General features: G+C 28.8%; 4 protein-coding genes across 7 annotated transcripts; 2 read left to right on the plus strand and 2 right to left on the minus strand.

Annotated features, from left to right (window-relative positions):
• The first annotated feature begins 14139 nt into the window (after window positions 1–14139).
• LOC113867294 lies at window positions 14140–20613 on the plus strand. Of its 2 annotated transcripts, none has more exons than XM_027502525.1 (6): window positions 14140–14963; window positions 17881–18098; window positions 18180–18420; window positions 18729–18814; window positions 19210–19301; window positions 19984–20613. In XM_027502525.1, exons 1-6 carry the CDS (start codon window positions 14829–14831, stop codon window positions 20268–20270), a joined length of 1059 nt encoding a protein of 352 aa, XP_027358326.1. In that variant the 5' UTR covers window positions 14140–14828; the 3' UTR covers window positions 20271–20613. The 2 variants fall into 2 exon arrangements, with proteins under 2 accessions (XP_027358326.1, XP_027358327.1); XM_027502526.1 differs by having other exon boundaries at window positions 20017–20613.
• Window positions 20614–24916: 4303 nt separating this feature from the next.
• LOC113867350 lies at window positions 24917–31850 on the plus strand. 2 transcript variants are annotated; one of them, XM_027502620.1, is made up of 7 exons: window positions 24917–25426; window positions 25540–25772; window positions 26314–26998; window positions 27659–28014; window positions 28893–29001; window positions 29981–30175; window positions 30820–31850. In XM_027502620.1, exons 1-7 carry the CDS (start codon window positions 25229–25231, stop codon window positions 31477–31479), a joined length of 2436 nt encoding a protein of 811 aa, XP_027358421.1. In that variant the 5' UTR covers window positions 24917–25228; the 3' UTR covers window positions 31480–31850. The 2 variants fall into 2 exon arrangements, with proteins under 2 accessions (XP_027358421.1, XP_027358420.1); XM_027502619.1 differs by having other exon boundaries at window positions 27659–28010; window positions 28907–29001.
• Window positions 31851–32640: 790 nt separating this feature from the next.
• LOC113867351 (pentatricopeptide repeat-containing protein DOT4, chloroplastic-like) lies at window positions 32641–34706 on the minus strand. Its single transcript, XM_027502621.1, has one exon. It carries the CDS (start codon window positions 34665–34667, stop codon window positions 32721–32723), a length of 1947 nt encoding a protein of 648 aa, XP_027358422.1. The 5' UTR covers window positions 34668–34706; the 3' UTR covers window positions 32641–32720.
• Window positions 34707–35646: 940 nt separating this feature from the next.
• On the minus strand, window positions 35647–42225 carry LOC113867112 (alpha-galactosidase-like). 2 transcript variants are annotated; one of them, XM_027502139.1, is made up of 16 exons: window positions 42079–42225; window positions 41774–41991; window positions 39741–39799; window positions 39579–39635; window positions 39445–39479; window positions 38961–39064; window positions 38798–38873; window positions 38648–38706; window positions 38510–38575; window positions 38237–38320; window positions 37767–37831; window positions 37452–37534; window positions 37247–37337; window positions 36617–36666; window positions 36248–36388; window positions 35647–35931 (listed from the first exon to the last, which is right to left on the minus strand). In XM_027502139.1, exons 1-16 carry the CDS (start codon window positions 42124–42126, stop codon window positions 35845–35847), a joined length of 1323 nt encoding a protein of 440 aa, XP_027357940.1. In that variant the 5' UTR covers window positions 42127–42225; the 3' UTR covers window positions 35647–35844. The 2 variants fall into 2 exon arrangements, with proteins under 2 accessions (XP_027357940.1, XP_027357941.1); XM_027502140.1 differs by having other exon boundaries at window positions 41774–41986; window positions 42079–42161.
• Window positions 42226–54311: the final 12086 nt, after the last annotated feature.

Genomic DNA, 54311 nt, shown 5'->3' on the forward strand with positions numbered 1-54311 from the left:
AATCCAAGAAAGAAAGAGTTCTTACCAAAGAAGCAAAACTAAAAAGAATCAAATTACTTTTTAGAGCATTTCTAATGAAATTATTCAATAAAGCTACTCTCACTTTGATATATCACTTTTATATATATGTATAAGTAAGTAAATGGTTTTTCTCATAATACAATTTTAAAAAATGTACTACATTAATATTATTTTATGTCTTTGTATTTTATAAACATTGTTGTTTTAAATTAAAATTTTAAGAAAGAATACAACATAATCTCACTTTTCCCATAAGAACCGGTACCTTACGTGAGCATCAGTTGATAATTATTGTTACCCATTTCACAACACTTCAATAATGACCTTTAATTTTATTTTATACTAATTATTTTTTTTAATTCTTCACTTCTTAATTGAGGATAGGTTTTTAATACTAAACAAACCTAAATCACTTGTTCTTGTTTTAAAAATGTATACAATCACTCTAAACATTTTATCTTTTACAAAATAGATACTCTGCGTTTTTACATGTTGTCTAAATTAATCATTAAATTCCAAATATGATTAAGAGTTTAAGGACTGATTAAAAATAAATAAAAATAAAAAATAATTATTTAAAATTTATAAATTTTATGAAATCACATATTTTTTTAAAAATAATATGAAACATTACTTATATTATTTTTCTGTGATACTTTAACAATTTTATTTATTTTTATTGTTATTTTATAAAATTAATGAATAATTATTTTTGTTATATTTTTACTCTTATAATTAATGTAATAAATGATAATAGAGTAAAATAATGAATATAATAAATGAAAGGTAATAGGAAGTTAAAAAAATTATATAAAATTTAAGATAACAATTATTTCTTTTTAGTTCTTGTACAAAATCTTAAAAATAGAGGGAGGAATATACTTCCCCAGTAAACATGTTACAAAATTTTCTAACTTCTTATAAGTTTAAAGTATGCTTGAGAGAAATTTATAAAAAAAAAAGGAATTTTTTAATTTAAAATTAAAATAATTATATATTATTTATAATCATAATTAAATACATAATTAATATATTAAATTTAAGTTAATATATTAATTTATATATTTTTATTTAGAAAACTAATTTTAAATATATTTATTTAAATAAAATATTGTTTTCCTTCTATTTCCTCTAAAATCTACCTCTCCAAACAATCTCTAAAAGTAAAGGCAAATATTTAGCTAAAGAAATACATAACGAGATAATTCATGGATTACTTTAGATTTGCTTCCTCAGACACTTGAAAATAAAATTTATTTGACCCTAACGATTTTTATCACTTTTTATAATCTTTGGTATTACAAAAAGTTTTATGAGATTATAAATTTTAATAATCTTTGTAATAGAAAATTAATACTAAATAATTTTTACGAGATTAAAGAAATAGTTTAAATTTTATCTCTTGTAAATTAATAAAAACTAATAAAGGGACTATTGTGATGTATTTTTTTTTATTTTAAGGATTTACTCAATATTCTAAACTTTTAAAATTGTGTTACTTTAGTTTTTTTTTACTTAAATACATAATAATTTGGAAAAACTTATTTATCTGCGGCTGTTATTATTATTATTGTTAGGTATAAAAATAAAATATTATATATTTTATAAAGTCATGTATGACGCATGTATATAGTCTATTATTATGGTTGTCATAAAAATCTATCTTCTTACACAATTATAATATTTAAAAAATTACTATTTCTATTTTATAAAAATATCAATTAGCTTTATTTTAAAAATTAAAAACTCGTGTGATGGAATAAGTATGAATTTTTTATTATATCATCCACATTTATGCAAATTTTTTATATATTTTATACTTAATATGATATTGTCCACTTTAAACTTAAATCATCATAATTTTATTTTTAAATATCATCCAAAAAAATTTATATTAATAGAGATTTATCATGCTTTTAATCTTCTTCGATTTTAATGAATATGAGACTTTATTAATATATTCCAACATCGTGTAATGCTAATTAAAATAATATTTATATTTTGAAAACATACAAAGAGAAGGATATACATAACTTTAAAATATACATTCATGTGGGGACCGACAAGGTGTCAACTGTCAAACATGTGAACGAAAGCACTTTAGGATTTGAAAGAAAATAGAAGAAAAGAAACATATGCGTAAAATGACAATAAAATTTAATAATAATAAATTGGCGTTGGATATGGAGACAAGAACTTGGAGTCATTATCACTGTTAAAAATCAAGAAAAGAGAGTCAAAGAGATAGTGTGTTGTGGCCTCATTCTCCCTTCAATTATTTTATACATTCATACATGAAAATGATTTCTTTTGAATTGTAACAAATGTTATAATTAAAGAGATTTTTTTTCTGCTATAACTGATTCCACAATTCATTCATTTTAACTTTTTTTCGTATACTAATAAATATTAATAAAAAATTTAAAGTAAGTTATATTTTCTGAACAAAATGTAAGAAAGTATTTAAAACAAAAAAGAAATTATAATCATAATTTTATCGATGTTATTTTTATTTTTCTAATTTTTAAATTACTATGATAATAACAATGAAGAGTGTTAGAAAATAAAAACTGTTAAGATTTTTTTGTTTACTGTATTTGCATTCCTTTAAAATGTGTTTGGATGAGGTATTCTAAATGAGTAATTTATTTTTAAAAAATAAAAATTTTATAAGTTTAATTTTTTTAGATATTGAATTGTACAGAATTTAAAATTTTAAAATTTGTAATAGAATTTTTTAATGAATTAAAATCAAAGAATTCTAAATCATGACAAAAGGTGAGAATTTAGAATTATTTATTTATTGATTATATATTCCATTTATATTTTTATTTAATTATGGTTAATTTAATAATTTAAATTTTATATTTTTAATTATTTTTATAAAATATAATAATAATGTTTTAAAGAATATAAGTAATATAATTACTATATTCAAACAAAAATATTTAAAATGAAAAAAACTCAACTATTCAATTCTAATAAATATTTTAAAATAATAATGAGCTTATTTCTGAAAAAAAAGTCTAAATAAGTAAAATTAAGTATTATTATAATGTTTTTTCATATTAAAAAATGTTTTTTTATTTACTTACTCGTAGACAAACAATACTTAAAAAAATATATTATAATATACTTTAAAATATAAAATATGTTTCTGTGTTAAATTTGTTCTCACACAAAACTATTGATGTTACGCATTATTTTTAATTACTAATCAAATTTATAATTTTTAACTATTAAGAATGTTAAATATGTCATTTTTTAAAAATAATTATATATATATTGTTATTTAAAAAATTGTAAGTATAAATATTACGCCATTAAAATTTTTATTAATTAAATTATTCATATTTAAGATATTATTAATAAAGAATTTTAAAATTTTATCGACAATAATAAAAGCTAGTAAATAAATAAAAAAATAAATTTTTATTGTCATTTAAATTATTATTAATATTTCTCATTATAAATTAAAGTTTTTAATAATAATAAATTAAATTTTTATAATAATTAGTGAAACTTTTACTGACATTGAATGTAATGATAGATAATTTTTTGTCAATAAAATTTTTAATTACTTTTTTTATTGTCTTTAAAAATTATAATAATTATTGTTAAAATTTATTTTTTTTATAATGATTTGTTAAATTTGTATTATATTGAATCTAACGTAATATCAATACAAAAGTGTGTTAACAGGTTGAAACACGTAAAGATAAAGATATTATATAATTATATTAAAAATTATTACATTAAAATAATTCTTAACGTAATTTAATAAATTAATTAATAACTTAATAATTAAAAAACTAATATTTAAATAATTTTATTTTGATCAATTAAAAATATTTAATTAATTAATTAAAATTAAAATATAATAATTTTTACTGTACAAAATTAGAGTAATATAAAAACACGTGATAATAAAGAAGTTATTAATGTTATAAATTAATGTTAATATCTTATTATTTATTTATTTAATATAAAATAAATTGAAAATATAATTTATTAATTATAAAATAAAAATATTAAATTTAAAAATAAAATTAAATTACATCGTAAAATTATATAATATAATAAAGTATAATAATGTTAAATCACATATATCATTTATTGAAAAGCATACTTTTTAAGTCGAGTAAAATTATTATAAAATATAAAATTCATCCAATATAAATATTTAACATAACTGTATTTGTGAGAATAAAATAAGTAATTTATATAATATTTTATTTTTATTTAATTATTGATATAAAAATTTTAAATGATATTAATTTTTATTTTTAATACATTTTTACTCAATTAAAAATTTTGAGTAAAATTATTAATATATTTATATCAATTGAATAATTCATAGGTAAACAATTTACTAATAAAAAATAAATTATGAAATTTAATAAAAAAATTTAATAAAATGATTGAATTTATTTATAGGTATAATTTATTTTTTAAATAAATAAATAAGATAGTATTTTTATTATTATCATTCTATAAAAATAAAGTAAAATTTGATGTCATATTAATACTTATTATGACTGTGGTAAAAAGAATGAAAAAAATATAATTTTGTTTATCAGTATTATAAACAATTAATAAATAAAATTTTTATTAAAAATATGTTAATATGTCAAAAAATTTTAAATATAAATATTTCTGATGAAATATTTTTATTTTTAATCATTAATAATTAATTAACATTTTTCAGAAAAATAATCCATACATAAGCTAATAATGCGTCAGCAGCCAAGCTAGCATGTCCTAGGATTGTTTCGTCCGTTCAATTCATAACAAATCAACTATTTTCTAAAGAATAAAAATTTATAAATAATATTAAAAATAAATTTTAATTAATAAATAACATTAAAAATACTTTAAAATTATATAAATTGTGTTTACAATAATTTATTTATATAAAACATCTCTTTAATTAATATAATTATAAAAAAATATTTTAAAATATTTTTGCCATAAATGAAAGCTTTAAACAAGGACGTAGGTTGACTTCAGGAGTCAGAGATTGAGGGAAGAGAGAGAAATCATATTATGAAGGGAAGCATGTAGGATCCACGTGACAATCACGTGACAAAGACCTGATGTCATGTGATAAGATTGGAATAAATTTTGTCGACGTCATAAAGTATTTTTAAATAAATGTTTTATAATACACTTAAAATAGTGATATAAAAAATTAACGGAGATTGCTTGTTCGGTATATTACTGACTTATATATTTTTATTTTTGGTTATTGGAAAGACATGTTAATTTTAGTTTTTTTTTGTAATAAGAAAAAAAGATAATTAAATAAAAAAATGCATAAACTATTTCTCATAATTTTAAATTTTAATTTGTAATATAGATACGTATATTTAGTTGTAAAAAACGTGAGTTATTACTTTACTACGAATATTTGGAGAGTTTGAATATTATGTTATCATTTTGAAATGACTTTTTTTAAAAAAATATTTAGTATTTTTTTTTGGTGTAGAATAATTAGATTAACAAATTTTTATTTTTTTTTTCACATATTTGATATGTATTATTTAATAATTTAAGTTTTAGATTAAAAAACTTGATTATTATAAAAGGACTTAATATAGTACACTTTGTAATAAATTTTTATAAAAAAATTATTAAAATTTAATTTTTAAAATATTATAATTTAGTTTGTTAATCTTTTTTTAATCCTAAGCTAATAGAAAATCAATTCAACAGTCCTACATCATTGTTGTGTTATTTAATTTTTTAAATATTTTAGATTTAATTATATTTTTTTTATAAATTTAACATATTTTATGATAGGTCTTTATAATATTTTTTTAAAATTTAGTCTCAATCATTAACTTTATTTTTATTGATTTTTTTTATTTTTCATCCAATTTAATCCGAATTTGACCTTTTTTTTTTGTTAAGATTTAATCTCAATCGTCAATTTTATTTCTATTGATTTTTTGATTTTCTATACAGTTTAATCTGAATCTAACCTGGGTCATACACCTGAATATGGTAGGTAAGTCTATTACTGAAGATTTTTTATACACATAAAGACTCAAATTTGAGACTTTGCTTAAGCGATATTGAACTGCTTATCACTTAGATCAATCTCCATTAATATTTACAGTTATAAGTTGACTTTGGGACACTTAATAGAAACAAAGTTAATAATAAAGATTAAATTATGACAAAAAATTTATAAGAATCTATTACAAAACGTGTTACATTTATAAAGACCAATAATATAATTAAACTAAAAATATTTAAAAGATTAATTGATGTGAGAGTCTCATTCAACTAGTTTAGCATCTAACAGAATAGAAATTGACAACAAGTATTAAATCCTAACATCTTAATATTTTAGAGACTAAATTATATATATATATATTTTATAAAAAAAAGCTATTTATTTTCTAATAACATAATGATAATTTGAATCTTAAGTCAAATTAGTAAAATTTAATAATGAATTACTTTGATATAAAAATGTAATTTTCATAACAATTATAAGAGAAGTTTTTTTATTATAGTGTTTGACCTGAATTTTTACATGGATAAAAGACTAATTTTAGAATTAGGAATAATAACATGGCAATATTTTTATTACAATTTTGAAATTCAAACTATCCATATTTAATTAGTATATTTTCTTATTCAAAATAATAAATACAATATTCTTTTTATAATTTATTAAAATTATTATATCTTTATTCTATTTGTTTAAAATGCATAAAAATAACTACAGAAATTTAAAACTGCAAGAAAAAAAATGAAAATATAATGTAATCTATACATAAAATAAACTAAAAATATAAATAAATGAAGTAATTAAATTGAAAGGGTCTTAAATTAAAATTCAACATGTGTCTTTATATTAAAATTCTTTCTAGATATGAAAATAAAAATTTGAAGGATCAAAAATATTATATTATAAGTCAAAAACTAATTGCATAAAATAAATAAAAAAGTACTAAAATAAAATTAAATAAAGGAATTAAATTGAAAATTTTGAGAAGTAAGAGCTTAGAAAGATACTATATAGATATGGATATGAATTTAGTATGTGGTATTGATAATGAGGCTCAGATCCTCATATGTTCCCAGGGTTATTAATCCTATGATGGATAATTCTCAGCATCAATCAGATGCTTCCTAAATTTCTTTTTCTTTTTTATGAACTGTTTTTTCTAGAATTGTAAGGGGCTGGTAGTAAATCTTTCTATAGGATTATAAATGACCTGATTGACATTTATAAGTTGGATTTTGTTGCTTTATTTGAACCTATGATTAGTCTTAATAAAGTTGACAAGATTATGGGTAAAATTAAGCTTGATGGTTCAACGAAAGTAGATGCAATGGGTTTCTCAGGAGATATTTGGTGCTTCTAGAATACTCAGAAGGTTAGGGTTTGTGTTCTTTCTAAGTCCAAATTTGTCATTCACCTCAGAATAAGTTCTAATGGCCACCCTGATTGGATCCTCTCTTTTGTGTATGTTAGTCCACAAAAAAGAATTAGAACTAAGTGTTGGAATAAGGTAGTTGAGTTTAATCTTTCAATTACTAGTCCTTGGTGTGTTGCTGGAGATTTCAATTCAGTACTCTATGGTAAGGAAAAAGTTGGTGGAAAGGCTGCTAATCCTTTGTTAATCAATAAGTTTGCTGAGTGTTTAGATGAGTGTGGTCTTCAAGATTTGGGATTTAAAGGAAACTCCTTTACTTGGCAAAGAGGTAGCCTTAAAGAGAGAATTGATAAGATTATGGCTAATGAGGAGTGATGTAATTATTTCCAAAATAGTTCTGTCACTCACATTCCTGTTCCAACTTCTGACCATGTGGGCCTTTGGCTTAGAATTCATGATAAGGATAGAGTGTTACCTGTTAAGAAACCTTTTAAGTTCCTTGCTCCATGGATAACCCATCTTGATTTTTCTCATATAGTTCAATCTTCCTGGTCCACATCTAGTTCTTGGGCTGATAATATTCTTCGATTTAAAAATAATATTACAAAGTGGAACAAGTCTACTTTTGGTAATATTTTTACAAAAAAGAAAAGAATATTTAGTATAATAGAAGGGATTTTCAGAAAACTTGCCACTGCTGATAATCATTTCCTGTCTAATCTCTTGCAATCTCTCTGGAATGAGTATAATCAAATTCTGGATTATGAAGAATCTTATTGGTATCATCACTACAGGGCTAGATGGTTTAAACTAAAGGATAGGAACACTGGTTACTTTCATAAGGCTGCAATGTTTCGTAGGAATAAGAATTTTATTGATGCTTTAAAGGATGAGGATGGGCAATCAGAATTCAACCTTTTAAAGCTTAGATTGATGGCTCTTAATTATTTTAAGGAGATTTATCATGACCCTTTACCTGATACTTTTATTTTTCACACTCAATCTTGTTTTCCTGCTCTTAGAGAGTCTGATATCCAACACTTTGTAGCTATCCCTTCCTTAGAAGAGGTCAAGGCCTCTCTGTTTAGTATTGAGAATTTTAATCCCCTGGTCCTAATGGGTTCCATGCTCTCTTTTTTAAAATCTAGTGGAACTTTCTATACTCTGTTATCTATCAATTTGTTCTTGATATTTTTCAGGACCTTAGCAGAATAGCTGCTATTAATCAGACTGTAATTACCTTGATCCCTAAATCAGATAATCTTGAGGTCATTAAAAATTTTAGGCCAATCTCTCTTTGTAATGTGAGTTATAAAATTGTTACTAAACTTCTTACTAATAGGCTTAGGGATGTTCTCCCTCATCTAATTACTGTAAATCAGACCAGTTTTATTCCTGGAAGACAAGGTATTGATAATATTCTTATCTTGGAAGAACTGGTCCATTCTTTCCAGAATCTTAGGTGTGAGGCAAGTTTTATGCTAGTTAAGCTTGATCTGGAAAAAGCTTATGATAAGCTTAGATGGAACTTTGTTACTGATACTCTCCAAAAAAATAGGCTTGAATGCTAACTTGGTTAATTTAGTTCACCACTATCTGTCTTCTTCCTCTATGTCCATTAATTGGAATAATAATCTTACTGATTCTTTTAAGCCTTCTAGGGGTCTTCGATAGGGTGATCCCATATCCCCTTATCTGTTTGTCTTTTGTATTGAGAGACTTGCTCATCTTATTAGGGATAAGATTGCTAATGAAGACTGAGTACCTTTTTCCTTTGGATCCCAAGGTCCCAAAATTCCCCACTTGTTTTTTGTTGATGATTTAATTCTTGTTGCCAAAGCTTATTCTCATCATGCTACCATCATTAATGAAGTGTTGACTGACTTTTGCTCTGTTTCAGGATTAAAAGTGAATACTGATAAGTCTTCCCTTTTTTTTTTAAGCATATTGATATTGATACTATTAGAATGATTAGTGAGTAGCTGGCCATTAAGCCTGTCAATCAACTGGGTAAGTATTTAGGAGTTCCTATTATGCATTAGAAACCTTCTAGGGTCCAGTTTTCTTTTCTTTTAAACAAGGTTAGGAAGAAATTAGCACTTTGGAAGATGAATTTCTTTTCTCTTGCTGGTAGGGTTACTCTAGCTCAAGCTTGTCTTATGAGTATACCTAGTTATGTTATGCAGTCCCTTGTTCTCCCTTCTTCCATATATAATGAAATTAATAGTTTATGCAGGAAATTCATTTGGAGTTCTTTAAATAAACAAAAATGTCATCTTATTGGTTGACAACATATTTGTAAACCTAAATCTGATGGGGGCTTAGACTTTAAAGATTTGTAATTATTAAATAAGGTATATATGATGAAACTTTGTTGGCGTATGATCTCTTCCCCTTCTAATTTATGGTCTCACGTCCTATGTCATAAATATAATTTTAGCCCTAGTCATATTTTGGTTAGTAAGAAAGTGCCTAATCAATCTCATTTATGGAAAAATATTATTAGTAACTGGCCTCAATTTTCCCAAGGCTTAGGTTGGCTTGTGAAAGATGGCATGTCTATTAAGTTCTGGATTGATAAATGGATCCCTGGTATTGATAGGCTTATTAATCATGTTGATATACCTCATTCTGATCTTGATCTTGAGTCTCCTGTTGCCTTATTTTCTTCTCAAGGTAGTTGGGATTGGGATAAAATATCTCCTACTATTCCTGATCAAATTTGTAAGTCAATGGCTTTAATTACTCTCCTTTCTAAGTTGGCTAGACCTGATACTACTTTCTGGAATTTGTCTAATAATGAAATTTTTTCTATTAAGACTGCTTACAGTTTACTAGCTAACCCTCATCTTAGTCCTAATAATGGTAATAGTTTATTCAAGATCATTTAGAATTGGAATGGTCCTCCTAAGATAACTTTTCTTCTTTGGAAGCTAGGCCATGGTAGATTAATGACTAATGAGAAGAGATTTTCTAGAGGCATGACTACATCTCCTGTTTGTCCTAGGTGTGAAGAATGTCCTGAAACTATTATGCATGTGTTAAGAGATTGTTGGTTTGCTAGATATGTTTGGAATAATTTTATTTCGTCTAGCCAATGGGTTCTTTTTTTTACTTCTGAACTATCTAACTGGTTGTTTTCAAATTTATCTGAGAATAATTTGAATATGTTTCACAACTAGAATCTCATTTTTGGTTTTGTTGTTTGGCACTTTTGGAATGATCAGAATCACTTCATTTTTCATCAGTTTTCTTCTCAGGTTTGTTATTTAACTAAAAAAGATTTAGCTGATGCTAATTATTTTTACATTTGTGACAGGTCCAAGTCTTTAAGTCTGTCTAATCTAACTTCTGATTTTGGGATAGTTAAGTGGACTCCTCCTCCTGTTGACTAGCTTAAATGGAATGTGTAAGGGGCTGTTTCTAGATCTAGTGGTGTGACTGCTTGTGGAGGCTTGATTCGCAACAGTGGTGGTAGTCTTCGAATGTGCTTTTGCTGCAGTTTGGCTCCCTATTCCCCTCTCTCTGCTGAACTTTGGGGTATTTTTCATGAAATTCAATTAGCTATTTCTATGAAGATACAGGTTCTTTGGATTGAGAGTGATTCAAAATAGGTTATTAATTTGATTTTGCATGTCCAACCTCCTTCCGATCCTCTCTTTCCTTTGATTTGTAATTTTAGGAATGCCTTAAAATCTATCAAATTTGTTAAATTTGTTCATATTTTTAGAGAATCCAATATTTATGCTGATTTTTTTATTAAGTTAGATTTGGTTTCTCCTATATCCTTGTATCAATTTGAGGTACCCCCTCCCTTTCTTTTATCTTTTCTTTCTTTAGATTTTAGTTCCCAGGGTTTTCTTAGGTGGTTAACTTAGGCTTGGTCTGTTTTGGACTTTTAAACCCCTTTATTTAGCAAAAAAAAAAAAAAGAAAGAAAGACACTATATGACAGCTTAACACTAACATTACACATGAATGACATAAATTGTAGCAAATATTTGAAAATATAAACTATGAAGGTATAGATATGAGATTAAGAGTTTGTTTCTCTTTCGATTTTTAATTTTTAAAAATTATTTTTAATTTTTTTTAAAATATTTATAAATAAAAATAAAATTTATTTTATTTTTAAAATAGAAAACAAACAAGTTATAAATATGTGTATATATCTATAGTAAGAATTTTTTTTTATTTTCAAAAAGTTTATAGTTAAATCATATAAATATACATGCATGTTAAAGATTAAGAGTTAGTTAACAACTATGTCATCATTTAAAAAAAATATATGCATTTATTTTTTTAATTTAATTTAAATTTAAAAGTTTATATTCATTATTCTCCAATTTATAATAAAATAGTATATATTTTTTTCTTAAACCATATTTTAAATTTAATAGTGAATTAAACTAAAAAATATTTTAAATAATAATTTTTTAAAAATATTAACTTAATGATGTTTAAAATTTTAAAAAATCCAAATTAATGAAGCAAGTGTTTAAAAATTTGATATGTGATTTTAAATCATCAACTTAAAAGTTAGATGTTGAAAACACTGACGACTCTTACTTAAAATTAAAAAAAGTTTAATCAAATTTTTTATTTTGAAAAAAAAGTATACTTCTTATGTAGTTCTTATTTTATAATTTATAATTTTTATATTTTTTAATTAATTAATTATATTATTTATTTACATAACATTTAAGTTGAGTCATATAATTTGATGTCTCACTGATATATATCTTCATATTTAGTTTAAAAAACAAGATTTTATAAAAGTAAAATTATATATATATATATATATATATATATATATATATATATATATATATTATGACACATAATCTTTTATGCTTATTTTTTTCATAATATATAAATAGCAAACTATTACTAATAAAGCAACTGTACTGAAAAAACAAAACTTTAGTTGATTTATTTGGAAAAAGTTAAAATATGGATTAAATAAAAAATATTAAATTTTTAAAAGTTCAAAAATTTATATAAAATCATAAAAAAAATATACTATAGAAAATTAAATGCAAGATTATAACATTTTTTTTCTTCTAAATATCAGTTGCTCTCTTCTGTGGAAAAGCACAGCATCCCCATTAAATGTTGATTTGTGCACTTTGATTTAACCAGCTAAAGTATTTTATCACAAAGGCAATCAACACCAGCAATTCTAACTTTACAGCTGGACGTGTGATATTAAATTATAGTTTAAAAATAAATAATGATATAACTTTTTATGTAAAAAAAAACTACGTCTAACTATGAAAAGTTTACTTTAAAAAATATATTTAATGCTATTTTCAATCTATACATACAAATTATAAATTTATTCTTACCTTTTTGTTGATACTATATCTTTTACAAAATTAAATAAAAGACATTATTAACTGTAGAAACTAAAATATAATATTTTATTTATAAACCAAAATATGTTATAAATACATTTAATATACAAAATTATTATCAAATATAATATTACGATAACAACAATAAATAATAAAGACTATTTTCAAACATCTTTTATATAAAAACAAAGAATATATTTATATAAAAATATTTATTTTTTTAAATTTTTATTAACTTTAATTTTTGAAACTAAGAATAAATATTTAAATATCAATTTATAAAATATATATTTATTATATTAAAATTATAAAAATATGATAAATATTTTTTTAATAACAATTATTTCTCTAACGCTTTCATGTTTGAAACATGCTCTATGGTAAAAGGAGTCATATAAAATTAATCTAGTGTACGTAATATTTTTGGTTGCATAATTTAAACTTAGTTGTTATAATTTTTATTTAATTTTTTTATTTTTTAATCAAATAACTGTAATCTTTTCAATTTTAAGTGCTTTCATTCAATGTCTCTAATACTTTAAATCTACAATTTTTGTCTCTCAATTTTAATTACTCACAATTAATCTATTTAATTTTTTAAATGTACCATTTTAGTTCTCTAATTTTAATTGAACACATTTAATTTTTTAGTTTTTTAAATGATTAAATTAAAATTTTCATTAATTTTTTTATTATATATTATATATTTTATTTTATATTTTTATAAACTAGTGAATAAAATTTTAGAATAAAAAATTAATTTAAATTAATAAAAATTAATCACAAATAATTTAATATCGTTTAAATAAAGTTTCAAATTAAAATAAATAAAAAAAGTTAATTTAAACATTTAAAAAGTTAAATATAATTAATTAAAATTAAAATATAAAAAATAAAAATCGCACGTACGGAACAATAATATGCATTTTATATTAACATTTATTCTGACTGACATTGAATTGTTGAAGCACAGTGAATAATAAAATTACTAGAGTCGAGGTAATATATATTCATACAAATAATAGAATACCACCATTTTCAAGTACCTTATCCTAAAAGATATTAGACACGTGTATCATGTTGCAACCAAATCCATATAAATTTAAACTGAAAACCCAGAAAATTAAAATATAAACAGCAAAAGCTTTAAAGAAAAAAAAAAGTGTACTGCACAAAACAGCTACTGACAAGACTTTCACCATAACACGCGGCGAAGCGAACCCTCTCTCCCTCGCCACCACGACCCACCATCATCATCTCCTTCTCCTCTTCTTCTTTTTCAAACACACTCTCTCTCTATATAAATCCTCTCTCTCTATTAAAAAAAAAAAAACCCCAAAATTCGTTTCTTGTCTTACAATAAATTGAGTAACTGATTAAGCGCTTCGTATTTTTCTCTTCAAAAACATACACAAAAAAGAAGTTACATGTTGTCTTCTTCTTCTTTCTTTCTTCTTCTTCTTCTTCAACTCACACCTCCTCAATTGGGTCTTTAAAAAATCTGCAACCTTTAATAATTTAAAGCTTTAAAAAAAACCCAGAAGGGACAACCATTCTTCTCCTCATTTCCAAGCTTAAAATACTGAGTGGGTGCAATTTGTCATTTTGCTTCTCCTGTGTAAATGTCTCTCCTTTGCAATTATTGTTATTGCCAATCCCATCACCTTCTCCTTTTCCATTTTTTATTTTAATTAATTTTCTTCTTCATATCACCATCCCATCAAACCCTTCATGGCATAGTGCAAATCTCCTCTCAGAAGGAAAGTGGTAAAGTCTTTTCCCTCTCTCCCCAAAAAATAAAATCTCAGATTAAACATAAAAAAATCATCTTTAGTCCTTTTTTTGAGCTGGGATGGAAAATATGAATCAATCTACCAAACAGAGTTCTTGTTTATCACACTCCCTTAGTTGTTGCTACATTATGAGAGAGACTTGAGAGCTTCCTATACATCCAAAAAAGAAAAAAATATATTAAAACCCATTTCTCAATCATTCTCTTCATTTGGGTTTTTGAGGATTTTCTGTCACTTTCCCGGGAAAATCTTTGATAAACGACAATGCCCTCTTCCACCACCTCCTCCTCTTCCTCCACAACATCATCAATGTCGTGTTGCTCCGCAAGTTCTCCTTCCAATCTGGAACGCTTTCTTCAATGTGTCACTCCTCTTGTTCCTTCACAGACTCTACCTCAGGTATTTTATTATTATTATTATTATTATTATTATTATTGTTTTGGGGAGTGGTTTGTGTTGAAGGGCTTATGTTTTTGTCCGAGGTGCTTCTTCTTGTTTTCAATTCATGGGACGGTGTTTTTGTTTGGTTGATTCTGTTTGTTTAATTTATTTTTACTTTTTAATTCTCAGAATTTCATACAGAATTTTTTTTTCTTTTTTTTTTTTTTGTCAATTTTTATTGTTGTCTCTTTGTTTTTATCCCACTGAATTGATTACAGCTTTAAAAGTATTTTTAATGTTTTTACGTTTTTTTAATTTATAAAAATTAATGTATTTAATATTTACCCCCGGGAAATTAAGTCTATATTGGTTTTGTTAATTATTGAATAAAAAATTATTTTTAGAACTAAAATAAATATTTCAAAACGCATTTAATGTTGGTCTAATTTTCTGTTCAAAATTAATTTTTATATTTTTTAATTGAAGATACAGTCAATAAAAATTTAAGAATAAAATTATTTTTTTACATATCTTATTTATACTTAAAAAATTAAATTAATTTTAGTCAAACTTTAATACTAGCGGTGCATTAATTCTGTATTATCATTATCTGCATATATTGATTGATTTTGGTTTTTCAGTTCTCAGAATATTGGTACCTGCCACTCTAATTTATGGATCGAAAATAGGTAGTAATTACTTTATTTAAATATCGAAATATTTTAACTCGAATATTGAAAAGATGGAAAGTGAATATGAAAAATTTAAATATTTACTCTGCTGATTAAAAATATTGTTTTTAGCTTATTTAATTTTTTTCAAAGATTTAACTGTTGCTTTAGATAAACTATTAATTTTCTAGAAAATCTGTCATATCCTACCACGATAAGATTTTGTAATAACTAATAAAGAAAATATTAAATAAATTCATTTAATATCTTAATAACACAAATTAAATGATAATATTTCTTGCCATAATTAGTTAAGGTAATTTAGAATTATTCTATTTAAAAACTTATGAAATCTCCATCACTAGTATTTTTGTCCCTTTAATTCGTCATTAAATGTTTAAAAGTTAATTGAGTACTTCACGGATGTTATATAATACATTATCAATTATAGTCAAACATTAATGATGATATCAAGGGGTTATATTTTAATGTAAAATATTAATAAAATACACACACACACACATTAAATGAATCATGATTCCGTTAATAAATCTCTATTTGTTTTATTTTATTTGAATTATTTTTCTTTTATTTGCTTTACTTTCACTTTCTCTATGGGACTGGGAATGGATAGGGGTGCAGACCTTTACACGTCAATAATAGAGAACGCGCTGAAACGATGTCGTAAACAACTGAAGCCTTTTGTCCTGCGTAGGGAATATTCGTTGGATGCCATTTGAAAAATCTTCACCCACGTGTCATTTTTCAATTTCTATCGTACATAAAGGAAATGTCTAAAAAACTATGGTCGATGTGACACAAAAATTATTTTAATTGGGTGAAAAAGACACTTTATATTTTATTTTGTTATTTGTGCACAGCATTTGTTATTCTTTTTTACATATTTAATATTTTAGATTAGAAAAATGAAAATAAGGGTGGTTGTTTTGTTTTTTTGCATCACTTGTGTGAGATTAGTCTTCTTATAAGTGGATATGAGAGTTAATATCCAATTAAGTAAGTTCGATGCACTTTGCTTGTAAGATTTAAATTTGATTACACCTACCCTATTCATTATTTGGTAGGAAATTCACAAATCTTCTGGAATAGGATATTGAGACCAATTTTTTTATTTTAATTCCAACAATTTTTTGCTTGGTAATTTTCAGTCTGAGGATAATTACCGGAAGGGGGAAAAAATCATATAAAAATCTTTGTGATTGCTTGGTCTAAGGAGAATCTGTGGGTTTTTGTTTTATTAAGGCATGAATAATAGATGATATATAATTTTTCTTGGTCAAAGTGATTTTCTGTGGAAATTATGATGCTTGATTTGATTTGTGGAGAAAGTTTATCGTTCTATTGGTCTGTGATTCAAAGGACAAGCACCAAACTTCAAAGATAAAGTTTCTAAGGAAATTAATGCTTATGTTTCTGGCGGCTTCTACATACCCAATGTGTGGTGTGATTTAGAAATTGGTCATTCCAATTATGGGCACAAGCCACTAGTTTTGATTAGTAGCCCTGTGAACCATGATGTTCCTAGTTCCTACTATTAGTATTATTCATTCTCTGTGGCAACCTATCATTAAGAAAGATGTTTCCACTGGGATTTTCCATTTCCTTGTTCCAAGTTGCATATTACAATGACATTATGTGGATTTCTATCAATTTCTGTTCTTTTAGAGAAATATTCAATGTTTTTGGCCATTCAAAAGTTGGAAAATGAAGGAAGAAAAAAAGCAAGAATGTGGGGGATGTTGTGGAATATGCTAGCGGCCAGCGAATTTGCTTGTTAAGTTGTTACTACTTGAAGGGACTAAGGACTTTGTTGGCAATTGCTTCTATTTTTAGCATATTCTCTCAGCCTAAACTCTCTGTTTTATGAATTGGTAGTTAAAAAATGGGTTGTGGAGTCACATGAGTGTGATTCTTGCATTTGATGAATCCACACTTAGTTTCTTACAAGTTACAGGTAACCATTTTTGTAGTATTTGACACAAATGTCGTACTCCTATAAACGTCTTCATTTTCTTGCAGGGTTAGCATTGCATTATTTGTCCTCTTGTAATTAATTTTTTTGTTTGAAGTAAGAAATAGAGAGGAGCTGAAGCTAGCTAGTGCTGTCTGTGATTAATATGCTTCTTTTTTTCTGTTTTCAATTCAAATTAAGAAATATTCTTATTCATTGTCTTAGAAGGAAGGACAATTAACATTCTGATTAGTTTTCTTAATTTTATTTACTTTCATCATGTAATTTGCAGAGTTGCTTCAATGATCTAAATAGTCTCTGGCAACCTCTTGGTAAGGACACAATTGAATGCTTCACCCTGAAAGATCTGTGGGATTGCTATTATGAATGGAGTGCATTTGGTGCTGGTGCTCCTGTGATGTTAGAGGATGGTGATACCGTAACTCAGTACTATGTTCCATATCTATCTGCTATCCAAATCTACAGCAACAAGTCTGTTTCAGCTTCTCGGTATGTTACAATGTCGTTTGCTTATATACATTAACATGTTAACAAAATGGTGTAGTGATCTTCCTCTCTTGTGTTTTATAGGAATCGGAGAGAGGACAGCGATGGAGTCGAATTTGAAAGTGATTCATGGAGCGATGATAGTGGTAGTGATAAGCTATCTAGATCGTTAAGTGACAATTCTAGCAAAGCTTGGGATGCTGTTTCTGAGGACTCAAGCTGTGACCAAGAAGGTTCATGGCCATCAAGGGATAAGCTTGGCTACCTTTACTTACAATATACTGAGATGGCTTCGCCTTACTCAAGGGTGCCACTTATGGAGAAGGTAGCTTTTATTGTCAACTAGTATTCACTTTGGGTTAAACATTATTGGTCCTTCAAAATACACCGCATTTTTATTTTAGTCCTGCATACATTTTAAAAACTTGTTGATTTTAGTCTCTTACTGAAATGGCTTTAACAAAAAGTGTCATGTGACGAAAAGTTTGACATGTGGCAATATCCGAGTTATCCATGTCATTATTTTTTAGTGACCAAAACAAACCATTTTAAAATATGCGTGGACTAAAACCAAAAAATAGTACACAGAAATTTGTGTGTATGTTACACTAACACAATACATAACTTTTTTAGATACCTGAATTAGCTAGAAGCCATCCGGCATTAATGACATTGAAGAGTGTGGATCTTTCCCCCGCTAGTTGGATGGCTGTTTCTTGGTGAGCATAATTTGTTGCTTTTGTTAATGTCACATGTGATTTATTGTCGTCAATGGCGTTGCTGTTATTATTAATATTTGGATAAAATATGTGAGCTCTCTTTGTAACAAGTGAACTTTGTTATTAAATTGTCACTGAAGCTATTTTATTTCTTAATTTTAATTAAAGACAAAATTGGTCTTTATTTGTGATGTCATAAACAATATGAAGAGAATAGTAACAATGACATAAACTGGTGTTGGGAAAAGTGTTCTCTAGCTCAGCCTTTACTCTGTACACATTATTTTTTAGTTCATAATTTGTGTATCTTATTGATATTACTTAGTGTAAGATGTCAAGTTTCTGTTGGTTTCCATGGAAGAAAGATGTTATGCTGACTCTTCATCATTGAATAGGTACCCAATTTATACGATCCCAAGTCGAAAAAATGAAAAGGACTTGGAAGCATGCTTTCTCACTTTCCATACATTGTCATCATCTTTCCAAGGTAAATGTAGTTTTTTTTTTCCCAATCAATGTCTTTTCTTTTCTCCGAGAATGAAAAAACAGATCAAATCAATGTAATTCATGCTATTACTTAGGAGGAGGTGGTTGATTGTCATGGCATCTTTCACATGTTTCTGAACTAATTATGCTTCATATTCATACAATTTTGTTTGAAAATAAAATACATTGTGAAGTCCAGGGAGTAAATGGCACCACCCTTGAAGTAATTGAAAAATTCAATACATTATTCCAATCTTATTTGAATACTAGATATGGATTACCATTACTGGATTTTCATTCTAATATCATACAGTCCATTTATGTGAATGTGAATTATTGGTCATTAGATTAGGATGCATCAGAGGTAAGACATTCATTTACATTATATCCTCCAAACTCAATCTTTTTCCTTCAAATCTCACATATGCGTTGCCAATTGATCCTGTTATTTCTTTCCAAAATCCATCTCTAGAGGTAAGTGTAACATTTAACACACAAGTTTGGAGAAAATATTCACATATTTTTCAAAAACTCTCAAAAGGCCGACAAAAATAAGCGAATATTATTTTAAATGTTGGTTTTGTATTTTGGTATATAGCATAATGTAGAGGGAGATAGAGAGATATTCAATATAGTATTTTTTGTAAATTCAACCTTGAGCTTGATGTTATATGCATATGCAGATTGTGCAATGGAGTGTGATGACTTTGACATAGGGAATGATCTATCTTGTTCCATGGGTTGGGAAAGTAATGTTGGAGAGAAATACAAGAAAAAGGAAAGTGGCTATGTATCTCTCCCTCCTTTTGGGCTAGCCACTTACAAAATGCAAGGAGATCTTTGGCTAAACCCTGAGCCTTATGACAATGAAAGGATATCCTATTTGTACAGTGCGGCAGACTCATGGTTGAAACAACTCAATGTCCATCACCATGACTTCATCTTCTTCACATTACACTCTACCGTGTAAATTGCTTCCTGTCCATCTTTAACTAAGCGTGTGATTGGTTTCACGTTTGAATGACCATAGATCCATGTTTACTTGAACGTTGAACGTTACTGGTTGTAACTTCTGCGGTGGATCTACCTTTGTAAGGATTTCAATGTGTTTCCAAACACACATTAACTACCCTTTGTTTAGCTTTCAACTCTGACACCGGAAAAAGATAAAAAAAAGGTACCCCTTTGGTGCAATTCTGAGATAAACATTCAGAAACTGAGGAGTTATATCTCAAAAGAGTGTATAACACCAAACAATGTAAAATTTTGCTAATGGGGGGTGAGTTTTTCTTTTTTACTTACCATTTTTGTTTTCTTTAATGGTACATTCCTAGGAAGAGGATAAAAGTTTGTCTTAGGTAGCTGAACTATGATATATGTTTTGTACAATAGTCTTTTTTTTTTTTTTTCCTTCAAAGAAAAAAACATCATGTTCTGAGTTGAATTTTGTAATCCTGCTTCTTTCTTTTAATGTTGATTAATGGTAGAAGCAATTTGTGTCGTGTATATGAGATTAACAATTATGGGAGCCACTCTACCTTGGTTGCTATTGCTTTTCATAGTTTGTTTGGCCAAGAGCAATAAACATAACTGATACTGTTTTGCGTAAATTCAGTGGATCAATCTTTTAAATTTTTAGATTATTTTTTGCAATTCTCATTAGCGATTTTATTGTTACTTTTAGAATTTAATTTTTAAAAGAGCATTTCATATATATAGGTTGATGTCTTAACCTGTATAAATAATTAAAAAAGGTGAATGGTATGTAATCAAAGTACCAAAATTGCTTACTTGCAATGTGTATTGATCAAAACTCTTTGACGTTTAGTCATTGCCGTTTTATCCTTCTAAATATAAGCTGATGGCAAGTGGGGCAAGCTACTCCGTCCGGTCCATTTTAAAAAAATAAAATATTAGTAAAATATTAATATAAAAAAATATATTTTTATTGATTTTTATATATTTTTATATTTATATGTCAATTTTAGGACCCGATATGTTAACTTAATGGACTAGAAAGTGTAGCACATTTTAAAAAGTACAACAGACAAAAGTATATTATAAAATTTATTAATTTATTTGTTAGTTTGAAAGTTTTTTTTAAAAATATATCAAGTTTATAAGATTTTATTTTAAAAATAGATACATTATTATTTTATTATATTATATATTATGTTATTAAAATTAGTAAATATCAACTATTTAATAGTATATTTATATATGTCTAAAGCATGAAAAAATGTTACACAATTCAATGGTTTAATGGTAAATTTTGTATTTTATAAAAATTTATTAAGTGATATAAATGTATTTTATTAATGATTGTTTAAAATTTTTTAATATGAAAATGATCAATATTGTACGAGTATATATAAATGATCAAGATTAATTTTTTTAAGTCATATAAATTCTTAAAATTATCACACAACTTTTACGTTTATTAATAATGATAAGATCTAATAATTGAAATTTATTTTCATGTAAAAATTATTCTTATTTGATATGTTTCATATACATATATTAACTAACTATAAAAAATTATATAATTTAAAATATAATATATTTTTTAAAATATAAATAAACAATGACAGTAAAATTATATATTTATTCATATTTAATTTTTTATTTGGTATCTATTATTGATATTATGTTATTTAATAATTAGATTAATAGAGTTTAACATCCATAAAAAGTTGTCAAGCACAATAATTTTAATAGAAATTATTAAATGTTATAGTCATTTATTATAATATATTTATTAGGTGTATTAAAATTTATTAATAAATTATTACTAAACAAAATAAAATTTTCTTAAATTTATATATACATATATATTAAAAAATTTCATTGTATTTTTGGAATAATTTTAATTTTTAAAATATTTCAAAATAACTAAATTCAAATCAAATTTATATAAAAATTATAAATTGACAAATATATATATATATATATATATAAATTTTTTTAATTTCTTAAGTTTAATTATACTTTTAGATAAATTATTATGACTTTTCAAAATTTAAATATGTATTAAATTATTATTATTAGTAGTAGTGCTTTTATTCTTTTTGTTGCATCAACGGGCTATAAAGCAGACTACAATCCTTGACAGGAAAAGGTACGAGCATTAATGTTTTATTCATTTCATTCATATAAAAAAAGGTATATAAAATAATTCAATAAAAATGAAAAGGTTTTTATTACATTTTTAAAAAAGTATTATATATATATATTAATTTATATAAAAAATTTAATAATATACAACTCCTTTATTATATTTTTAAATTATTAAGTGAAATTTTTAAATAAAGAAATTAATTTAAATAATTTTAAAATTTTAAAATTAAATATAAATAATAAAAAAAATGAAAAAGCCAAGATAGCATTGAAATTAAAATATAGAGATGAAAAGTGGAACTGAACCTTTATTTTATTCTCCAATCTTGTTGGTCATAAAGCATATATTCCTCCTCATTGCATTTTGTCTGTTTTGGAAAGCTCATGAAGATTGTCACTATCATTATATGGTTGAAATTAGGGTTCCTTTTTTATTCTTTAGTTAATAGCTTCATTTTTGTTTCTATCAAATGTGGTTTGAGTTATTTGGCCTAATGCATATGTGAAAAGGCTATCTTATATCTTCTTTTTGCATTAATATATATATTTGATAGAGAAAGTATGGTTTCTTTAAGTGTAAATTGTTTTTCATTCACTTAAAAGTGATTTGAGTTATTTGGCTTTATGCATATATGGAAAAGCTATAGTTGCTTCTTAGAGTGATGTATATTTGATAGAGAAAGTATGATTTTGCACTCATAAATTGTTTTACATTCACTTAATAGAATTCTTTATTTGTATTGATTAGATATAGTTATGTGTGTTAATGTTGCTTATTAAATAATTTTTTTAGTAAAACATTGCAAAACTTAAAATAGTGTGCAAGTATTTGATTCATGTTCTAGATTTTATATATTATAATAGATCAATAGATATATTATCTATCAAGATAATTTTAAAGTTTGACAAAATTTCCAAATGAATGTTATAATTAAATAAAATTCCAAAATTTATATATTATAATAGATCAATAAAAAAGAATGCATGTATCAAATTATAATTAAATAAAATATAAATATTTTTCTAAAATATGTATAAATCAAGACAATTATTATGATATCATATCTAAATTTTAATCATTATCATTTCCACTGACAAAAAAGAAGAAAAATAAAATAAAATAATGGTGAAATTAAATATCTGTGAGAAAAGGGAAATTAAATTTATGGTAAAACAAAACGTGGATCAAATACAGTTAAAACCAGTGTGGCAAAACCCCACCTCTAACAACACGTATTCTTCCGAGAGTTTCTGTTATATCCTCAGGTGTATTCTCTTAATATATATATATATATATATATATATATATATATATATATATATATATATATATATATATATATATATTTTATTTTATAAAGTGATTACTAAAGTAAAAATATAAAAGATATATTTAGTAGTCAAAAAGATATGTTTAATATTTTTATTTAATAATTAAAAATATTAAAAAATTAAAAGGTAAAAAAATAGAATTAAAACAAAATTGATATGAATATCTTAAACAGTTTTTTAATCAAAGTTAGAGTTTCATGTTAAGAGTAATTAGTATTAGTATAATAAAAATATTAAAATTTGACATTAGTTTATAATATAAAATTTTAATTTTAATTAAAAATAAATATAAAATAATTAAAGTTTTGTATCTAAGTTTTATTTTAGAATTATTTTTCTTTTGAACACATTCATAGTTAATTTTTTTAAAATGTTGAATCAATTTTTAAAAACTATTTCTCTTAACCCTTTTTAATAGGTCATTTTAATTTTTTTGTGATCTTTAGTATAATACTATTATTAAATTTTAAGAACATTTATTATTATTATTATTATTATTATTATTATTATTATTATTATTATTATTATTATTTACCTTTTATAAATTTGAACATTTTAAACTTCTATAATTAATATATTAATAAAATTTGATTTTAAATAAATATAAATTAAGAATATTATAATTATTTTTAAAATTCAATGTATTAACTAATTTTAATAATTTTTTAATCTCTGAAACTTATAAATAATATTAATTAATTAATGGGATAATTATTTAAAATAAAATAATTATAAAAAACATATTTTAGAAAAACTGTTACAAATATTCCTTTTATAATCATATAATCAATCATACATCATAATAATCAAGATGAAAAATGGTTGTCTCATTTGTTTTACATCCTATTTTAAGTGTTAAATGGTTAGATAAAAAGATGAATTAAAAAATAATAAAAATAATTTTTAACATGTATTTAAGGTAACAAAAATTATACATGATAAATTTTCTTTTAAAATAATAAAATATTATCAATTTTAATACATTAATAGTATTAGTCTACACAAAAAATTATTAATAATATTTAATATTACATTTTTAATAAAATTACAAACTTTAAATTTTTTAACACTTACCCTTAAATACACAGGTTAGAAAAAATATATAAGGCGAATGAAGATTTGATGGTTCATAAATGTTAGTTGTTCACGTCTATTAGTTGGTCCAAATCCTTCTTCGCTGCATGCAATGCTTTTACTATTCTTTCTTTCTTTCTTTCATTCTCACGTTTCCCTTTCTTTTGTTTTGTTCCCTTGGCCCCAAACAAACACAAACACATTACACAAACGCGCTTTCTCTCTCTGTGACAGTTAACGAAGAATCAAAGAAAAAGAAAAGAACAAAGTGATTGTCACTTGGGTTAGAATCTGATTCCCTTTCGAAGCTTCCATTTTGAGCATTTGGGTATCTCTCTTTCTCACTCTTTCTTCGATTTCTTCATCTGGGTACCGCTGCAATTTCCTCTCACTTCAATTTCTACAATGGTTCTGGTTTTCGCCTTGATTCTCTTTGGGTTTCTTCTTGGGGTGGTGGTGGTTGTGGCTGCCCAAGCTCTTGGAGTATTGTGGATCCTGAAACGACTGCGTTCTAAGATCAACAAAGACCGAGCCAAAATCTCATCAAAAGCCCAACTGGGTAATGCTCAATTTGATGCCCACAATCAATTGCTCAAAAAGGAGGTAACTTTCAGGTTCCAACTTCCAAATGGTGTCTATTCCTTAATTTTGTTGTTGATTTATTTTGGTTTTTTTCTTCTTTTAATTTGTTCATGTGCTTTTTGGTTCTGTCTTAGGGTGTGGTTTGGGTTTTGGAGCCTGATAAGGTTTCGAAATTGTGGTCGGAGAAACAGTCAAAAGAGCAGAAAAGGAAAAAGGAACTGTTGGAGGTTTCACCTGTTAGAAAATATGGGAAAATCAATTGTCACTCACTTGTTATCACAGAGCCTGACGGTTTTCAAACCACCATTCAGCTCAAGGGGTGCTTAGTTGTGGCTGTTTCAGCCACACGCCTTCCTTCAAAGAAATGGTAATGTGAGATGTGACAGCTCAAGGGCTTTGGTCTGTGATGTTGGTTCCATTTTGAATTAGTTCCCTGCATTGCATGATTTCAATTTGTGGTTTGTGGAGTGCATTGTGTTTTTGGAGATGTATTCTTTTGTTAAGTGTGTTTGTAGGTTACAAACTGAGAGGTGAGGTGAGCTTCAAGTTCAGGGGAATGGGATGTAATTCAGAGTGTTGGAATCAGATAGTGAATTTGACTATATGCTAGACTCACCTCTTTTCAATAACTTTTTGGCTGCTTCCAATAGGGATCGTGCATTTCAATTCAACATATGCTTCATACTTCACAGTAAATGGGTTTCTTTTGATCTTTTCCTGATATGAAATTTAAAATGGAGAGGTCTCATTTCCTATGTCCTAATGAAAAAAGTAACTTGAATTGCTTGGCTTGTGGGCGCCACACTTCCAGTGATGATGGAAAGATATATTTTATTGTATTCTTTTGCTTATTAACTGAGGAAATTAGGTGCTTCAAGTTCTTATTTGATTGGTAATGAATCTTATAGGGCAAAAAAGTTCCCAATCAAAGTGGAAGCCAAGACCTCTGTGATCTACCGTGGAAGCAAAACTCTTTACATATATCTTGAGACATCAAGCGAGAAAGAATCATGGTGTAAGGCTCTCCGTCTGGCTTCATGTGATAAAAAAGAAAAGCTTGAATGGTTTGCCCGGTTGCAAGAAGAGTTTCATAGTTATCTGACATCATTAAATACTGAATATCATTCTTATATGAAACCTTCAATAGGATCCAGTACTGAGGCAATAGAGAAGGCTAGTAAGGCCGATAGTGGTTCCTCAAAGGTTCGTCAATTTTTGAGAAAACTTACAAAAAAATCTTCCCGAGTTGGTGTGGATAATAAATCAGCTTGGACTTCATTGTCAGGCCGTGAAGAAAGAAAGAACACTGAGAAGCTTCGTGCTTGTCAAGATGCAGTTTTTGCCACTGGCTTGATGAAATCTGCTTCAACAACCCATCCAAAAAGTTCCATGTTAGACAATGCTCCACCATTATCTTCAACCTTATCTCATTCACGAAGCCAGAGTCATGCCTCTGTTAGTTCTGATGCTGATGCTGATGAAAAGAACGGTATTGATGAGGGAACATTATGTTGGAATTTGTTGGTATCCCGACTCTTTTTTGATGTCAAAGGAAATGTGCAAATAAGGAAATCCATCCAAGAGAGGATTCAGGTAATAGATTTTCCCATATGATGATTTACTTTGTGCATTTGATTTTAAGTACGTTTAATTATGTTTACATTGGGAGGGAGATAGGAATTATTTTGGTAACAATTACTTTCTAGTATTTTGTCTACTCAATATTAGTTTTCTAAATTGATTAAACTAGATCATTCTCTCTGGAAACTGGATGAATGATGTTATATCTTTCTGGCAACCTTTTCCATTGCCAGTTGTTCCAAAAACTCAAGTAGATTGGTACAAGCTGAATTATATTTATTAAGCTGAATACATTAAGAATATTAAGAAGATTTACCTTTCAAATACATCTTGAGTTAATTTGTTGCCTTAGCCAATATGAGAATCCTACCGCATCTCACTAGAACTACATCAACCACACAAAGTGGCAGCGGGGCCATTTTCAGAGTTATTTTAAAAATCTGATGAATGGATGAAAAAAGCACCAGAAAGGTGAAATTCTATATTTACAAGAATGAGAGGGGATAGAATTTCCCTGCCAATCTTCCCCATTTCCCCTATTCTGTTATGATTGTTATAAGATAAATGTTGATATATGTATTTTTCTGTTTATTTACAATAATACCCTACAGAAAATCTCATTTTGTTTTGGTTTCTTTGAGATCAGTGTGGTTTTTTCTAATACTTTTACAGAGGACATTGTCGAATATGAGAACTCCAAGTTATGTAGGTGAAGTAATCTGTACAGACATCAACATGGGGAATGTTCCACCCTGTATCATTGGAATGAGGGTTCTTCCAATGGAAATGAGTGAGGTATGTGCCTTAGAGGTTGACATTGAATATTCTGGAAGTGCGATATTAGAGATTGAAACAAGGCTTGAAGTACGTGAACTAGAGCTCCAAAGGGAGACAGAGGACTCAAATCCAGAGTCGAGCAATGTTGAGGCTGTCCAGTCAGATCTTCTTGAAGGTTTCAAGTATTTTGGTGAGGAATTGAATCTTGCAGAAGGAATGGATGATTTGCCTGAGCCAAAAGGAGACGGTGAGTGGAACATTGCTTAATACATTTGCCCTGACAAATCCAACTTTTTATGCATTTTCTCTATTTATTGGTTTGCTAACATTATAGTGGATTTTTTACCCATAAAAATGGAATTTATGAAGTTCATAGTAGTAGTTTCTGTTCCAGGTATAAAACCATTTGCAGGCCTCTATTGAACATCTTAAGGTTTTAAAATAGTTGATATTTGACATGGTATTAAAGCCTTGATAATCAAATAGTCTGGAGGTTCATCCTTGCCCTTACCATTCTTTGTATTAAATTTAATTTTAATTTCAACACAAGTGAGTTTGTGCTTGTGCATCATCCGCACCTCAAGCCTAACTGGCTCTTATCCAAGTGGCATATTTGAATACTAAAACCATTCATGGGTCTCAATCTAACAACTTGACTTTTAGAAGAGTTGGTCTTTGAAAGTTTTGGACATATAATGAAACTTCTTTTGGCTGTTCTTGGACTGCGATTTCTGTCATGACTCATGACTAAAGGAGCATGTCTACTTGATCTTGTTTGGTTGTTTCATATCCAATGTGTTAGTCACCAAAGGCTGCACTACTTTCTAAAGTAGTCCACAAATATGTATTTTACTGTATTTTTTACACTTGATAAACTAGGTTGTCACAAGCACCTTCCAAATTCCTAGTGTCTCCACCCAGTGTCTTCTGACAAGATTATATCTTTTTTTGTATTTTTGTAACATTGGTAATGAAATCATGCGGTTTTCACTAGTTTTATTTTCTTGTTTTCCTAGAGGATACCTTATCAGCCTTTTCCAGTCTTGCTTTTCTACTATAGATAATGAATTTTTAAAGCAATTTGTGTGTGGGTAGGGTTATATAAAGAATTCATTATTGACAATTTCAGTCTGTACTTTGCAGATGTGTCTAAGAGCTTCAAGCACAGTACATCTTCCTCAACTCAAGGATCAAGATGGAAGTCTATGTTAAATTCTGTTGCCAAGCAAGTTTCACAGGTAGCATCATGTTATTATTCCCTCTTTTTTCCTTTTCCATTGGTTGCTTTCTTTCCCACTGCAATTCGTCAGCTGTTCTTTTGTTATTAGGAGTATGCTATATAAATAGCTAAGTAGTGTTGTACTCATATGAAATGTGTCTCTGCATTTTGTTGTTTCTCTCCAGGGGTTAAATAAGATGTGTATGGTTTACTTGCCTTGCTTTCATTGTTTAATAATAGTTGGCTAAATTCTTGTTTAAATTCTGTATTTTAGTGCTCACTCTTCATGTTTGGTTCTAATCTGTTTGTGGGCAAGAACTTCATTTTTAGGTAACTTAATGGTAACCTGCTGAGGTATTCCAAACCCATGCTTAGATCCCCTTTCATCTTAGCTATTACTCCGGCCTTCCCTATTATAATTCTTTGTCAGACAAACAACTCCTGTTTGTAATTTTTTGTCTAGAAAATAATATATCGTGTAATTTGCAATGACAAAATACCCAATGACAAATTTTCTCAAAAGAGATATTTGTATGGTATGAAACTAGATGAGGTGTCCACATCCATAGCTCATTATAATTTGCTCCAATTTTTGTCATGGCAAATTCACAAATGCGTATTTCTACAAAATTCTACAAATTATCACTGTAGAAATTCAGACTACATGGAGGTCTTCATAATTTGCTCTACCTTATGCTAAAATTCAACTTATTGTCGAAAGAGGGATTGTGCAAAAATCTGTGTCAACAAGGATTGAACTTTAGACCACATGGAAGCATGTGAATTTTTTGTTACATATCTAACAATAGGTGATTAGAAGTTGCATAACGAAAATCTTTTCCAAGAGCATTTCCATGTTGATAGAAGCATACAAAGACATAATTAAGTGTTTGATAATGTCTACATGTTATGCCATTTTATCTGTCTATGCAGTTATATTGTTATAAATAGATCAATCTGTGTTATTCTCAAAGTAACTGATTATTTATTTTCAAAAGGTTCCTCTCTCTTTGGCAATAAGGGTAGCATCCCTCAGAGGGACATTGCGCTTGCAGATAAAGCCACCTCCCTCTGATCATTTGTGGTTTAGTTTCACATTCATGCCTGATATAGACTTCAACTTGGAATCATCTGTTGGAGAACACAAGATAACTAATTCCCACATTGCTTTCTTCCTGGTCAATCGGCTCAAGGTATGATACTTTTCTTCTCATTTGGCTAAGTTCTGAAACAACATTGGTGAAGGATTTTCTCCCCCTTCCAGATTTTGTTTAGAGTTTTCAAGTTTTATGCTGTTCATTTCCATGTCCTCGTTTAATCCATGTACAAATAATTCAGATATACCAGTGTCAGTAATTACATCTGAAGAGAAATTTCTTCGTGAAATAACATAAGGAAAATTTCTTTTTGCTCTATCTGTCAGTTCAAGTGCCCATTTTTTTTTTCTATTTAGTTACTTCCAATCATACAAGCAACCATAGAATTCTGGATTCGTTAATAAATGTTTCTTGATACACTTGGTTCTCTCTCTGTTTCTTTTTTTCAGCAAATAACATTGTCCATAAGTTTTAGTGAATAAATGATTCTATACACTAATTCAGGTCCGTTAAATCCATGTCTGAATTCATACCCATATCTATTGATCAATCTTTCAAATTTCACTAGTGATTAACTGATTACTATGCCTGTTTTTTGGAGTTTGCTTTTGAGGAACTCGTGGTGCTCATCCTCTCTGTTCTATCTATTGTAGTCCTAAACGAAGTCAACTTTTTTTGATAAAATCTTTTAGAAAGAATTAGAGCATCTTTCACTTGCAAATTTAATTTCTCTCTTGCAGGCAGCAATTCGGGAAACCTTAGTGTTCCCAAATTGTGAAAGCATATGCATTTCATGGATGCAAGCTGAAAAGGATGATTGGGTTCCTAGGAATATTGCTCCGTTCATATGGATCCACCAAGAATCAGGGAACGAGACTTCAACTTCAGTTGATGCCAGTAATCAACCTTCTGGTGGACTGAAAGCTAGTTCAAGGACCTCAAGTGATGGTTCAGAAATCAAACTACCTAAATTAAAATCAAGTCAGGAACCAGCTCGGAAATCAGATTCTCTGGCACTTCCATTAAGTTCCTCTAGTACATTGACACTAAGGAGTAGCAAAAGCTTGGAAGAACTGACAACACCTTTGTTAGAGAATGAGAAACCACAAGGGAGTAGAGATTTGAAAGAACTTAGAACACCTTCAATACAGAATAACAATACACATGAAGCTAGTGAGGAGGTGGTGGATATTGCTGGAAGTGAATCACCTTCCAGAAATGTGGTGATGGACAAACAATATAGTTCAATGGAACAGGATGATTCAAGGCCAAGGAAAATTGGGAGAAGGGAAAAAATGCTTGATTTGAAAAAGAGGATGAGTGAGAAATTTGAAGAAAAGAAACGTCACATTGAAGAAAAGGGTAGGCACATTGTTGAGAGGATGAGAGGACCACAATGACAAACATGAACAAAGTAATGCTTATATATTTTTTACTGATTTTTTTTATCACGTCTAAGATTAGTACCATTCATAAATAAGAATATGGGATATTAGATAACTTTTCAGTGATATGTTGTATATTTTCTAGGGGCTTAGAAGATCAAATAGAACTATATATAAATTCACAGAAAATATTTTTGTTGCTTTCCACGAGGATTCCAAAGTACTGACATAATCCTCTTGTAAATTTGCAATGGCCACAGGGTATGATAGAACACTCATTTAATTGTTGAATACCAAATAACTTTGTTACAGAGAAATGCTATACAGATTCACAGTTTCATTTGAGGAGTATTTCATTTTTATTGTGCATTTGAGTTTCTCCAAATGCTTTTGTTAACTTGAAGAGGAAAAAAAACTTACATGAATGAAGAAGGCAAATGATAATATAAGCGGATATCATGAGCTACCCGTGATCGATGCTTGACAACTACAATAGTAATGTAACTGAGAATTATCAAAGTCAGCTGGTGACCAACAAAGATAATTATGCAGGGAAGATGGATAATGGTTGTGATTTTAATCAAGTTTGTTACCTTTGCCCAACTTCTCATTGTGGGAATGATGTATAAATCTGTTTCAGTGATTGAATAAATGTCTGGTAGAAAGGATAATAAAGATGTGGTGTTTTCAATTTCAACAATGATATTCAGACACTCCAAATTATCTCCACCTTCTTTGTCTTTCTCTCTCACTTCTTTCACTAGTCACATTATTTATCACATCTTTCACTTCTCCCTTTCCTTTTCTTTTTCTTTTCTTGCTCTATGTTTCTTTTTTTCACCCTGCTCCACTAAAAACTGAGATGTATGGTTATCTTTATCCTTTCAAGTTACATCTTTTGTCCTTTGTAAAGAAGTCAATTTACATGAAAAGTGACATGTATCAAAATCATGGGTAGACACTCTGCCTAGTCAAGTACCAGAAATAACTGCTTAACTAGAGAGAACCAGGATAGCAAAGATGAAATAGAAGGGAATCACAACTTCACCTGAAGTCCTTATTTGGACAAGAACCAGATTCAGAATTCAACTGCACAGCCGATTTCGCATAATAAAATCCCTGTCAGTAGTCATGGAGATGAACTCCATAGCATGTTCTTATAATGCTGGAGCCAGGAAGTCCTATTGACATGACCAGTTGCAACAATTGGATAACCATAAGTCATCAGAGGTTCCCTAGTCTGTTTTCTTTTACAGTTAATCATTCACTGATATTGTTTCTGCTGTATAGCTACCTTCTTGAAGGGTAAAATTTAGATCTTGTAGTGTCTTATAGATATTGACTAAGCCAACCCGAGACTGATTTCCTGCAGCAAATGCATGAAATCTACCACTGACCTCAACCTGGCTCCAGCCACATTCTTTAACCAACCCTTTAGCTTCTATCAAATTTCTCATCATATGAGCCTCCTTCCACTTGCCCAAAGAGGTATACAAATTAGCCATTAATACATAACTTCCAGAGCTTCCAGGACTAAGGTCTAATAACTTAGCAGCTACAAGCTCTCCCAACTCAACATTGCCATGGATCCTACAAGCACTGAGCAATGGACCCCAGGCTTGAGCTTGGGCTGCTAGTGGCATTCCCTGAATTGCATCTAAAGCTAAGTCAAGCTGGCCAACTCGACCAAGAAGATCTACCAAACACATATAATGTTCTACTGTAGGAGCTATTGCAAAATCCTTTTGCATACTATTGAAGAATTTCAGTCCATGTTCTACCAATCCTGAATGGCTACAGGCCAGCAAAATACTAGTGTAAACAATGGCATCTGGCATTATCCCTTCTGCAGTTGTCATTTTGTGAAAGAGGCTAATTGCCTCATTTCCCATCCCATGGTTTGCATAACTATTTATCATGGAAGTCCAAACAGTTAAATCTTTATCTGTCACCCTTTCAAATACTTCTCTTGCTTTCTTGATGCTCCCGCATTTGGAGTACATGTGTATTAGAGATGTTTGGACTTGTTGGTCTGACTCCAATCCATTTAGGAAAACGTACTCTTCAATCTCTTGCCCCATGCTGAGTGATCCCAAATCAGCACAAGCTGATAGGACCGTTGCAAGGGTTGCTCCATTTGGTCTAATATCTGTCCTTGCCATCCTTCTAAACAGATCCAGTGCTTCTACTGGATGACCTGAATGAGCGTACCCTGCAATCATTGACGTCCATGATAAAATGCTTTTTTCACTGATCAGATCAAATATCCTTTCAGCAGATGTGAGGTTGCCACATTTTGCATACATAGTAATAAGCGAGTTTTCAATAGAATCCTCTTCATCATACCCACATTTGAGCACAAGAGAATGAACAGACGAAGCTAACAAAAGCTCTCCTACCTCTATGCAACCAGAAATAAGATTCAGAAACACAACAAAGTCTCTGCCAATTCTTTGATGTTGCATTTGCTTAAATAAATAAAATGCTTCCACAGCAAGTCCAATTTTCACATAACCCCCCATAATAGCTGTCCAAGAAATTATTGACTTTTCATCCATCAAGTCAAAAACTTTCCTTGCTTCATCCATTTGGCCAAATTGGGCATACATACCCATCAGTGAGTTGGCCAGAGAGGCCTCCAAATACACAAGCCCAAGTTTGATCAAGCAACAGTGTATCGACATCCCCTGCAAATGAAATTCAGAAGAATCCAACTTGGAATAACCTGACAAAATCGAAACGAATGTGGAAGAACTTGGTTCAAAACCAAGAACCCACATTTCTTTCAAGAGGCTCAATGCCTGGTCCATCAAAGACACACGAGTGTAAGCCGAAACCATGGCATTCCACGAGATGGCACTTCTCTGAGGCATTTCATCGAACACCTGTCGTGCAGATGCAACTTCGAAGCTTTTTGAGTACGTATCGACAAGAGCAGTTTGAACAAAGGTGTCACCTTGGAACCCAAGTCTCATGACCTGCCCATGAAGCATTGTTCCATGTTGACTGGAGGCAAGGTTAGCACAGGCTTTGAGGACCATAGGGTAGGTGAAACTGTTGCCATGAACACCACAGTGTGTCATGGAATAATATATCTTCAAAGTTTCTAAGAAGAACCCATTATTGGTAGAGTCTCTAATCATCAAGTTCCATAGGTAGAGGGGCCTTTTGAAGTTAGCAAGGGATGAAAGACGCAATGACATTTAGTTTCTACTTTCTAAACATCTTTGTTTATGTTGTTTGGAGCTGTTAACAGCTTTTGAAGTCACTACCAATGCTCCAAATCTTTGTTTAGTTGTTTACTATGTTGTCAAACGAAGTTAACTTCACTTAAGTGCAAACCATAGCGACAAACTACCATGTTTGTATGTTGCTTTGAGTAAATTTACTTGCATAAGCGCGTACATGCTCTGCCCCCGCCAATTTTTCTTTTGCCCAAGATTTGTCCTTCCATAAAACATGGAGTTATAATTACAGTTATTTTTTAGGCATAAGTTTTAATTAGATAATTTTTTTCTTCTAGAATTAACCTCTTCAAGACTCATTTATATTAAAGATACTAATTTTAGACTTTTAATATATATTAGAGCGACGTAGTTGTAGTGTGTGTTTGAATACATGTTAAAAACATTGTAAATATAAATTAACGAAACCTGGAGTTAAAATTTTTTAATATTGCGATGGCAATTACGAAAATTTAGCCTGTACCACTTGTTTTCTTATTGGAATTTGCATTCTCCTCTATTCTTTTAAGAATTAATAGTATCGTGTTGAAAAAGAAAAAGAAATTGTCTGTGGATGTATAGAAACAAACCAGTATTAGTATATAGTCTGTTATTAGTGTGGTTTGTGCCATTCTCTCTTATATCTTGATTTTGTCTGGTTAAAGAAATATTAGGAAAGGGGCACGTGCTTTGACATGACCCAAAGAGCCCAAAACATTCTCCAATTATAATCACAATTTGCCATAAAAAATTACTATAAAGCCATTGGATGGTTAGACAGGAAAAAATAGTAATAGATAACAAGTTTTTTAATTCTAAATTAGAATCACTAGCAGGAGTATATAAAAATATGAACCATACATATATATATATATATATATATATATATATATCTTGAAAATATTCTATGCACTTAATATATTTGCTGCATCATGCTTGTTATCAGATAGAAAATATTCTTGAAAGGCATGTTATATTTAAATCAAGTGGATCTCAATTACAACGACAATGTATAATTTAAAATGGAAACCTTGGAAGAAATATAAATTCTACAGATTTTTTTTATATTTCCAATAGACAACTAAATTTCCTGCTGATTTCTCTTTCCTTCTATGGAACATTGAATGATTTTCAATGCATTTCTTTAATTTAGACCTTAGTTAGGAGTCAGGACATACATCTTACAAGCGTGTGAATCTAATTCAGCAGATATTTCTCCAGAAATGGATGATTGTGTTGAATGCTGCAAAATTCAAAAATAAATAGTTAAAACAATAGGTATTTTAATTGCTTAGCATTAGCATTGTAAGGAACAAAATAAGTCAAACAAAGAGAATGTTTGGTTTGAGAAAATATTCCATTTTTTACTTTAAATTAAAAAATTGGTAGCTTATTTTCATTGTTTCTTGTTCTTAAAGATTTGTATAAGGAATAATAAAAACAATAAAAAAAAGTTATTTTCACTATTTTTTCTTACAAATTTTTTAAAATAAAAAGCTTAATAAAAATGAAAAAAGAAGAAGATATAATCCAAAGCAAATGGCCCCTGAATATCTCACCACCCATAAATCCCTTGCATCAACTGAAGTTCCTGGTTTTAGGCCTATGTCAGACCAAGATGCAGTTACTGTTGCTTTGGATGAACTTCTGTTCCATAAGATCACTGCTACCTTGTTATGACTGAGAGGACCTGCCCACACCTGCAACAATTCCTTTCTTTTAAGAAGTTCTATTGAGAAATTTTACACTATAGACACAAGGTTTTTTTTTTTTTTTTTTTTACTTCAAGGATACTATTGTCTACTTAATTTTAATATGAAAAAACAATTGCACTCGAAAACTAAGGCTAGGCCAGCATCAAGTTTTGTAGTTATGTGAAAACATGAAGTAGCATAACAAAGCACTAAAAAAACAAGAAAGGAAATTACCTCCAAACCATTATTACTTGTCACCTTCTTTCCTTGAACTCCTAGTTTGTCTGCAATACCATAAGGTTATTAGTTTTAAGAAAAATGTTAAAATTAGTCCTTAGGATCGATTCTATACATCATAGTAAAATTTTATTGGAAAAAATATTTATTATACTAAACATACAAAAGTAAAATAAGTGCTATTTTTATTAATAAAAATTTACTACTACTAATCCTATTTATAAAAAATAACTACAAAAATTTTTTGGTCAAATATAAAAAATAAAGACTTATTTTACAAAAATATTAATTGCTAAGTATTTTTTACATCCTTATTTATTACAAAAGTTGTATTAACAAGATACTCACCTTTTATTTATAAAAGTAGATAAATCCATTCATTTAATATATAACATACCAATTTAATCATTTTTAATACTAAGAGTATTTTTGAAATAAAGTTTAAATTTATAACTTTAATTAATTTTTATTATTTTTGATGAATTAGATGCTTATTTTTAATAAATAAAATTGGAAATAGTAATATTATTGTATGCGAGTTCTAAGAGTTGATTTTAACAAAATCAAAGTTTTAAAAGCATTCTCTGATAAAGAGAAGATGAGAAGGTTGTTTTAGTCTGTTCCTGCCTTGGTTTACTGCAATAACTTCACTGTTGCTAAGTAGTTCCTTTGTGGTGGAATCCAATGCTCGAATGTCACAACCAATCAATAAAGGAGCCTATATATGCAAAAGAAACTTATTTAATATGCAAAATACATTTTCCTCAAGGAATTTATTACACTGCAAGTGTCTAAACATCATGCATTAATATTTTGTTTTGTTTCAAGTTACCTTAGCTAATGCCCATATGCTGAAATGGGCACGATATTCTTCTGTTGTCATGCCACCATTTCCAACTTCAAGCATGTCAGGATCTGAACACCAAAATGTGAGAATGTGAACTTTAGTTTCTTCAAGATGATATGATAAATTGGAATTATACATGGACATAAATATTTATTTGTTTAGCTATTTTGGTGAAAAATTTAATTGTTTTAAAGTATTGAGTAATATGTGAATGATAACTATTTGTCCAAGAGAACTAATTTTCATTTTTGGTCAACTAAGAGAACTAGTAATTTAGTAGAAAGTGAGAATTATTATTACCATTCCATCCTCCAGGTCCAGCATAAGAAGCCCATTTGTCATTTAGATCTACACGAGATGTCATACTATGGAGAAAGTATTATAAGTTTTCCATGTGGAAAAGGAAGAAATGAAACCATGAAACAAAATAATGCAACTATGCAAATAAAAAACAGAACTCTTTTAACTCGATTATCATTTTGATTCAAAATAAGCCTCTCCAAGAAATGCTTGTCAAGTGTTCAATAAAGCATGAATGTGATGCAAATATGGGCCAGGTTCCAAATTGATGGCGAGTTTGCAATGTTGTTGCCTTCACTTAAATGTTAACATATTGTAACCTTACAAGTTATATCTTTCATTGTGATTTAATATTCTTATTGAGGTTTCCAAACACACGCTGAGTGCAAGATTATGAAATTCCTCAAGTTAGATTCATATTATATGGACATGGAAGATAAACAGATTTATATCATATCATTCATGCTTACCTATCCCACTTATCTTGAATATCCCCTGTCGTTCTCCAACTATTTCCTACACGTTTGGCCCAAGTTGCTGGATCTTCTGATCCCCTGTGTTTGAGAAACCAATCAATAGTACAAAAAATGGACATTTTTTGGCTTCTTAGAGGAATAGAGTAGATGAAATGCTAATTATACTTTCTTCTAGGCAAAATAAATATTCCTCAATGAATTAGTTAAGTTTATCATCATATGTAAACTCTATCATGTATATGAAAAATGATCACCAATTGGGCTCACCATTCACACAAAGAGAAGAAGATTGACCTTCCAGAGTTTAACAAAGCATCCCTCATTGGTGGGTACCTGTTTGACAAAATGTATCAATATCTGGATTGTGGAAGCATGTATTCTTGTGTGCATTTGAAGGCCACTTACCTTTCTTTGGGGCTTATATTATTATTCTCACAATTATCATACTTCAAGTAGTCAACCCCCTAAATTATCATTGAAATTAGATATTAATAAAATTACATAGGATAGAGGTTGTTATAAATGCAAAATGACTTTCCAATCAATGCATGTTACCCAAGAAGCAAATGCTTTTGCATCTTGTTCTTCATGTCCTAGTGATCCAGGCATAGTGTTACTGCATGTTTGATTTCTGCAACGAAATTTTCAGTGATAAAATAAAATGGTTGAGCAATCATAGAGATACAAAGATCAAAGTTTTAAGTTTAATGTGTTATACCCAGCATCAGAATAAATCCCCAACTTTAAACCTTTGTTATGAACATAATCAGCTAGAGCCTTGATTCCAGAAGGAAATGTTGAAGCCTTGGGAACCAAATTGCCCTGCCGTCATTTAACATTAGCCAAATTTAATTATCACATAAAGGGATTTTTTTTTATATTGTTATATGCAATTCTTAGTTATACACTAAGTAGCAAATATATTTGAACACTCTCTAGGTTCTCATTTTAAACAGATAAGAAAATAATTATAAATATAAAAAATGTAACATTGTGGAAACTCTCCTCATTTCAAAGTTAGAACAAACCAGTAGAATAAATGAAGATTTACAATAGAACTATATATCATCTACTAACAAGAAGTTCATATATTCCTACTCAAATCATGCAATAATAATAAGCAGAAAATTAACTAGGTAAACTAACCATATTAGATAATACAATTTTTAATTGAATTTAATAATATAAAATAATAGTATTACCTGTGAGTCTCGGTTAAGCTCACCCCAACAATCATCTAAAAATATCAAGAAAAAAAATTATTATTTCATTTGAATTAATTTTGTACTGTTAATGACAAAAGTAATAATAATAATAATAATGCTAAATGTTCTACCTATATTGACATATTGGTAACCTAGATGAGCGAGGCCCGTTGACACCATAGCATCAGCTACAATAATGAAGAGATATAACACAAAATATATTAAGTAAAACATGTCTAGTATTATAAATAAACTAATATGAATTCCAAATTCATGTAGTATAGTTAAGTTACCTGTTTCTCGAATTAAGTCTTCGTTAATATGACAGCCAAAATGGTTCCAGCTGTTCCATCTGAATTTTATGAATAATAATTGGTCACTATATATTTATTTTCATATATTTGCAAAAAATTCATCACTGATAAATCATAGAACATTTTTTAACAAATCGATATCTCTTTATAAATGTTCTTTTATGATGACAAAAAGGCTTAAAAATTCAAAATTTTAGGCTTCCAAAGTCAAATTTTATAGTTGGCAGACATGGGCTTCAATCATGAGTTAAAAAGAAAACATATTTCTATATTAATTTTAAAATTTTTTACATTAAAAATTAATTTGATCAAAATAAAAATGAAACATTAATTATTTGATATATTAAATATCCGACGATGGCTTTAGCCAAGACTTAGCACATTAAGCCCAATCGTCCAATGTACAATGAAGTTCCATTTTTAATTCTCATTTGTTGTTAGCTTTAGCCAAATACAGCTTTTTTTAAAAAAATATATATAAATATAATTTAATGGAAATTAATAAAAAAAAAATTCATCCTGCTATTACTTCTTTTGGATAAGAAGACTGTAAACAACAGACAATAGATGTTTCCCGAGATGAAATAAAAAATAAATCAAATTTGGCAAAATGAATGAAAATGGAGAAAAAAAATTATAAGACTTAAACTATTCAAATTAGTAAATTTCCTTTTACATTTACTTGTGCTGTAACTTTATATTTTACTAATTTATCAACTAAACATCATAAACTCGTTATAAGAATTTGGCCTAAAATTTGAAGATAAGATCGTTTAGAAAAAAAAGTTATTAGATTTATATTGGCCTAGCCTAACTATAAGAAGTGGTTGAAGGGTCAATTGAAAACTCAATAATAAGTTGGAAATTCAATCATGAACCATTTAATATATGGAGGTTGCTACTGTAAGTAGCAAAGATAGTGCATTAGCTGTAACATTATGAAATAAAGCTTGGGTGGGCACTTGTATGGATGTGAGTTCTATTTCTGTAACATCACTCCTAATTTATTTTTGATGATGATTATACGATTATAGATTCTTGATTGGTGAGTGCAATAAATAAAGATGGAACAAGAACCAACCCAGTTTTGTTTTATTCAATATATAAGTGGCTTTAGGTAAAACTATTACTATCAAACATAATAACTCATCTTTAACCTTAATATAGTAATTTGTGGCTTAGATTTTAATTGATGCAATAAAGTCATCATCAATTAAGTGTCCTTGTCATTTGCCAAATGCACAATAAGTCGGTGAAGCTCAACTACTAACTAAAAATTCCAAAAACCACAACAAGATTCATAATTACATCTTAATCAATTACAAGACAAATAATGCCACCACCATGGACCTTCCATGGGAGCACTCACATCATCTTGTGCCATTCATGATTAACCAAATTGGATCTAGTGGGTGGGATATGACGGTGCCACCTAAATTGTTTATAGATTTGTGTAAAGGAATCAGATTAGGATAAGACACGATACTATTGTTTATTATTTTATTATACATTTTTTTTATTAGAATATATGTTCTAAACTTTACATACGATTTTTTAACTTTGTAATTTTAACGTGAGTAATAAGAATTTATATATAATAATTTTGTATTAAAAGTAATAAAATATTATATAATTTAATATATTAATATTTTTAATAAAAAATTATTACTTAAAAATATATACATTATCTCTCTTTCCAAATGCCTTCTCAATTTCCTTATCATCCCACTGAAGATAAGCATTCTAAAGAAAAGGTGATTACTTATAAACTATAGATCATGTGATGAGAATGAGACTACAACGGATCAATTGGACTTTCTATGATGTTATATACATACTGTGTATATATATCAGATACAATAACATACCCTTCAAGTGATTCAAATCATCTTTCAATTATTTGAGTGTGCTAATTAATTAATGCAAAAGTTAAGGGACATATATAACAAATAATAAAGAAAACAAGAAAGTTTGGTGGGGAAAAGTGAAGAAGAAAAAAAGAAAATGCTTACCCCATGGGGGGTGTTCGGCCAAGTCCATTATTAAGCAAGTTTCTCCTATGTATCTCACCAGGCAAGAACACTCCTCTGGTTCTGTCCAACAATAAACGTGCAGATGAAGAACTTGTATTATTCAATATCACAATTAGGCACAAGGCAAGCCTGGTCACCATTGATAACCCGTATCTCCAACTTGATGAATATTTCAGTGCCATGTAATATATACTATACTATAAACATATAAATGTAAAATTTTATGTGTGGGGCTATGGAAGATTCAAAAAGCTATTGAATTTTTGGATAGAAGAAAGGAGTACCAAAGGTGAAGGAGAAAAGTGACCAAGAAGTAGAAGAGAGAAGTACATGAAGCTTGGCGGTGGCTTATGATAGTGCTATTAAAAGAGTGTCATGCAATTTATTGAGCAATATTGGAAGAGTAATTTGCAATATTTATAGAGCAATATAGTTGATGTGAGGTTTGGTAACCATCTATTGTCCACTCCACTGTGTATTTCTCTACCCTGAAATCCTGTATGCATACATTGCTTTACTTTATTGGATTTGCATTTTCTCTTCCACATGTTCATCTCGTGTTAGAGAGAAAAGACAAAGACTTGTATTTAGATAAATAGTTTAATTAAAAAAATTATAAAAAAGTTTACTTATTTTATTTAAAGTATCAGATAAATATTTAATATTGTATTTTTTAAGGTTTGTTTGACACATGTTAGACAATTTTTTTATTAAAGATAAAATTAATATTTTTATTCTCTAATTTTAAGATAAGTTTTGATTTTATCTTTTAACTTTTTTTATTCACTTTAATTATTTAATTTTTACAAAAGTTTTAATAAAAAATAACTTATTTAAAACTTTTGTAAAAGTTAAAAGATTAAAATAAATAAAAAGAAAGTTAGAGAACAAAAATAAAACCTATTTTAAAGATAAATGACAGAAACTTTAATTTTGCCTTTATTTAAAAAGTCATCTTTTATCATATTGCATTTGTGCATCTAAGTTGATATTTTCATATAAATTTTCTTTGTCTACATATTTTTAAATGAATTAAACACTTTTATATAGATAGATTCTTCAAAAAATTAATATTATAGACAATATTTATAATTTTAAATATTCAAAATATTCAGCTTAAAATACATTTTAAAATAGTAAAAATAATATCAATAATATCTCTTAGCGTTTTATGAAATTCATTATCATAAAAAAGGTGAACACAAATAAAAATATACAAAATTATTAATATTATTATGGTTATACAGCAAAGTCATGGTATCTTATATTGGTCACATTAGTCATGTAATGTCAATGACTCATAGGTTTGTAACACAGAATTGATCATAAAACCCATTAAAATAAATTTAAAAAATTATGAGTTGTAAGTTTACTTTTATAAAAATAATTAAATAGTATATGATTAATTAAGCTTATTTTGAAAAAATTAATTATTTTTATTGTTTAAGTTTTTTAAAAAAAACTTTGAAAAGTAAGTGATACATGTCTTTGAAGTGTCACTAAAATAAATTTGCTTCTTCTAGTAAATCTTTTTCATACAAGAAACTAGGAATTGAAGTCTTTTTATTATACTTAAAAGTACGATTATTTATTGTCAAATTTTGATGATTTGATGAATAATATTTTATTAATAAAAAAAAATTTCTTTGCATTAAAGATAATACTTATAATTAATGAAAATTAGTTCGAGTAATAAATAGTTCGGTATCACTTAAATAAAATTTTGAATTCGAGTATTTATATATATAAATAATTTTTAATAATAGATTCATCCATTACTTCGTCCAGGTGTACGATCAGAATAAATTGAATGAGAAAAAAAAATAACATTTATAAAAGGCAGAAACAAACATTTTACACAATACTTGAAAATGCTTATCAACAACTTAAAATAATATAAGGGATTCGGAGAAAAATGCAGAAATAATAAAATATATCTTAAAATATGTGATTGATTTATAAGAATAAAATATATAATATTGTATATCTCTACGTTGCATTGATCAATCAACAATGTAATTATATTAAATATTTTATCTTTTAATTAAACAAAATTGAGACATATCTCTTAAGTTTATTTGAAACTTTGGCCGTATCCCATTGTCAAACATATGAAAACAAGAAATCAGATCAAATCTCAAGAAACAACTTCGTACCGAAATTTCAGAATCAAATGTCCATAAAATGAGTTATCATTGGAAATATAAAGATGTCTTTTTCCTGCGTATAGTACATGGTGTAATAATGAACTGTTGTTATCTTTCTTTGGACTTCTTCATGTCTTCTATAATAGAAATATTAATTTTTCACAGAAAGAATCAAGAATATAATAGCTGTATTGCAATCATGTTAACAACTATGAATTGATGCCCTTGACCTCACGCTTTAAAAGATTTTCAACAACATAAAAAAGTTTGAAAAAACGAGAAAGGTAAAAAGAATATAAATAAAAAATAGAAATCTAAACTTTAAAAAAATAAATAAAAGTCTAAGACCATGTAGCATGCATGCTCGAAAATACATTAAATCATTTGAACAAAGCAACCATTTCAAGTTCAACCTAACTATAAAAAGACAAACTATTCTTTTTACACTGAGAATTAAATTAGATTCATCCAGTTCAATAACCATTTAGATTTTCATTAATAATCAAAGTTTTTTTTTTATTAATTGAGTTATTTTTGTTCAGATTTACTTGAATTTAATCTTTTTATTTGTCAATCATTCTTTAGATAATTATTTTTTATTCCCTAAAATTTATGTTAAAGTAAAAAACGATAAATTTCTTTGTTGTTCTTTATTTAATTACAATTGAGGGCTTATTAGATATTTAACCCTAATTATGAAAATGTTCACATTAATTGAAACTACTTTAGGTAGTTTTATGATTAGAAAGTATATATGAAATTATATACATTTCCTTCTTTTTTTATAACTTTTTAGTTTTCAGATATACTTTGCTCCATCAATAATAATTGTTGTTTATTTTTGTGGAGGGAGGAGGGGGTTAACATTATTGACTAGAGTTTTATTATTATTATTATTAGAGTTATCTTTATTCATGTGTATGTGTGGAAACTTTTATTGAAAAAATATGGGTACCACAAATAAATTGTATTATATTCATATTTTACATCTATTATTTTATAGAGGATATTCTCTATGATAGTATATGTCAAATACTCACTGTGGATTAACAATAAATATTTTAAATTGTTCATATAATTATCACAGGTGAATATTTTATTAGATTTAGCAATAGATAATTCATGATGAATTAGATTATTCTTATAAAAATTAATTGAGAGATTCATATCTTCAACTAATATATATAACATCATTTTGTCATGTTAGAAAGATATTTGTTTCTCTGCATCAAGTGCAAAGTAGTTTTACTCTCAACACTTGGTTCAAATTCATCATAGATCCCAATGATGATGACTCCATGATAAAATTTCAAATGATAAGAGTGAAATGTGTGTGAAATTAAAAATTTCTGAAATAGAAGTTGTGAGATGGAAATTGAAGCATTTAATGTGTCAATTGAGTGCGTACGCGTTTAACTGAGTTGCTTGTCGTTTGGTACGTTGCATCACCATGTGTCTCAATCGTTGTTATTATTCATTTTGAAAGTGCCATTAATTAAATTAACAAAGTATAAGGGGTTATATATAGCAATGGTACGATTTGCATTAATATAAAATCATTGCACTAAACACTATATATATATATATATATATATATATATATATATATATATATATAATGATAGGTTAATATTTTTAATTTTTTTATCATCAAATTTTAGGGTTGAATTTAAATAATTATTAATAATTTTTTTCTTAAAAATAAAATATTGGTTGCACACTTATATTTTTAATATAATAAAAAAAATTTAATATTTTTTTAGTTTTAGTTATTTATCACCAGCCTTAAAGATCTATGATAATTTTTATTATCTTTTTTTACTTTCTCTCTTAATTTTATAATTTGATATGAATTATAATTTTCTATTTGAATATGATAAACTTGCCTTTCACAAACCGAGCTGAGATGTCATAGTTGTGTTAATGTTATCTCTTTTCTTACCATTTTTATCAAACTTCGTAAGCCACACATTTGAGTTATGATTATGCTGTTACGAAAAATACATTCTTTAACACATTTTTTATTATTTATTAAAATTTATTAAAAATTAAAAAATATAAAAAAAATATTAATTTAAAAATAAGAAAAAATAATTTAAAAAGTATGTGTTAAAAAGTAAATGTGCCCGTTTCTTGTAATTCTTTTTAATCGCCGTTTTATGATGCGATAAGGTTTTGCAATAAATTGACCATTTTCTGTGATAGGATTGGAATTGAATGAAGCAAGACGGAAATTTGACATATAAGGATATATTTTACATTTATTTTTAGAAAACATTCTATTTCACTTTTATATCTCCAATATAATAAATTCTTTTGAATGTTTAATTAGTTCAGCTCTAAATGTTGAATTAACAATTAATATTGTTTTAAATATTTATATAAATAAGAATAAATTTTATCTTATCTCCTCAGACTGATAAATACAAATGAAAGTATATAAGCATGCTAAAATATTCAGAAAAGTGTCAATTGATGTTTTTAGGATTGAATTTATACAATTAATAATAACATTATTTTATTAAAAATATTTATTATATTTTTGTATGTCTAATGTAATTAGTACTTGGAAAATGTGAGCAACTAAAAGTAAAACAATTATACAAAAATAAATTATTTATTATGTTAGAGTCTCTTATGCCAGTGTTCTTTGAGCTTGGTTTCAAATCTGAGGCATGGAACTAAAGCATAAGCACTTAAAGATGATTTAGGATGAACAAAGGGTAAAATATTTGCTAGCGTGTTATTGGAAATGAAATTTTTATATGGGCTAAGTATGAGGGAAAAGAGAGATTGAGGTGAGGAAAGTGGATGATACACGGTGGGATGAGAGGAGAGGCAGTGCAAAAGTTGAGGGGTGGAAGAGTTAGAAATGAAGAGAAGAGGAAGTAGATAGGTATAAGGTAGGGAGAGGATGAGGGGAGTTGAGTATGAAAGAAGATAAATGAAGGTAGGATATGCACTAGCAGCTCAAGAGTTTTTAGAGATTAAAATAAATTTAAAATGAGACTTTTTTTTATTAATAAAATAATTTGTTATTATTAGTTGAGAATTATGGTTTGTTAAATATTATTTGTAATACTAATAAAAATTTAATAATTAAATTAAAAACTATTTTTAAATTTAATTTTTTTAATTTTTAAAGATATATTAAAACTAAAAAAAATAAAAATTTAAGAATTCTAAAGCCTTTGTCTTACCTGCTGGGCCTTAGGGCGCCCCTATGAAGGTTAGAAAGAGAGTATTTGGTATGACGGAAAGTGAGAGGAGAAGGTTACATGAAGAAGACCAAAATCACTTAAGTGAATTTAGTTATTTTGAATGGTGAGGATGTTATTAATTGTGAAACAATAGGTTATTTACACAGAGGAATGGAAAAAATTGCAAAAAATCAAACAATTATACAATATTTGTCTTATGTAACATATTGGGATTATTTAGCTACTATGTTCACGAAAGTAATAACTGTAAATGGACTAGAACAGTTGGAAAAAATTCAAGTACCTAAAAGAACTAGTTATATCCGAGTAATTATGTTAGAGTTTAATCGTATAACTTCTCATCTAATGTGGTTGGGACCTTCTATGGCAAATATTGGTGCATAAACCCATTTCTTCTATATTTTCAAAGAAATAGAATTAATATATGATTTATTCAAAACGACAGGTATAATAATGAAGCATTTTTTTTTTGTATCTGATGGGTAGCGACTGATCCACCTCATGGTTGGATAAATAAATAGTGAATTTTACAAATATTGTTTTAACAAAAGTTGTTGAATAACAAAGACTTATTATGTGAAATACTGATTGTAATTGCTAGTATAAGTACTGCATCTAACATGAAACTTATGGTCGGTAGTAAAACACTTATTCTTTCGTTGAGAACTCATTTTATCTCCATTTTTTGAGATATTTTCTTACAAAATTTTGTTATAGCATCTTGGACAACCTAGCAAATAGACATCTACAGGAATTAGCTTATCCAACCATGTCCTGAACAGTACTATAAGAATTAATTAGCTTATCCAACCATGTCTCGAACAGAACTATAAGAATTAATATTGAACATCCCCCCTAATTGTACAATGTCAGGCTTGTGATTTATTATTGAGTAATCTATAATATTTTATATTTGTTAAATGTTAATTGAAGGATTATTTGGTATTGGAATATAATTAGATGGAGTTCGAAATTAAAAAAAAAAAGTGGACAGTACCGTATGAACAATGTTAAATGAACAGTAAAACTGCCTATAAACAGTGCAAATCGCGTATGAACAGTAAAAATCGTGTATATACAGTAACCGCTGACGTCATTAGTGACATCATCATGACATCATGGCTGACGTCACATACACGTACAGTACGCGTGCACAGTATTTCTGGCGTGAATAGTGCCATGAACAGTGTCCACGGCGGTGAACAGTAAATTTCAAAAAATTTCTATAAAAGGGGGCTTCACACGAAATTTTCATTCCTTTACTTCTATCAAAGGTTCTAAGGCCATATACCACCATTTTCTCTTATATTAAACCCTCCTAAACTTAAATTTCTCGCCAGATCTGAGATTTTACGTCTATTCTGAGGGATTTGAAGTAAGTTTCCTTAAGTTTGAAGCTAGATTTACCGTTCGTTTCTCTTCTTCTTCTCTTTCTCATAGAAGTTCATGATGTTCTTAGGAGAAACTCTGTTCTAAAGTCAAATCTTCGGTGAATCTTGCTATAAAACAAGTAATATTCGGTAAATCTAGTGTGAATCATCGTTCTGAGGTAAGAGGAGTTTACTTTAACCTATGAACTACGTTTTGAACGGTTTAATATGCTATTTCAAGATGTTTTGATATGATTTTGTTAGATCTATTGAATAAAAGCTATTTTCTAAGCTGTAACTACTGTTAATTGATTTAAAATGCTGAGATTTTGGCTGATCTATCTTAAACTTGCCTTAGCTAAGCTGTTAAAATAATTTTAGCAATGTGCATCATGCTGAGATATATGTCTTGCATCATTATAGAGCCAAGTTACATGTTTAGGTGGGTAGACGTGTAATGGTAAGTTCATGCTGAGCTGCTGTGCTGTGCTGTCTGGATCCAGATACCGGAATGGATCTCTCCCAAACTGGCTCGGTTCCTTTTGGATTACTTAGGCTGTGAAACCAGTTGGAAACCGTTTTCATGCTGTGCATTAGATGGGCTGGTAATGCATGGGGCTGTTGCTGTGAATAATGTTTTTGTTATATATATACGATTTTAGTTTATTTTGTAAGCTAACCCTTACATTTTTTTCTATGTCGTTGTGTGCGTGTGTACTGCGATGATCGTACGGTGGTACGTGAGCAGATGTAGTAGGTTTTGCATCTACTTCAAGGCTGATGGGCCAATGGAGAAATGTTAGAAGTTGAAGTCGAGTAATATTGCATCAAAGTCTTCTTTTTTTTCCTTATATTTTGAGGCCTCATGTAGAGGGAGCTAATAGTACAATTTTGTGTATTTTGAATATTATAAACTAAATATAATATTATGTTATTCTGTTGGATATTTGTTGTAAGAAACTTTGTTTTATTTTGAATAAGTAGTGAATTTCATACTTATATTCTCTATTATTTATTTATCTTAAATAAGTATGTGATGTTGAAACAATGTTCTCGGTTCCTTACAAAAAGGAGTCGTGACATTTTAGTGGTATCAGAGCATGGTCTAGGTAAACCTACGGGGTGAGGTTGTTAGGCGTCAGTTGTGCATATTAGACATGTGAATTTTAGTTGTGAATCATATATCATAATTTCTAATCATCAGGTTGTGAGGGAACGAGCTTGATCACCTCGGTTCTCAGACACGACAGATGTAGGAAATTTTGGTATATAATACTGGGGTGAGCTATAGGCGAGTCATGCTGCGTGAATAATAGGTTGTTAAGCTAAGTTGTAAATGATTACTGAGAAAAGTGTGTTTGCTATGTTGTGTGAAATGCTGATATGATGTTGTGCTCAGTGCTAAATTGATTAAATTGTTATGATATACTAAATATGAATATATCACTGTAAGCTGAATCTATGAATATAGCTATATGGTGGTATTACTAAATGTGTTAAACGTTAGTAATCTAAGCTAGTCTATATATTAGGATGGCTAGACCAAAAAGATCTGCTGCAAACCCTCCTCCTCCTGCTGACGTGAACTAAATGGCTCACGCCATGGAGGCTGTGGCTACTTCTTTCTGTATTGTTTGATTCTGGAGCCACGCACTCTTTTATTGCAGACATTTGTGTGAAAAACTTAGGGTTACCGTTGAGCGATCTAGGATGTGAATTGGTAGTGTCGACACCTACTTTAAGTTCAATTAAGACTTCAACGGTTTGTGTTAGGTGTCCCATAGTAATTGAGGGATGAAAGTACAAAGTAAATCTTATATGTATCCCGATGTCAAGGTTAGATGTAATCTTGTGTATGGATTGGCTAACTGCCAATCATGTGCTAATTGATTGGGCAGGAGGTGTTTAGTTTTTCCTGAGCAGTAAGGCTGTGTGGAATTGATAACTACTCGCCAAGTAGAAACATTCTTAGGTAAGGAAGTATCTTGTTTTGTTTTGTTGGGAGTTATGAATGCAGAAGTGGAGCAAAACCTTCAGTCAATACCAGTAGTATGGGAATTCCCTAAGATTTTTTCAAAGGATATTCCTAGAATACCTCCACATAGAGAGGTGGAGTTTGCTATAGATTTGATTCCTGGAACTGAGTCAGTGTCTGTACCACCTTATAGAATGGCGTCAAAAGAGTTGATGGAGCTTAAAGAGCAGATCGAGGATTTAATGCGGAAACAAATGATTAGGCCGAGTGTATTGCCTTGGGGAGCACCAATTCTTTTGGTGAAAAAGAAAGATGGAAGTTCTAGATTATGTGTTGATTATCGCAAGTTGAATAAGTTGACAATTAAGAATAAGTACCCGTTGCCACGAATCGATGATTTAATGGACCAGCTGAGAGGTGCTAAGGTATTCTCTAAGATTGATTTGAAGTCTGGGTACCATCAGATCCGAGTGAAGGATGAAGATATTCCTAAGACTGCTTTCCGCACTAGATATGGCCATTATTAGTATATAGTGATGCCCTTTAGAGTCACAAATGCTCCAGCTGTGTTTATGGACTACATGAATCGGATCTTTAGACCTTTCCTGGATCGATTTGTGATAGTCTTTATTGATGATATTTTGATTTATTTTAGTTCGTCAGAGGAACATGCAGAACATTTAAGGACTGTACTTAATGTTTTAAGGGAGAGACAGTTATATGCTAAATTGTCTAAGTGTGAGTTTTGGCTAGAGGAAGTGAAGTTCCTTGGTCATGTTATTTCAGGTAAACAAAATGCAGTTGATCCTTCCAAAGTTTAAGCGGTGTTGTAGTGGGAAAGGCCGAAGACAGCCACAGAGATTCGTAGCTTTGTGGGCCTAGCAGGTTACTACCGAAGATTTATAGAGGGATTCGCGAAGATAGCTGCACCATTAACACGGTTAACTCGCCATAATCAACCCTTTGTATGGACTGAGGAATGTGAACAAAGCTTTAATGAGTTAAAGCAGAGACTAACTTCCTCGCTGGTGTTGATTCTCCCTGATACTAGTCAACCGTTTGAGGTGTACTATGACGCTTCCCATTAGAGATTGGGATGTGTGTTGATGCAAGATAAGAGAGTGGTAGCTTATGCATCTCGCCAATTGCGAACTCATGAGTGAAATTACCCGATTCATGACCTTGAGTTAGCCGCTGTAGTCTTTGCTTTGAAGTTGTGACGGCACTATCTTTATGGAGCTCAGTTTGATGTGTATAGTGATCACAAAAGTCTGAAGTATTTATTTGATCAGCGAGAGTCAAATATAAGGCAGAGACTTTGGGTGGAATTCCTTAAGGATTATGATTTTTAGCTCCAATACCATCCAGGAAAAGCTAACGTGGTGGCCGATGCATTAAGTAGGAATGTGGTTCAGGCATTCTCCTTAAGAGTTAGTGAAACTCTTTTGGTAGAACAATTCCGAGACCTGAACATACATGTGGACTTATCACCTGAAAAGATTAGTTGTAGTCGAATTGTGGTGACTAATAATTTCTTACAGGAAATTAAAGACAAACAACTGTGAGATCCGATGTTATGTCGGATTGTATTTCTCTTAGGAACATATAAGACAAAGGGTTTTGGTAAAGATGATGATGGTATTCTCAAATGCCAAGGTCGAGTTTGTGTCCCTAGAGATACTGAATTAAAGAGAGCAATTCTAGAAGAAGGACATAAGGGTAATCTTAACATTCATCCTGGTGTTACCAAGATGTATCAAGATTTAAAGCAGATGTTTTGGTGGCCAGACATGAAGCGAGAGATAGCTGAGTTTATTAAAGCCTGTTTGACTTGCCAGAAGGCAAAAGCGGAGCACTAGAGCCCTCAAAGAGAGTTGCAGACGATGGAAATTCCAGAGTGAAAGTGGGACCATGTGACTATGGACTTTATGTCCCATCTACCTAGGACAATTAAAAATCATGATGCCGTGTAGGTCATAGTTGATAGGCAAACCAAGAGTGCGCATTTCTTGCCAATTAACATGACCTTTAGCTTGGAGAAATTAGCAGAATTATACATTAGAGAGATTGTCAGGTTACACGGAGTACCTTCTAGTATTATCTCTGATAGGGATCCTCGATTCACTTCCCAGTTTTGGCAGAGTTTCCAAGAAGCTATGGGCACACAATTGAGGTTGAGTTCTGCATATCATCTGCAGACAGATGGTCAATTTGAGCGTACTATTCAGACCTTAGAGGACTTATTGCGGACTTGTATTATAGAGCAGAAGAGTAATTGGGAGGATATGTTTCCTTTGGTAGAATTCACTTATAATAATAGTTACCATTCGAGTATAAATATGACACCATTTGAAGCTCTGTATGGCAGAAGGTGTAGAACCCCTATCTGTTGGTTCCAAGATGGAGTACATTTGATGGTTGGGCCTGAAATGCTGCAAGAAACTAAGGAGAAAGTTGAACTTATTAGAGAAAAGCTGAAAGCCACCTAGAGTCGACAGAAATCTTATGTTGACCGACGCAGAAGATCTCTAGAATTTAAGGTTGGTGATCACGTATTCTTGAGAGTATCACGCACTACATGTGTGGGGCGAGCCTTAAGAGCCAAGAAGTTAACACCTAAGTTCATAGGACTGTATCAGATATTACATCATAGAGGACCAATAGCCTATGAATTAGCGTTACCACCTCAGTTGTCAGGACTACATAATGTTCTCCATGTGTTGCAACTAAGAAAGTATGTTTCTGATTTGTCTCATATAATTGAGCCCGATGTTGTGGAGTTACGAGATGATTTGTCTGTGGAGGTCCCAGCTGCTCGTATCGAGGATATTAAAGTTAAGGAACTTAGAGGCAAGTCTATTCGGTTAGTAAAGGTTGTTTGGGACCCAGTAACTGGTGACGCCACATGGGAGTTAGAGGAAAGAATGAGAGAGTTGTACCCTCATCTTTTCTCTTAGATTTCTCGCCAGATCTGAGATTCTACGTTTATTCTGAGGGATTTGAAGTAAGTTTCTTTAAGTTTGAAGCTAGATTTACCGTTCATTTCTCTTCTTCTTCTCTTTCTCATAGAAGTTCATGGTGTTCTTAGGAGAAACTCCATTCTAAAGCCAAATCTTCGGTGAATCTTGCTATAAAACAAGTAATATTCGGTAGATCTAGTGTGAATCATTGTTTTGAGGTAAGGGGAGTTTACTTTAACCTATGAACTATGTTTTGAACGGTTTAATATGCTATTTCAAGATGTTTTGATATGATTTTGTTAGATCTATTGAATAAAAGCTATTTTCTAAGCTGTAACTACTGTTAATTAATTTAAAATGCTGAGATTTTGGCTGATCTATCTTAAACTTGCCTTAGCTGAGCTGTTAAAATAATTTTAGCGATGTGCATCATACTGAGATATATGTCTTGCATCATTATAGAGCTGAGTTACATGTTTAGGTGAGTAGACGTGTAACGGTAAGTTCATGCTGAGCTGCTGTGTTGTGCTGTCTAGATCCAGATACCGGAATGGGTCGCTCCCAAACCAGCTCGGTTCCTTTTGGGTTACTTAGGTTGTGAAATCAGTTGGAAACCATTTTCATGTTGTGCATTAGATGGGCTGGTAATGCATGGGGCTGTTGCTGTGAATAATGTTTTTGTTATATATATACGATTTTAGTTTATTTTGTAAGCTCACCCTTGCATTTTTTTCTATGTCGTTGTGTGCGTGTGTACTGCGATGACCGTACGGTGGTACGTGGGCAGATGTAGCAGGTATTGGATCTACTTCACAGGCTGAGGGGCCAGTGGAGAAATGTTAGA

This window comes from Abrus precatorius, unplaced genomic scaffold, assembly GCF_003935025.1.
Source record: "Abrus precatorius isolate BTA unplaced genomic scaffold, Abrus_2018 Scaffold5, whole genome shotgun sequence".
NCBI lineage: Eukaryota > Viridiplantae > Streptophyta > Magnoliopsida > Fabales > Fabaceae > Abrus > Abrus precatorius.

Excerpts from the sequence above, each read along its gene's own strand:
- LOC113867294 (XM_027502525.1), top strand. The coding sequence starts at position 14,829 with ATGCCCTCTTCCACCACCTCCTCCTCTTCCTCCACAACATCATCAATG. Across the intron at positions 14,964-17,880 it reads CTTCACAGACTCTACCTCAG|AGTTGCTTCAATGATCTAAA; the intron begins GTATTTTATTAT and ends TGTAATTTGCAG. Across the intron at positions 18,421-18,728 it reads GGGTGCCACTTATGGAGAAG|ATACCTGAATTAGCTAGAAG; the intron begins GTAGCTTTTATT and ends TAACTTTTTTAG.
- LOC113867350 (XM_027502620.1), top strand. The coding sequence starts at position 25,229 with ATGGTTCTGGTTTTCGCCTTGATTCTCTTTGGGTTTCTTCTTGGGGTG. Across the intron at positions 25,427-25,539 it reads ATCAATTGCTCAAAAAGGAG|GGTGTGGTTTGGGTTTTGGA; the intron begins GTAACTTTCAGG and ends GTTCTGTCTTAG. Across the intron at positions 25,773-26,313 it reads CGCCTTCCTTCAAAGAAATG|GGCAAAAAAGTTCCCAATCA; the intron begins GTAATGTGAGAT and ends TGAATCTTATAG.
- LOC113867351 (XM_027502621.1), bottom strand. The coding sequence starts at position 34,667 with ATGTCATTGCGTCTTTCATCCCTTGCTAACTTCAAAAGGCCCCTCTAC.
- LOC113867112 (XM_027502139.1), bottom strand. The coding sequence starts at position 42,126 with ATGTACTTCTCTCTTCTACTTCTTGGTCACTTTTCTCCTTCACCTTTG. Across the intron at positions 38,707-38,797 it reads CAAAAGCATTTGCTTCTTGG|GGGGTTGACTACTTGAAGTA; the intron begins GTAACATGCATT and ends ATGATAATTTAG. Across the intron at positions 38,321-38,509 it reads TTCTTCTCTTTGTGTGAATG|GGGATCAGAAGATCCAGCAA; the intron begins GTGAGCCCAATT and ends TCTCAAACACAG.